General features: G+C 24.9%; 2 protein-coding genes across 2 annotated transcripts in view; one reads left to right on the top strand and one right to left on the bottom strand.

Annotated features, from left to right (window-relative positions):
* Window positions 1–22182: 22182 nt before the first annotated feature.
* On the bottom strand, window positions 22183–35642 carry LOC145838039 (tyrosine-protein phosphatase non-receptor type 5-like). The gene is made up of 11 exons (XM_082945564.1): window positions 35517–35642; window positions 34761–35107; window positions 28170–28290; window positions 27950–28024; window positions 26230–26414; window positions 25913–26085; window positions 24939–25037; window positions 24658–24765; window positions 24346–24512; window positions 24163–24276; window positions 22183–24081 (listed from the first exon to the last, which is right to left on the bottom strand). The coding sequence occupies exons 1-11, from the start codon at window positions 35537–35539 to the stop codon at window positions 23532–23534; spliced, it is 1962 nt and encodes a 653-aa protein (XP_082801690.1). The 5' UTR covers window positions 35540–35642; the 3' UTR covers window positions 22183–23531.
* A 31935-nt stretch (window positions 35643–67577) lies between these two features.
* LOC145838888 (threonine synthase-like 2) overlaps window positions 67578–72089 on the top strand; it is a 20635-nt gene continuing 16123 nt past the window's right edge. Inside the window, exons 1-2 of the mRNA XM_082946509.1 lie at window positions 67578–67689; window positions 69297–69407. Of these exons, the coding sequence (XP_082802635.1) occupies window positions 67578–67689; window positions 69297–69407 (223 nt within the window). The remainder of the gene's footprint in view (window positions 67690–69296; window positions 69408–72089) is intronic.

Below are 72089 nucleotides of genomic sequence, written 5' to 3' on the forward strand. Positions count from 1 at the left end.
TGTCTAATTAGTCTGTCCTGTGTAAGCAATGATATAGTCTTAAACAGTATTGTCCTTAGCTTTTCATTTTTTATTCAATGAATGAATAAAACAAACTTTCAAAATTAAAAAGCCGTAGAATTAGCTTTAAAAGTAGCGTCAAAATTTAAGATAAAACTAGACTAGGAGAATTATGATAGTGGTAATTATCCTATCAAAAGCAATTAATTGAAAATCGTGAGATTCGTTTTAATTAAGCATAGCAAACTGACTTTTGTTTTGTGTTATAAACCTAATCGGCTTATTTTCTGTTTCATAACTAACATCTAAGTCAAGATCAAACAAGTAGTTTAAACTAAAACATATAAAAGTTGTTTTATCATTTTAGGTATTAAAGCTAAACATGGCTAATACTTAATAATATAAAGTAAGCCTAAGTATTAGTTTTAATTATTTTCTATAGTAAAACTTTTCTGTAGTTATGATTTTATATTATAAAAAGAATCAATAAGTCAAGCACTAAACTTAAATACACGTATTGGTCTTGGTTTTGGAGAAATTAAGTATCATACAAAAACTTCAAAAAAAATTCCACGAAAGTTAGTAAATATTATATTTTTGAAAGTTATTTATTTTTAGTTGTAGAACAATAGCTAGGTTATTTTATGACATAAACTTTTTTTTTTTCAAACTTACTTTAAGGAATAATAAAGTAAAATTTTGATCAAAAGTTAACATAGTATTAAAAATGTTTGTATGTTTACAACGTTGCTAAACCATAAAATGTACCAAAAAAAAGTTTAGTTTTGCAAAAAATATATATAATTAAATAACACAACATATATAAAAAATATACATTTACACTAGGCTATAGATATTGATCAACTCGAAAATTTTTATTGCTGAACGTTTTAAAGAGTTTTTTTTTTACTTATTATTACAAACCAAGGATCGGCAAACTGCGGCTCATTGACCATTCGTAGCTCGTGCCGAAAAAATCAGTTGCCCAAAATGTACTTTCAAACTAATAAATACTTTTTCAAAACAATTATAAAAATTATGGTAAAAACTTTAAAAAAGCGTTTAATATAATAGTTATTTAAACTAATTCTTTATTTAAGTACGTTTTATTACATTTTTTGTTCAAAATATTTTTCCTGATTACTGCAGTCATTTCAAGTAATTTCTGCCTGCAGTCGACTACTTTTCTAAACAGTGCAGCCAGAATACCTTTTTTCAAACTGATCCTTTACTTATAAAAGGCTGCCGACCTCTGTTATAACAGGCCTATAATAAAATAAAACTAGTATTAATCATATTTTTTTATAATAACAAAAATTTTAGCACTCTTCACCAAGCAAAAAGTTACAGAATATTCAGAAAGTACTTCCGACATTATTAAAATCCCTATTTTCAATCAGACTATTTTTATTTAAAAACGAAAACGATATATATAAAGGTATATATCTTTTTTAGTATTATATAAACAGCTTGAACATCTTAAAATAGAAAAAATATTTTTTAGACTAGTTACTTGAACAAAATAGATAAAACTTTTTTTTATAGCTTAATACTGTCGTAATTAATACAAAAACTTGAACTAAAACCTAGCTAGTTTTTTTTTAAGTAAACTCTTAAATAGTTAATATAATTTTGTAAACTTTACTTAGATAACTTTTAGGTAAACATTTATATTTAAAATGTGCTGACTAAAAATATATAAAAGAAATTATAGTTTACATCTGTTTTTACAATTTCCTAACGAGGTGCTAAAAATTTCCGAAGACAAAAATGGCGTTTTATGACTTTTGCTTTGATCAACCCCTAGCTCGTAAAATAATTACATCCCACGATTTCAAGAGCTAAATATATTTCATGTGCAGTGAACAATAAAATTTATATTCTAATTTTTCTCCCACAATAAGCAATTCAAAAATAACAATTATATGGATCAATATTTATACTTACAACCTTATACTTATTTATAAATTAATTTATCTTAAAACCACTACTATCAGATATTTCTCGAAAATTAGAGGCCGTTATATGTTTTTCTTAATTACTTTTTTGGGACAGAATAAACTAAAATATAAAGAATTCTGTTTTGATTTAACAACAATCTTTTTCAAAAATAATTTAGAATATAACTATCAAACACATTAAAGATAGTTTGATTAAACTTAATAAATTTATCAATTATCTTGTTTTAGTATGGAGGAAATAAAAATTCTGGCCACAACTTACAATTAGTTTTACCATGAAAAATACGAGACGACTTCAAACAGAGTATAATACAAACTACTATTAAAAACGTAAATGAGTTCAAATAGAAGCTGAATGTTATCTATCAACAAGTAAATTTTAAAAGTTCAACCATTTGCTTAAAATCATCGTTAGTCATCAGTGTGTTGTTACGATATACTTTTTAATTTGTTTATAAAGCAATTAGATAGCAAAAATTGTCTAATTGGCGTTTCTTTGTTCTTTTTTTTACTGTTATTTCATACATCACCAAAATTAAGAGGCACTTATGTAAAATATAAAAATTAAATACTAGAGAACAAAATTAAAACCACGTGAAATGACTTACACAGATACTATTGCTAAAAAAATTAAAGCATCTATTTTATTCAGTTTTTTAGATTTTTGATTTAAATTCTAAGTTTAGTTTTATTAAAACATAAACTTCAAAATTTCGAAGATTAAACTCAGCGTGTTATCATAAAAAACAGTTTGTCAGAGTTTTTTTTTAACTAGTAGAAATTATAGTTTAAATTAAACTCTAAATAAACTATTACCGAAATGTAAGAAGCAATTATTAAAATACTTGTTTGTGGTTTATTAACTTATCTAGCATATGCTATATCCTACAGTCGATTAAGTTTTAGTAATAAAACGATGGATTTGACTTGATCAAAATGGTAAAATAAACGTTTTATATGAACTCTTATTGTAATTAAAGCACGCATATTCTTTAATATTTTTAATGTTTCCTTTAAAAAAATTTAACCAAAAATTTTTTTGATAAAAAAATTTCTGGTAAAATAAAAAACGATGTCGTAACACTAACTTTAGCAATTTTATTTGTATCATGTAAATGACAATTTTTCTTTATTACTTATGGTTGGTTTTTAATAGGTTGTAAAACTTCACCTTATATAAAAACGAACGTAAAACGTTATTAAAGTTTATATCGATTCTACATTAATTATATTCTACGATTATTATAAACATCTTGTTCAAGTTGCATAGATAGACATTAAAATTTAATCTGTTTGTTTAAAAAATGAAGAAAAAAAACTAGCATCAACAGCTTTAAAGTAACAAACATTGTTCTTTGCCTTTAAAAACTAAATGAGATAGTGTGCGTGCACACTGCAGATACTTAATGTTTGATATATATATTTTTCGAAATTCAATGTTCTAAAAAATTTAGAATTATTAATTTTACGGAACATACTAATTAATAAACATATACCTGCTAACTAAATTTTTAGCAGTCAAAACTTTGCTAATGATGATTAAATTTTAGAAAAGAACTCAACTAAGCATACATTTTTCAATAATAACGAAAATAATATTAATTAAAGCGTTACTATCTTAACTAAAGGCATTAAAAGCCCGTATCAGACATTTTAAATCAGATATCTTTGTTTAAGAATAAGTTTTCTGTTTACAGTAAAACAAAAACGCTTGTTTGTGGTTCTTCTTAGAATTTAATCACTGACAAATGGTATAATCATGGGTCTTACATTTTGTGATAAAACTCATTTAATAAGTGATCGAAAAGTTTCTTCGTTGTTTTTTTTTTTTGTTTTTTATTATTTCAAAATACTATATTGTTAAGTTTTTTATAGAGATATGCTTAAAATATAATTTTATTTAGCTAAAATATGGTTTAATTAAATGAAAAGTTAATATACTAGAAACATTAGTTTTTATCTAGAAACACTTGTTTTCATTTAAAACTATTTTTCCTTCTGATTAGTAAACTAAATTTTATTTTGTTTCTTTTTAATAATTTTAGAATTCAAAAATAAAAAATAACTTTATTATAGTTTAAAGGTATTTATGTTGTTATAAATAACAGCTGCATATAAGATATTCTTTAAAAACGTTTAAATTACAAAGTCTACTAAATTTTTGAATTACTTTTATTGTTTTACGACACAAAGCGGTTAAAGTAAAGTTACAATTATTCCAAATAAAAAACACAAAAGAAAATAATTTTGTAAGTAAGTTAATATGCTTTCAAAAAAAAAACTTAAACAAACTTTAAAAATTGGTACACCAAAAATTATGCTTTTATGTTCTAATTTTTTCAAGTTTAACAAGTTAGAAATACTTTATAGATAATTGACATTTTGAGAGGCATTTATTTTAACTTAAAGCAAGAATTTTTTAGATTATATTTGAAAAAAAAGTACTGTTTAAACATCATGTGAAGTTTATATATGATTAAATTTAAAAAAACCTTTAAGTTACCGTTTCTAGTATTAAATTTACTACGATCAAAAGTGTTAAACAGATATGTACATATATACACATATAAAATAAGATAGTTATTCAAACTTGAACACCTTCTACGGAGCCCACTTGAAGGAATTTTAAATAATTTATGAGAAAAATACAATTTAAAAAATATTAGTACATATGTTTCATAAAGCTAAATGCTTTAATCATCATCTAGTTTTAAATTGAACTTATTAAGTTAACAAACAATTAAGCCATCCTAAAAATATCATAAAACAAGTTCCAAACATAATTAATCAACGCTTATTTAAACAAACGATCTAGTACCGAAAAAAATATTTTAAAGATAAAAGATGAATATGAAACAATAATAAAAAATGCGGCTACGATAACAAACTTAAATTTTTAAAATAAAGCAATAACCTAAAACTAATCAAAAACGTAAAAGAAAAAGAAATGTAATCTGTTACAACCCTCCTTTTAGCAATTCAGTAAAAACTAATATTGGAAGAAAAACTTTAAATCTAGTCAAAAAACACTTCAATAAACAAAATCCACAAAAACAGATTTTCAACAAACATAATATGCAAATAAGTTATTCGTGTACGGAAAATTTAGAGAATATCATTAAGGCAAACAACCAAAAATATTTAAATAAAAACTCATGAATTCGGAGTTAATGCGGTTGCGCTGGTAGCTGTAAATATAATTTGAAAGGGGGCAGTTGCTGTTCGGAGAACATCGTTTACAGGGCCACAGTTAACTCTGGCGTTGAGGCGAGGTTCTACATCGGCTTGTGCTCAACTCAGCTCAGGTTTAGGTATGCAAATCATAAAAAATCTTTTATAGGCGGCAACTGATGATAGGGTAGCTGTCAAATTTGCACGAGGGGACAAAATTGCACGAGTACACAAAATTGCACGAAGATACATTTGCACAAAGACACTTTTTCACGAGCAGAAAATTTTACACGGAGATATTTTTGCACGGGTTGATTTTTTTAAAATTATTTAGTTTATGTTTTTATTAATCTTGATTCTTTTTTTTTTTAGATTTTTTTTACTATCACTGTTACCCCTAACCATTACCCTCGGTCGGTAACTTAATATTATTAATTTTTTTACTTATATGTTTTTTTATTGTTTAATTATTTTTTTTACTATCACTGTTACCCCTAACCCTTACCCTCGGTCGGTAGCTTTTTTTTTAATAATTTTTTTTTTTTTTTTTTAATAATTTTTAACAGTGTCTTTTTTATTTTACTATCACTGTTACCCCTAACCCTAACCCTCGATCTGTAACTTTTTTTTTCTTTTATTTTTTTTTTTAATTTATATTTTAGTTTTTTTTTCTGTTTTTTTTATTTGTTAATTTTTTTTTACTCTCGTGCAAAATTGACCCTTGGTGCAAAATTTTCTTCGTGAAATTTTGTGCCCTCGTGCAAAAGTATCTTCGTGCAATTTTGTGCACTCGTGCTATTTTGTTCTCGTGCAATTTAGTCACCTCGTGAAATTTTGACCCGTTCTTATTAAAATGATACTGAGCTTTTAAAATATGTCTGTGGCTTAAAGCGCAGCGGCTTTGACTTTGAAATATCCTGGGAAGTTATAAAAAGAGTACAGCCTATAGCTGACGGCAATATCCCGATATGTAGGCTGTGTCTCAAAGAAGCATCAGCCGTTGTATATGCACTGAAAGATAAGACTAGCCTAAACAAAAGAAGCGAGTTTGTATCGTCTTGTAGACATATAAAAAAATCGCTTTTGAAGTTTAATAAGTTTTAATTTAACCTTATATTAGTTTAACTTAAACTTAACTTTTACCTAACTTTTTATCTTATACAATTTTCTGTTCAAATTTGTAGTCACTCACTGAAGTTTTATGAACTTTTGCCAGTTTATTGTCGTTTTGGAAATAAATTTTTGCACAAGCCGTTTTGCATGATTTTTAACAGTTTTAAAATTACGTCATAATGTATTTATGCTTAAATTTTAATCTTTCATTTAAGTGTTTTGTCTTGAGCTTAATTTTGAACTTGTTTTGCAGTTGAGGAGTGCGTAGGCACGAAACCTAAGTTCTGCAAGTTTTTACATCTTGTATTAAACTTATATATATATATAATTTAGACTATAATCTAGCAATTGTTTATTTTTGCGTTATACCAGTGTATTACTGATATCAATGAGTATTGATAAACCCCTTTATCCTTTTGTATCATATACATATTAATAGTCTTTTTTAAAGTTTTGGTCGATAGCGCTTGACAAGTTAAATTGGATACTTAGGTTAAAAAAGTTAAATTGTATTATTAAAAATGAACTAAAAATTTTTAACAACTTCTGGTTTGTAACTATTTTTCTAACGAAGTTTTAACAACTTTAACTGAAAGTTTTTATTTATAAGTTGTTTTTTTTCTTATTGTTATATCTATTCTTTTTAAAATCTAGCTTTAGCTGTTCTTCCTTAAAACAACAAACCATATCAGAGGCGACGCGTGGGGAGAAATTTGGATCAGTTGTTTCACCTAATCAAAAATAAGAACAAGATAAAAGAAAATTTATGAACAATTTAATTTTTTGCTTTTTTCTTTGAATTTAATTGGTAAACTTGTTTATTTTTCAAACTATTGCATTCGAGCATTAAATATTCGATAAGTCGGAGCTGCAAGCTCAATCTGTGTCATCTGCTTTACACAAGTTTTCAGTACAATATTTTTTAAATTAGCTAAATGCTAGAGCTGCATGAACTTTAACACCATACGAATTAAATTTCATAATCTTGTGTTGTTGAAAATTCACTACAACACGACAACAATAAGACCGGTAGTGACAAAGTGAACTCGAGCAGGTACAACTCGAGCAGTAGCAACTCAAGCAGGACTAGGACAGTTTTTATTTGAAAAGGAAGTAGTTATGAATACTAAAAGTTGTAGTTTTATGCATTATATATGTTTTATAATTACTTTGTTTTTTTTTATTTGGCAAACAAATATATTGTTACACTAACGAACTGATGTAACTGTAATATAAAAAGGAATTGAACCCAATTCAGTAATTCAAAATAATAGTTTTAAGTTTGGCCCTTTTTTTAATTCTCCGTTCCCCTAAAAAAATACCACGTGACTCCACTGTCTGATATGACTATTAAAAACTGAATAAAGCGTTAAAAAATGCCCTGTTTATCATAAAATACCATTTGTAACTAATAACAGAGTTTTTACATTTCTCATGTTCTGTATAGTAAAATTACTATCTTTTACTACACGAACCCAAAATCTTATAAGTATTTACCATAACATTTAATTTATCTATCTTGATATCTAAATTTGCTTTTTTTTCAAAAGATTGATTTTACTGGATGAAAGAAAATGCATCTAGTTTTGTTGATATTTAGTTTTATTTTTAGTCTTACAAGCCAATCCAACACTTTTTTAGACTCTAAAATGAGGTTTACACTGTTTTGTAAAATATCTTTTTTGTTTAGTGTTGTGTTTTAAAATATTTTTTTGATAAATTATATAGGTCCTAAGTCTGAACTTCGTTGTACTCCAAAATTAATTTTTACACAGGTTAAGTTATATCCATAAAACTCAAAAACTGTTTTCTTTCAACAAAAAAGACGTTTTTTTTTATCTATATAAAAACTTAGCAGTGTTTTTAGGAACAGGCCATTTTTTCTTTGCTCGCGGGCCGCACTATATAGAAAAAAGTCTTAGGCGGGACACAAATATTCAAGAAAAAGCATTAGTAGTCAATACAAAAATATTATTTAAACCAAAATATTGATAAGATAAGCAATAAAAAGGACTAGAAAAAAGGTAACTATTTAGTTAAGAGCGTTAATATATCTTTAAGCCATATTGTTTTCTTATTGTAAAAAAGAATTTTTAGATCAATAGAACTCTCATAGAAGCATACACTATAAAAATTTTGAAAAAGAGATTTATTGGAGTACCGAAATGTAGTAGTATTGAAGTACGAAGTGATGTGGAATACTTAAAAGATTTATTAATTTTATTATTGATATCTGAAGTTTTATAAAATCTAAGTTTATGAAATAAATTTAATTTATTAAATTCTTTAAAGATATTTTAAAGCAGACTCAGTTTCGGTCAAAGACCTCTTCAGTGCTTATCTAAAAAATCTAGATAGTCATGACTATCATATATCTTTCTAGATTTTTTTAATTAGCACAGAAGAGGTAATTTTTAAAGAAATTAATAAATATAGTTTGTCCTTTTGAAGTTGAGATTTTTTTATTAGTTTTATAAAATCAAAACATATAATAACTTTAATTTGATTACTTTTTAACTAATTAATTAAAACCATTTTTTTTTATCAATATATCTAAAACTTTACATATCAAAATATTCAATCAGCAAAACCATATCAAAATCAAGTTAAAGACCTTGGTACCAAGAGATATTGTACAAGGATTAACAAAGGTAATAGTGTTACTAAGTGTTACGGGTTCGGTCACATGTAAGAGCTTTATAATCTTTGAATTTTTCTTTCCGCTCAATGAAACTTTACTAAAGCTTTTTTTTTGATAATTAAAAAAATAAAAGTAAACATTTAAAATACTACTGCAACAGTCTAATATCGGAACAATATCACAAAGACTATATCTTAAAAGATATTTACACAATTCCAAAGCATTAAGAAGTTAGATATCAAGCCCACTAGTTAGATATTTGCAATTGCCGAACATTTATCGAAGTCACGAACGTTGGAAACATTATAAGGACAGCTAATTTTCAATCCAGCCGAAAAAGCACGTAGTTTGTAGAATTTAAGATTTTTAAAAGCCGTATTTATTTAGAAACTATACCAAAGTTATATAAACAACAATTAGTTTATAAATATAATATCTATCTATAAACTACTTTTTTTTGTTTCTAATAGACGCCTTAAATAGATTTATGCAAATTGTATATTTTATTCGCGATCGGTTTCGGTGATTGCGACCTTTTCAAGCAAAAAATAAAATGTTTAACTGCATATAACAATGTTGATTATTTATATTGTTATTTAAAAACTTATTCATGCGTGAAGAATATAAACAAAAACAAAATCTAAAATGTTGCATATTCGAAAATTTAAGCATGTCAGAGTGTATCTAGGTAAAATTGGTACTAGTTTTTTTTAAAAACGAATTGAATAAAAATTAATATAATGAGTCAAAGAAAAAAACTGAATTCAGGGCTTTTTTTTAATATTTATACGTTGAAATTTATCTAAATGAAATTAAGAATTGTCTAAAACTGTGATTATAAGCCAAAAGTCAACAAAATATCAACAAAACTCAAAGTCGCTAAAGATTTCAAAATCTAATTTGTGTTAAGTTAACATAACAGTCAAAATTTAAACGGATTTAAGATCTATCTAAAAAAAATTCTAAAAATTTATCTAAGTTGAATTAAGAACTATCTAAAATTTTTTTTTTTAATTTAAGCCGAATGTCAACAACAAGTCAATGAAATTTTAATAACTATAATAATAAATTATATATATAATGAATAATAGACGCCTTAAAATTTTTTGTGTTTATTATTCTTTTTGTTACAAAATAGTAATTTTTTTGTTTTTAATTTTAAAATTTTTGTACTTAAATGGCCGGCATACTCCGGCCATCAAAAAAAAAAGGTCCTGTCATATACTTTTTAAGCACATAAACGTAGTTTGAAAAACTGTTATTGTAAAAACTTGCAATTAGGCTATTAATTTAATAAGTATTAACTTTTGGTCCCTTGTTAGCTTATTTTTTACGTTTTTGTCTCAAAAAATTTTTTTTATTGATTACTACAATTATTTTAAATAACTACGGCCCACGAAAGACTATTTTTTATACATTGCTGCCCTTAAGCAGTTTTACCGAAGAAATTTAACCCACTACTTATCAACGGCTGCAAATTCTTGTTGTACTTGGTCAGTAGCAACGCGTAGTACTTTTGTTAGGTTGTGTAGAAAATTTGGTATACTTACATTTCCGACCCGCAATCAATTTCCACCTAAATTAATATTTTTATTTTTTTATTTTGCTATATCTATTTTTTAAAATCTTTTACTATCACTGTTACCATTAACCCATACCCTTGGCCGGTAAATTGATCTTGGACTTGATCGAGAGGTAATTTTGCAAATGGGAATTATGCGCGGTGTGAATTGGTCGCAGGTTGGAACTGAGCGGTTCCCGGAAAATTTACAAGTATTTAACAAACTCTTTAATTTGACATTTATTTATTATTATTATTATTATTATTATTATTATTATTATTATTATTATTATTATTATTATTATTATTATTATTATTATTATTATTATTATTATTATTATTATTATTATTATTATTATTATTATTATTATTATTATTATTATTGTTATTGTTATTGTTATTATTATTATTATTATTATTATTATTATTATTATTATTATTATTATTATTATTATTATTATTATTATTATTATTATTATTATTATTATTATTATTATTATTATTATTGTTATTGTTATTGTTATTGTTATTGTTATTGTTATTATTATTATTATTATTATTATTATTATTATTATTATTATTATTATTATTATTATTATTATTATTATTATTACTATTACTATTACTATTATTATTATTATTATTATTATTATTATTATTATTATTATTATTATTATTATTATTATTATTATTATTATTATTTTTATTATTATTATTATTATTATTATTATTATTATTATTATTATTATTATTATTATTATTATTATTATTATTATTATTATTATTATTATTATTATTCTTACTATTACTATTACTATTACTATTACTATTATTATTGTTATTATTATTATTATTATTATTATTATTATTATTATTATTATTATTATTATTATTATTATTATTATTATTATTATTATTATTATTATTATTATTATTATTATTATTATTATTATTATTATTATTATTATTATTATTATTATTATTATTATTATTATTATTATTATTATTATTATTATTATTATTGTTATTATTACTAATATTATTAATATTCTTTATTGTGCAATGTTGGACTCAGGCATTTAAACCTGAGTCACTTAAAAAGGACACACAATAGAAAAATTTAAATAAGTTATCGCCTTTTATACCAATCAAATAAGTTTAAACTTAATAATGAGTTTTTATAATTTTAATTACGTTTGATGTTTTGTTGATGTTTATTTTTTGTTAAACATAAGTGTTTTTTTTTAAATTTTATTAATTTCGTACAAATGTCTTTGTAAGTCTTAAGTTATCGCCTTTTATACCAATCAAATAAGTTTAAACTTAATAATGAGTTTTTATAATTTTAATTACGTTTGATGTTTTGTTGATGTTTATTTTTTGTTAAACATAAGTGTTTTTAAGACTTACAAAGACATTTGTACGAAATTAATAAAATTAAATTAAGAGTCTTTTAGGGGGAGGCGTAGGGAAATAAACTGATTAATATTACAAATAGAAAAATGAAGAAATTGGTAGTTAATTTAGATGAAATAAATACTATAAAAATAAACTATTTATTTACAATTCTATAATACATCTGTATTGTTTTTGTGAAAAGTTACTGAATTTTACTGATATTTATACTATTTAAATTAAATCTTTTTATAAGTACTATTATAGGAATGTTTTTGAACGTATTTGTATACCATTTGCTACTTAATATCAATAGATTATTCAATCTCTAAATTTTGTATTTATATGAATTTATTTATACGTCATAATTTTAAGTTATTTTTCAAGCTGTTCACTTACCAAAAATTTTTTCAAATTTCGTTTAAAATTTATCACTTGAGAATGAAACTCGTATAGTTTTGAAAAGCTTTGTGTATTAGATAATAAAACAAAATGAATAATTTATTTATATTAAGTTGCAAATGGTATATAAATCTTTTTAGTTTCAAGCGAAAATGTTCCACCTTCTCACACGATACCACATTCTGTGGTAATTTGTTCCACATAGCATTTGCTCTTTGAAAAAATGAGCCTTGCCACTGACTGATCTTAAAATTATTTTTAGATTTTTTTTTATCATTTCCTCTTAATTGATATTAATATGGGAAAAACTAAAAAACTGACTGAAAAAAGCCTTTTATTTGCCACTAATAATTTCATAAAGCATAAACTTACCAAATTCCCATTTTCTATACTCTAGATTTTAGAGACTTCAATCCAAGTTTGACTAGTCTATCGTTATATGATAAATGGCTTATTATTAAAACTAATTTAGCAAGATAAAAGTAATACAACTACAACAAATCGTTTACAAAAAAAAAGTTTATTTGAAAAATAAGTTTTTAATACTTCTAAAACAAAATAATTTTTTTTAGGTGGAGCATCTGCTCCAATGCTCCAGCCTATGCGACGCCCCTGTACTTGATTATTAATTTTAATCAGTTACTTGTTCAATGATGACCTAATTAAATCTATATGCTTAATCACAATTTATTTACATTTAGTTGCTTACATATTTAATCTATAAGCGTCAGCCGAAATATGTCATTATCAAAATAAATTATATAGCATAAATTGTATAGAAAATATATCATCATTATAAAATGTACTTGATAAAACTTGTTTAAAATAATCTGAGCCTCAAATTTTTTTTCTGAAGTTACCAAGACAAATACATTTTTAAATTGAAAATAGTTCAAGGACTTATGGTTCACCTGTAAATTTTTGCTTAATTTTCACTAGCTTTAGATCAGGGTTTCCTAAAAGTTTCTTTATAAGGACCCATTAAAAAAAAAAAGCTATGACCCCCTACGACAAGATTTCTTAAAAAACTTCCCTTAAATACTACAACTAGGATTTTTTTTGATCTTTACCGTCAACTTCAGAATATCTAGTGTAAGTTTCAAACTTTGGCCTCATGCCCCCCCCAATCTTTGGCCTTTTGCTGCTGATTACTCCTTAACGCTATGTTATGGATCGCTGTGGGAAACCCTTCTTTTAATTCATAAACTTCTTTTTTTTTTCGTTGTACAAGTTCCTTAGCTTTATAGTCCTCGAATAAGAAAAAATTGAAGCTTAAATTTCTTAGTGCACAAAATACTTACTAATAAAACCACAGCTACACTGAGCAAATCATGTAAATGTAAAGGCTATTAGTTAATACAAATAGTGTTGCTTAAAAGATACCAAGCGAAGTATTTAAAACATGTACAAATTTATTTTAAACGATCGTCTAAGAACCTGCAACATCGACCACCTTAATTTGTAGAAAAAGCTTCAGTCAGGTAATCTTAAACTTAACAAGATACACTTTATTCGGTTTAACTTTTATCTGTGCCTTATAAGAGGAAGAAAAATCATGTTTCTAAAATCAATTGTAACACTTTCGTTGAACACTTTTACTATCATAACTTCATTGTTAGTGCCCTTAGTATGTATCGTCATTCTTACCCAAGACAAAAACTATAGACATTTTGTAAAATAAAAACGCTGTTAGACCAATTATATTATTGCTATCAAAGAGTTCTGAACAGGTTAATGGTTTAGTATGATTAATGGGTAAAGGATCTAACTTATTATAATGATATTCCTTAAACTTAAACTGATATTCTACTAGTATCCTGCTACTAGATCCTCTAAAGACTATGTCCTTATTTGATTCTAGTAGACTCGTGTTTGTTAAACTAACCTAATTTTGTAATACATAAACTAGTTTATAAACTAAATACAAGCAGTTCGTAAACAGGTTGTAATAACGATTTTATTACACCAAACATAAATGTATACTAACATTACAAAGCTACTAAACATAACTTCATAACTAAGTTCAAACCTACTATAAACTCATGAATCCCCGACCGAATCTGTTTCCTACCTTTCAATTTTAAACCGATTAATTTCTACCTGAGCTGATTCCCATCCGAGTAATTCCCATTAAACTAATTCCTACCCAAATTAATCATCTTTTTTGCACGGTTGAATTTTGCGAAACTAAAATAAAACTAAACTCAAAAATATATTAATTTAAGGTTAAATTCTAATTTTATCAATCTAAAAAAAAATTAAGTCAATTAAGAGTATACTTAAAGTTCTACTGTACAAACTTTTAAATATATTTAAAATCGATTTTAATCTAAATAAAACAAAGCTAATACTAAATTTTAGAACTTATTTCTATTTATTAAAATTTAAAATAAAAAAATTTGATTAAGATTTATTCAAATACAATAAAAATATTTCATTACCATTCGGATAAATAATTTTCAAAGTATAACTTTTTAAAATAATTACTTTGATGTTCCTTATTTGTCTACTACAGGGGTCGGCAGCCTTATGTAACTCGCGGGCCAATTTTCTCGCGAAAAATTGCTCGCGGGCCGCACTATTTAGAAAAACACCTTCGAGGGCCGCATTTATTTAAAAAGGGTTCTAGTAATTAGCATAAAAATATTATTTAAGATTAAAATTATGACAAAATAAGAAATATTAGAGCATAAAAAGGAGTATTTTATGAAGTAAGAGCCTAATTTTAACTTCTTATTACAAAATCTTTAATTTTTATTGTTTAAAAAATGTATACTCTAGGCTAAAAAGGAGCTCGCGGGCCGCAGATTTTGACTTTGAGGGCCGCATTTGGCCCGCGGGCCGCAGTTTGCCGAACCCTGGTCTACTACAAGGTCCGAATATCCACAATGTGCTTCGCAAAGCTTTGGAAAAACTTTAATGACTTTTCAAAAAAAAATGTTATTTTTTCAACTAGAACATAATTAAAAAGTCCTAATCATTGCTTCAAAGTTAGTATTAATTTAAAATTAAAACTTAATACTTCTTAAAACATTTATATAAAAAATAAAATACGCATATAAACTTTTTACAAAACCATTACGTACATGCTTGTTTTTTTTTTTAATTCTTTCAATATAAATCAATTTAAAAAAACTCTAGTATGCTTTTAAAACAAAAATACAAAATAATAAAGAAAAACCATAAAAATACTAGTTTTGGAAACAGAAGTTAATTTTTATTCTTTTAAGTTCAACCAGACAAATGTCAATAATTGCATTTTATATTTTTTAAAAACACAACTTTACAAAAAAAAAATGTAAAAATTACTATTGGCTAGAAGAAAGAAAACTAAACTTAAGTTATAGTATATTCTATGTTCTAAATAAACAACAAATACTTCTATAATTACTTTTGACTTAAAAAAAGTGGACATAATATTATATGCAAGTAAAGTGTTTGAAGATCTTGGAGATTTTATTGCTTAAAATTTAAATTGAAGTACCATATTATTTAATTTAACCAAATTGCATCAACTTTATCTTTTCAAGTTTTTTCAGAATTTTAATTTTACGGATATAAACATCCTTAAAAATACACTTTCGTCCTAAGTTGGAGTAAAACACATCAATATGGGCTCGATACTTAAAAAATTATATTAACCATATAGAATCTATTCAAAGAAAGTGTATCAGAATAGTCTTCAACCGCTGCAATAATTCTTAATATGTTGTACCTTGATTGACTAACAAAACTTAATATTGGATATTTAAAATACAAATGACTTGAGTTTGACCTAATTACTTTTTTAAACTAATCAACGGTAAAAATACAATTAATTTACAAACCATTTTTGAATATTGTAAAAGTAAATATTTGCTGAGAGGTAATAACAAAAAAATTACATGCATACATCATTTCAATAATGATGTTTGGCATGTTTTTTTTAATTCAGTTAAAATGTAAAACAAACTTAAAAACGAATTAGTTTCTTGCATAAAAGTTCAACAATTTCAATTAAAGTTTAAAACCTTTGATTTTATCAGAAAATTATCAGTAAAGCTTATAAGTAAACTGTTTTGTATACTTTTTATCAATTATTGGTTTAATTTATATAAATTAGTTTTTAATCTGGTTTGGTTTAATTAAATAGCATTAGATTAATTAGCATCTTTTTTAGTGTGTTCGATAAATATTTCTTGGCAAGCTTATTATTAATGCAGTTGGGGCTTTAGGTTTTGAATAATTTGGTTAATCAATGCATTTAAATTGCAAATTTTGATGTTTAGTAGAAAAAATTTTATTGAACGATGAAAAAAAGCGCTCAAAAAGTTCGGTCTAAGGACCTTCTGTACAAAGGAACCTTTCGGTTATCGAGTCTTACACCACATGCTTATAAAGTTTGTTACGAGCTATTACACATAGTTTTTTTTTTATCATTTAAAGATTTAAATCTTTAGTAATAAAACAATCAGTTAAAAAATAAGAAAAATGAAAGAAAATTAACTGAATTTTGTGTTTAATAATGAACTATGAATCTTGTTTAGTAACATAAGAACTAGAAAATATAAACAACTTTAAATTAATTTTTAAAAGAAGATAAACAATACTAATAACAAACGTGTGAATACTTGAATTATAGGTTACTATTCTTTAAAGAAAGTAAAATGTAACACGTTGAAATATTTTTACGAAAAAAATTCTATAACTATTTGTGCTAAAATGGTAGTTTTTACTTTATTTAATGGTTTAACTTGAGCAGTAAAAACAATTTCACATTTGAATAGCTAAATTATTTTTTTTTTAATGAATAATTTTTACAATAACTGAACTTTACTTTTATAAATGACAATATGAAGATAAGTACTGTAAAATTTATGCTTTTAATAAGAAAAAAACAATACTAATTTTAACAATAATGATATTAAAAACAACTAATTTCCTTCTATTTTAAAATATAAAGTTTTTTTTTGAATACTTGTCCAAGTCTAAAACTGTAATAATAGAAAGCAAGCAAAATTTGCAAACATAAAAAGAAATATTTTTTTCTTTGATTTCCTCAAAAAAATATGATTTTTCAACTTAACATTGCTTGAAACAGTTATCTTAGCTTACTATTTAGATACTTTATTTTCTGCTAAAGTAAATCTACAACTATTTTTTTTACATTTGCATGCTAAAAAAATTGTAAGCATTAGAAAAAAAAGTTTGTAAGTATTCTGAACTTTATTCAAAATAGTAATCTTAAAGAATAATCTTTAAAAATAACTAGATAGAAAATGCTAAAACCTAGACTAAACCAATGTTAATGTCACCAAGAAAATCAACTTTCGAACAAAAAATTCACAAAAATAGAACAAAATAAATAAAAACTTGGGTATTTAGTGAGAAATACTATTTACTCCTTAAACAAAAGTAAATAAACGAGTAGGTATGATCACTAATGACCTTGAGAATTACTATTTAAAAGATAACTTTTAAGTTCATCCTGGAACATTCCAAAATGACTTTTATTTTATAAACATAATGGTAGCTTAATTCATAACTTACTTTCTTGGTAGGATAGCGATTTATGACCTAAATTGCTGTTGAATCTACGTAGGAAAAAAATGTTTCTGAAGACTTCGTATGATAACTATGGACATTTTTTACACTTTTATAATAATTTTTAAAGTTATCTTGTAACAAGTTATTGTTAAACTAAACATAAACAGACGTATTTCATATAGATACAGACTTTTAACATCTAATTTTTTTGAGTTTTTAATTCTCTTACACTATAATCATATTTCTTAAAATGTTAGCATCTAAGTGCTCTGTTTATGAGAACATTGATACAATTTATACATTTTCTATTTGCTCTTCCCCAGCACAACAAGTCATATCTAACATTGCTCATAAACGAAGAAATAAAGATTAAATAAAACGCTTTTTCCTTTAAGAAGTGTCTTGTTTTATATAATACACTTAATGTTTTTTGTAGTTTTGTTTTTATAGCTTCTATGTTTTCTGTCTATTTTAAATTTTTTGCTAAAATTTTTCCCAAATATTTATAGCTTTCTGTGATTGTTATAACTGTTTTACTTATTCTAACATTAAGTTTTATATTTTTCCAAAGACTATTTTTTGATTGATGTAGAATCATGCTTCTGATTTTATTTAGGTTTGGTTCAAGTTTGTTTCCCATAAGACAATCTGATACCTTTTTTAGTTCTGTGTCAAAATTTTTACTGTCATTTGGGTATGTGTCTTTTGTGAATGTTTTGTATAACATTTTATTATCTGCAAAGTTGAGGACTTTAAGACTACTATTATTTTGTAAGTCATTTATGTGTATTAAGAATAACAACGGTCCTAATACTGAGCTTTGTGGTACCCCAACTTCATTTTTTTTTTTCACAGGTTGATTCATATCCTCCAAAGCTGACGAACTGTTTCCTTCCATCTAGATATGAACTGATTAGTAGATGCATATTTCCTCTCACACCATAACATTCTGATTTCCTTAATAAGATATTTCTATCTACACTATCAAATGCTTTACTTTAAACCAAAAAGACTGCACAAACTGCGTTTCATTTATTAAAATTGGACTGAGCACCTTCAACAAATTGAGACAAAGCTAAAGTGGTGGAATGATTCTGTCGGAAGCCAAACTGAAAACTAGAACTGAGAGTATGACTTTTATGTGTTTTTTTTTTAATGTTAATTTATAAATTTTAAGTTTATTAATTAATGTTTTCTGATTTTAAACAATATGAGTTTTATGCGTTATTTTATTTTTTTGTGAGTTTTTTAGTTTAAGTGACCAAGGATTTGATAACACTATATAAGTAAAAAAATAAAGAGAAATGAGTATCAATTAACAACGTAAAATTCAAATGAACTATTATATCGGATTTTTAGCGCTTCTATACAAATTAAAGTCAGGCTCAATAGCGGCATTCTAATAGCCTGTATTGCAAAAGTGTCTTAAATTTTTTCTGCCTATTTTTAAAGACTCTGATTTCTCTATTTTTCCTTTGTTTAAGGTTAATAATGCAAACTTAGATTATATTTAACTACTTAAAAAGAGATGTAAGACTTTCCTAGATGGTGTATCAGATCTACAAAAACCATTCTTTTGCGGTTCGGACTAATTAAAAATACCTCGCGGGCTGCATATTTTAAAAAAGTAATGATACAAAATAAAGTAAAAAAAATTATTTTAGAGCAACATTACCTTTTAATTATTAAGTATCATTAACTTTTTATAAACACTACTGTGTAGCAAAATTCAAGTTATTAACATGTTTTAATATAAGGTTTTATAATTGGATTACTTTTACTTGTTTTGCACAAACAGTTTTCAAGCTAAAAAACACATTGCGTGCAAAAATTTCTGACATAAAAAAATTATCTAAGATCCTTATTATTTTTACTGTAAGTGTATCTAAAACTGACTTTAAAAACAATAGAAATAATGAACAAATATTCTAACATTTAAATACTTAGCTATTAAACAAACTTATTTAAAATTTTAACAAAATTTTTTTTTTGAAGTACAAAACAGAACTATCGTAATATAAAAAAAGCCTTTGAAAGAGATTAATTATTTAGTTAGAACTAAAAAGTAAGTTATTTAAAAACAAGTACAAACAGAATGAACTTAGATTAATTTAAGTACTTTATCTAATCAACAATATAACAAAACAAGAGAAAACAGTCATTAAACTAGCCTGTGTTATTCAAAGAATATCAAAGAACCGACCTGATTAGCTATAGTAAATACAGGTTGGCCACTTGTTTTTGAGAAATTTGTTTCAGGTTTTTGAAGGTACACGTTTTTAGGTCTATTTTCAGTTTAAGGTAAAAAACTGTGTTAAATAGTATAACAACATTGAAAAGATACTGTAAAGCTATTTTAAATTTGTTTTTTAATAAAAAATTTTTTGATGATGACAAATTTTTTTTATCTACTTGGTAGATTTTTTGTTTTAAATCGAAATCTTACTACTTAACTTGTAAAAATTGTTTAAAATTACAGGTTTTTTAGTGATTTTTGTCAAATTCCAGTTTTTGTAACCACCCTGTGAATAGTTAACTATCTATAACTTATCTTAGAATTTTTTTAATAGTTTTCGAACAATTTGGTTTGTAAAAATTTCATACACTATGACTTATCTTCAATTAAGGAAATTTTTACAGCATATCTAAAAACATGGAAATATTTGATTTTGTAATGAAATGATAGCAAATTAGTTGACTAATATGCACTGGGTTATATCTTTAGTACAGCGTACATCCATAGAAAATTTAAATACAGTAACCTCTTGCATCTTTACGCACTCGTGACGTTACGCACTCTCGTTTAGTTACGCATTTTAGAATTCTAAAAAACTTAAAAAATAGAAACTTTAAATTTTTAAATATTGCACAAATTAGGTTTATTGTATATTTTTAATTTAAAATATGTTTTTGAATGCTAATTCACTTCTCTATATCTTTAGACTTTGTAAACTTATGTTCCTTGATTGATTGAAAAACATTTAGTTATACCTCAGTATATCAGAAATGTTTTTAACAATGAGAGATTAAATTAAAATTCTGAAAGAAATATGACTGTGTTAAATAATGAAATAATGAGAGTTTAAAACATAAATAAATAATTCAGCACTCTTGCCCTATATATGAATAAACATCTAAAAAAGAAATCTAATGAAACATAAACAATTTTTATTAAACATTTTTCCTATACTTTATATATTTTGTTCAAAAGTAGAAATCCATTACAGCACCAAATGCATATTTTTGTAAAAGGCTATAGAAACAAAGTTTAATATAGACATCGCACCATTTCTTAATTGTAAACAGATGCTTACTTATAAATTAAATTTGCTAAGTAGAATAGATTATAAATGTTAAGTATCAAATAAGTCATGTATAAATAAAGATAAAATCTTTTTATCATTGAAATTACTAAAATTTTTCTACAAGTATTATTATTTTATATAAATCTGTTTTTTAATATATGTATAGTTTTACCTTTTGTTTTCATATTTATAAATAAAGTAAACAACTTGTTAAAAGTAAGAAAGTCTCCAGTCTGCTTTTAACTAGAAGCAATATCAAAAAACAGCCATTAAAGTAAGTATATTTGATAGCTCTCGTATCTTTACGATCTCTTGTATCTTTACGCATTTTTTTTGTGGACACAATGTGCGTAAATAAGCGAGAGGTAACTGTACTAACTTTAGTGAAGGCAGTACATTTTTTAGAAGATGTTGAGTATTTAGAAGGTTGATGAGTATTCTTAAACTTAGTCATTAAATGTCAAATGCATAAAATGTACTTTAAATTTTAAAACTGTCTAATGTAAATAGTTTAATTTAAAAATATACTCCACAATAACCTTTACAGCATGTATTGTATGAATCGCAAAAAACATTTAAAATTCCATTCACTTGATTAACGTCTTAAAAATTATCAAAGGTGAAAAAATATAAAATATTTTAATGTATGCAAGTTTTTGTAATTCTCTGTATCAAAATAAAACTATATATAAATGACTAGATACAAAATTTTGCAAAATAAAACTATATATAAATGACTAGATACAAAATTTTGAAACATATGTTTAAGGTATTTATTAACTTTCTAACAAAAAAGTTCATTTAAAATTATCAAACTTAAGTTTTACTTAATATAAAATTTTACCCTTTGTTAATGTGTTAAAATTGAAGCTTAAAGCTTTATTTAAAACAAATCATATTTAAACTTTAATAATTAGATATTATTACTTACATAAAACCTAATCATTTATAGTTAATTTGTATTAAGTATTTCATTTATTTAAATAATCAAAATAAAAACAACTAAGAAGCAATTATTTATTGTTAATAAAAACGAAATATTCAAAATAAAAAGGTCAAGCAAAACAAAATGGATTTCGTTTGACATAAGTGAAATGTTATTACGATGAATTACAAAATTTTACTTAACTTCTTGCTAAGACAACTAAACTATTTCAAACTTTTAACTTGATTATGCATCGACAATAAACTTTTTTTTTTAAGTTTTTTCTACGACAATTTGATTAATTTTTAGATTAATGACTTTTACTTATTCCAAAACTGTAAAAATGTTCAAAAAACTACGGTTAAAAGCTGGTTTAGATGTTTAAGAAGTAAACTAGCTTTTTCACTTTAAAGCAATGATTGAATTAAAATTTATGAGATAGTTTTGTATCATTTAAGCTATACTTAAAGTAAAACGATGAAAAATATTTTACAGCTAACTCCTTATACTAAACCTAATATCATCTTTTTCATGGTTTCTAAAATGTGAATTGAACAAATTCAAGGCTTAAAAACTGAAAAAAAAACACAATTTTAAAGATTTACAATGATGAGATTATTCTATATTAAAAGTTAATTTAGATTTACACTAATTTTAACTTTACCGAAAGATACCTTTTAGTTATCAATAAGCATTAAAAAATCGTCAACAAATACTTTAAGTGCACTTGTGTAAAAAAACTTTTCTTATAGACTTATTAACAAAAAAAAATAGTAGGCTAGCTGTAAAATTAATAGCATCTTTGAATAGTGAAAGAAACTTAAAACAAGACAAATAAAACCTAAGGAGAAACACATAAGAAAAAAGCTAAGACAGCATGAAACGCCAAACAAGGTTACTTTCTTCCAAATAGAAAAGTGTTTGTCATATTGATTATGCTAAAAACAAAATATTTGGTCTGATAATTTCGTAAGTTACAACACAATTTCGTTGTTCTTTTGCAGTTTGCCAAATTTTTTAGTGCTAGTAACTAACTAAAAAATATAGTTATAAAACAAAAATTTTAATAACCTATAGTAGAATTCTTTGTTTAAATATTTTAGCAATCCTTTTCATAAATGTACCGTATACAATTTTGCAACCTCCGTAGAAATAATATCTTAATGATTTGCTAATAAAAATAAAAATTGAAGAAAACAAAACTGTTCTTAAGAGAAGCATGTATAATAAGTACTGTTTCCAAATAGAAACAATATATAGTATCTCAATGAACTTTATTAGTAAATGAATTAACTTAAACTTATCAAACAACTTTGAATAAAAAATGAATGCCCTAAAAAATAATAATAACTTCAAGTAACAAATGTCTAAAACAATGTCAACAAACTCCTAGTTTAGTGAAATTTGAAAAAACATTATTCAACTTATTTATGCTAACTTTCTCAAACCACACATTCCATGTTAGGCTAAATAATGTAATTAAATCAGATACATATATCTATATTTGCTTCAAACTGAAATAGCTCAGCTGTTATGACGGAAACTCAAACCGAGACCTATCCATGTTCGGAAGGCCTGCTGAAGGCGGCGGAACGTATCCGTGGTCGATAGGGGAGCTGTTGCTTGCCGAAAATACCAGCTGCCTCGGTGACAAGGGTACGAGAAACGGCGATGGAAGCGGTTCAGTGGAGTTTCTATCATTTGAATTGCGGCAGGTGTTCAGTTCATTTTTCAACTGAATGCGCGTTTTTTCGACGGTTGGGGACTCTGACTTTTCTTCCGACTTTTCCGCCTGCTGCTTTGCCAAATGCTCTGTGGTTGGCTGAGAATCGGAAAAGTCAATGAAGTTGGAGGACAGTGGAAGGTTGCTGGCGGAAAAGGATCGCTTCCACTTTCTCATGGGTGATGCTTTGAATGGAGCGGGGAAGTTTACAACACTCGGCTGGAAAGAGCGTTTGACTGGAGAAGCGTCGTGGTTAGATTCAGGTGTCAAAACGTTTTCACCGCTCAACTGTCTCATATACCTACTAAGCGCTTCATGGATGAAATGATATTGTTGGACAGTTTGAACCAACCCTCCTCTGTAAAGTGATTTAAAACGAGTTTTTTTTTTTGAAAAAACAAGTTCAAGCGATTTTACAAACAAAAAAATTAAATATTACCTGTCTAATCTCATTCTTGAAACAATTTTGAGAATATCAACAGATGAATTTTTCACTAATTGCTTGCAGCCGTAGGAAATAGCAATAAAGCAACCAGTACGCCCAATTCCCGCACTGTGGTTAGTTTAACAACATGATTTCAAGTTTGAACTTTCAATAATAAAGTTTAAAAAAAATAGTAACCTGCAATGAACAATAACTGGCCCGTTAATTTGAGGCTCGCTTTCAACAGAAACTTGTCTCACAAGCTCTAATATTCCGCGACTTTTTTCTGGAGTCTGGTGGTCCAACCAACCGGAATAAAAGTAGTGAATTACCTCATGCACTTCTTTTCCGTATTCTACTTTAAGCTAGAAAACATGTTTTGAATGAAATATTTTGATAGTAGGTTTGTTTTTCAATCAAATTAAATTTGAAAATTTAAAAATTACATATAACACTAAGAAACTAGAATCAAACAGAAGTAAATTTACTAAAAAACTAGCGCTTATCAACCTTTCTTGTTTCAAATGTTTCATTAGAAGATATGTCGACCAAAGAAACTGATATGTTTGAAAAAGTCTTTATATCACCAACATTCAAAGGAAAATACGGTGCACATTTCTGAAATAATGTTTTGTTATTTCAGGACTATCGGTTTATCCATCAAATGAACTGATAAGTAGTTTAATCAAAATGCTTTGATCAAGTTTCACATTGATAAACTAAAGATTGACATAAAAACTTTTGGCATATAGTTTTATCTACTAATAAAATAATAAAAAACAAAATCAAACTTCTCTTTCTTCCTGTAGTTTTGTAATCATAACAATCACCTTGGAATTGTTTTCGAGAACCATGTTCCAAAAATCTTCTTGAGTATTACACAGCGGACCCTTTAATTAAGGCATTTATGAGAAATTTTCAATAGATTGATGTAGATATAGTCACATACATTTACGTAAATAGTTTTAATTTAGTTTTTCTATGCAGTGCACTATTTCTAAACAATTTTTTGATTTCTATTTTACAAAACAACTAGATGAGTCAAAATCATAAAGTAACAGGGTTGTCTTGATTCTGAACTAGTGCAATTAAAACTAGTTTTAGTTATCAAAAACTAGTTGTAGGGTTTACAAGCTAGCCTGTGTCAACCTAAGTTTAGGGATTGAGCTTACAAAATTTTAAAAAATATATATCACTGTTAGCAAACACAAAAGGAATGTATTATTTATTTTATTTTAAGTTAAATTAAAACTAAGTAAAGTAATTAAAAGTATTAATCCTACATATCGCAGTTTGTTTCATGGTTTCATAAAGGTTGAAACAAAGCTTAGCTTATATTTTTTAGCCTGAGATTTGCAAAAAAAAACTTGCTTGAGTTTTTCTGAAATATAATTTAACTAAACGAGTTTTCTAAAAATTCAAAAGCCTAAGTAAGTTACAACCTTGAAAACTTATTATATACAGTATGTACAGTAAATTATGAACAAACTTATTTTTAGTACAAACTAATTTTAAAAACAACTGTTATTACGACAATTCAATAAACTTCGTAGGTATAAACAGTTTTGACTTTTTATCAGTGCTAAAAAGTAACTATCGTGTTTTTTTATTTCTTATAAAGCTTAGCAAACTTTGTACTAAGGTAAAAACTCTTATACTACTGTGCACGGGTTCTCTTTAAATAACATTGTTTGAAAAATAAAAAAAAATAAGCTCATAGAAGAAAAAAACGACAAAAACTTTCTATATAATAAAAATAGCCGACCTGGGTAGCAATAAAGTCAGCGTCTTCTACATTTATAACTTCAGTCATATCTTGTTTTTCATCGTTTTCAATAATATCGCACTTTCGAATGTAGTTAGCATTTATAAATGATTCAAGTGCATCTTTTATTTCTTTACTTTCTTTAGATTTCAAAAGAACACGACTGTTCTCATCTAAGAAAAATAATTTTGTTAAAAACTAAATCATACCTAATCTAAATAATTTTAATTTTATATCGAAAAATAGAAGTAAGACTAATATTAATAAATACAATAAAAATGTTAGCATACTTTTGGTATAAAACATACACTACTTACTAGGAATCATATTTTTGTATCTATTCTTGATCCCGAAACCCCCAAACTTAATATCTTCTCTACTTGCATGATTTTCAGGTATTTCATCATATTCTTCAGAAATTGCTTGTCTATCTAGAGCCTTTTTATGCAGCTCGGCTGCTCTCAGCAAACACGATGATGTAGTCAGTTTACTCCAAGTCATACTGTATATTAATTTGTTTTAGTTTTAAAACCTTGTTTTTCAATTAAATAAAATTAACTATTATGAGAAAAACTTTTGAAACACGTTAAAAATATTATGTAGTAAACACACAATTAAAATTGATTGCATAAGGAGTCCAGCACTTTTAAACTACATTTGGCGCTTAAATGAAAACTTAAACTCTAGGTAAATGTTAGTTTATTATAATATAAAAACTTAAATAATGAGTGTTAGCAATTTTTTCTTTCTGAAATTTCTTAAAATCAAAGACTTCTTTTTTTTTTGAGCTATCAAATTTAAATTTTTAGGAAATGTTCATTTAAGCAATTAAACAGTTTGTAATAATAGTTTTAATAATAATAATTAAAAAATTGGCTAAAACGTTAAAACGTTTAATTATTTATATATTAAAAAATTAATTATACTTTATCCTTCTTTTATTACGCTGACATATGTTTCTGTGTGACGAGTCAACACACTTTAACTGAGCTCTGTAAAAAAATAAATACTGTAAGGAAAGAATAGAACCTAATTTAGGTATATAAATGTGTCCATTAAATATAAAAATAGTTACTATAGAATTTTAAAGGTTAATAATACATAAAATATTTAATGTTAAAACCGACTGTTATAAAACTATGTAACATTTGTAATTATTAAGTCTAAATTAAATAAATTAAAGTAAAAATAAAAAATAAGATACCAAATCATAGTACAAACTACTTACAGGAAAATGAAGAAAGAACTAATTCTAAATACTTACTGGTTACAAATCATTGAAAAAAATGTAAGTAATTTTTATTATGATTTGTTATCTTATTTTGTATTTTTACTTTAATTTAATTAATTTAGACTGTTACAAATGTTACATAGTTTTATAACATGCGGTTTTAACATTAAGTATTTTATCTATTATTAACCTATAAAAATCTATATTAACTATTTTTAATTTTAATGGCCACATGTATATACCTAAATTAGATCTATTCTTTCCTTACAGTATTTATTTTTTTACAGAGCTCAGTTGAAGTGTGTTGACTCGTAATACACAGAAACATATGTCAGCGTAACAAAAGAAGGAAATGTATAATTTGTTACTATTATACATTCCAGTGAACTTGTTTCGCTACTATCTTTTGTTAACAAACGCTTAAGTTTATATTTTTGAATAGATACATTAAAAACCTAGTTTTTCCAAACAGTGATATTTAACTTTTTTAATATTAGACTGAGAATGTTTGCAAACTATGGCTAAAAAACTGCAGTAAGAAATAAACATTTATAAAAATTTCTTTTTTTACCATTTTAGTTTGCACCTTTTACAAAAAGTGCTTGAAACTCTTAAACTTTGATCACTAATTTTTCAAAAATCAATTTAATTTCAAAAATAACAAAACAGACACGGTAGCTTAGTTATTGTGATAAAAAATAAGAAGAAATTAAAACAAAAAAAGTATTTTACTTCATCCTCTATGCTCTTAATTGCTTGATTATATTATAAATTCTTAATATCTAATTATAAAAGAGATAACTAACGCAGGAGTAGGCTGACCATCCAATGAAGAACCTTGCTCTTTAAATGATAGAGTGAGCTGCACACTGCTTCCCCTTCTATAAAACAAAATTTTAGATTTAATAACCCAAGCTTTCAAAAAACTGTTTAAACAGAAAAATTTATATCAAAAGTTAGAACATATGTATCTATTAAATAATAAAGTTTAAACTAATCAAAAACAAACTTATAAACATTATCAACCTTTGAAGAAGCCCAGCTTTTTGCATACTTGGTGTGACACCTCTTAAGGGATCAAAAGACAAAGGAGGTATTTTGTTTCTTCGATTTTGATGTTTGTCATCAGCGAAAGTCCTATTTATACCTGAAGTATGTTACAAGTATTAGCTTTATACTTCTTAACAGGAAAATAACTGTAATTAAACTTTATTTTTATTTAACATTTATTTACTACAAAGTCTTCTTTTATTTTATCACGTTATCAATATAATCTCTTTGATTTTTTCATTACTATAAAAAACAAGTTAAACATTATGTTTTAAAAATAAAATTTATTTATACTTGTTCAATGTTGTCTCATTTTAAAAGTTTTTATTTATACCTTTGAAACCAAACACATAGAACTTAAGTTATAAGAATAAACTTAATTGTTTAGATTAGAGGGATCAATAAAAGTCGTTCTAAGAAAATGTTTCAAAAAAAAAATTTCTCTTTCTTTTTTAATTTAATAATGTTTTGTGAATTTTTATCTTAAATAACGAATTTTTTAGCTGTATAACAAATTTCGAATTTTTTTCTGAAAAAATTAAATAAAAGTTGAAGTTTAAGTAGGTTACTTTTGAAAAGTACAAACTGAAAAGAATAAAAAGCTAACTGATAATAACCTATATTCATTAATTTTAAACAATATTCTTCAAGTTAACTAACTTTAAAAATAGAAGCAATTTGATAATAGAAATAACATTAATTACCTAGCATGATGTCGCACCTATATTAACTAAATTTTATTTTATTCAAGGTCTATTTTAACAATAATATTAGGCTAAAAATGATATTTTGTAAATACATAAATAATAAAATAAAACTTTTTAACCATAAAAAAATAAAACTAAATATTTAATTGCTTTCATTTCACAATATAAAGCGATAATATTATACAATATCTTATATCGACTACAGTACTGTAAAATTAAAGCAATTAAATGTTGAGTTTTATTAATTTATAATAAGCAAATTTAATTCTATTTATGTGTTTATATAGCTTGTTTAAAACAAAACCTCGTTTTAGACTAAACATATAATTTTAGCCTAAAATTATGGTTAAAATTGACATCGAATATAATGTAATTTCAGTTTGATATTGGTGCAACATCATGCTAGGTAATTACCCGAAATAACTTAATAATAAAATGTCAATTTTTAAATAGATCGCTATATTGGTCAAATAATTGTTTTTTTTTTTTTTCAAAGATATTTATTGCACAATTGCATACTCTAGAAATTACTGTTTTAGTTACAAATCATAACTGTTTATAATATACAATGGTAGATTCCAAAAGAATATAAACTTTTCTCTAAGGAATCTTTTTAAAACCTTCTTTTATAAAAACAACATATTTTTAGCTCGAAAATAAATAATGCAAAACAAACAAACTTGATCTTTTTTATAACAACATGTTTTAAAAAAAAAAAATTAGGGTTGTTTAGTCTTTGAAGCAAAAAAAAATCATCCCGAGTGACCAAAAACTAATCTGAGTAGTCAGCCTGAGTTTATTTAAATTTTTAAACAGTAGTAAAAGCAAAAAACTAATTGAAATAATGTTACTAAATTTGTAAAACCTAAAGATATCAAGTTAAAAAAAAGAAGTTAATATCTAGGACAAAAAACACAAGTTTTAAATAGAATAATATTTCAAAGTCATAAAGCCTGACTTAGTCTTAGCGTATATCAAACCAGTTTTAATTTGATTTTTAGTGTACATTGTTGCATACTAAATAACTTTTTATAATAACTTTTTCTTTGAAGGATGTTTTAATTTTAATTGCATAATTTTTCAAAACTACAGAGCCAACAAAAATATTTTTCAACAAGTCAGGTCTGCTTAATACTTTTGTCATAAATCTAGAACTAAGAAAAGTTTTAAATCCCTGTTAAATGGCTTACCTTTTGTAAAGTTTATCTTTTGTATGAACCATAAAATGTTTTAAAGTTATGCTAACTATTAAACTTAGTGTTTATAAATTAGTTTAATAAAAGTGTAAAATTAAAACACATGTTTAGACTTGCGATAAACAAAGTATAACTGCCTTTTACTAAACACATAAAATATCAAAACATTGACATTGAATTTTTTGAAAAAATAATTTAGAATAGCTCGTATTTCAGTGAAAGTAAATCATATGAATAAAACATAATGAATGTTTACAATTTTTTTTACAGAAACAATAAAACCTAGTTAGCTGCGAATAAAAGTTAAACATATTACTCTGAAATACATTGTTTTATTCTATTTTCGCCACTTACACAGTTATAAATTTTGTTAAACTTTATAATTTTCTATCTAATCAGCTTTTTTTTTATTAAAAGTTCAAAAACAAGTACTCTTAGTATGTACCTTCGACATCAATTTATAACTACAATCAAAAATTTGAATATAAAAGGAAAAAAAAAACATACAAACTATTAAATATACATATTTTCTAAGTTTTGTTAGTTGTGTTCAAAAAGTATTTATCGTTAGAAATAGACTTTTTTTAAAACGTATTTGATAAATTTGTACTTAAAAAATTAATTAAAGACTTCTGTTTACACCTTTTTAATTTACAAAAGCTAATATCTAAATCACTGTATAATTAAATAGCTGTTATCATATTTCCTCCAAAAATCCGAGCTTAATTACAAAATATGAACTTATTAATAACTCTATTTTGAACAAATAATTTTGGACAAATACTTATCATATATTTTGTTTTAAATAAACGGCAAAACGTAAGCAACAACATAGCCTCTGCTATTAAATAATATGAAAGTAAGCTCTAATAATCCTTTAACATACTCTTTATTATTACTTCAAAAAGTTTACAACTTTATGGTGATATCAATTTTAATGCTTTTCTCAATTTAAATACAAATTTTATCACCATTTCAAAATTGTAACCAAAAAAAAAGAGTCACTATGAAACACAATGACCACTATAAACAATAGTTTTATAAACGGTAAAAAATGAATATTTTTTGACTCAAATAAATATTTTGAAGTTAAATAATCATTTACAAACAAAATCAAATTTAAACACTTACTGTTATTTAAAAAAAAGACTAACTCTTTTATAAAACAGTTTTGAAACTTATACTCTACTACACTCCCACGCTTAAAAGCTGTTTACTTATTTTAACATTAAGCTTAGAAGAATTATACTAGAAAGTAACATTCTCTTTCAAAAAAAAACAAACGTAAGTTTACCTTTTATTTTTGTTACCTAGCAAAAAATAATTTGGGAACAGATTTACTAAACTAACTTACAATTTATAAAATTTATAAATTTCAATTTTTTTCTAAAGCTTTTTAAAGACCTGGTAGCAAGATGGTCGATTTAAACTAACACTTTATGACGAAAAAAGCTAGGAAGTGACATCATGGCATTGGCAGAAAACACAAAGATAAAAAAGAGCAAAATATTGGCAAGAAAGTAAGAAGGAGCAAAGTGTGAGTAGCGCTAGTTGGAATTTGTGAATGAGCTGCAGATTGGAAAACTAAATGAATGAGCAAATTGGCTGTTGAGTAGACTGCGTGTTTTGTTTGCTCTTGTACAATTATTTCCTCTATAAATTTTAATCTTTTTCCTAATGAATAAATCATGAGCTTGCGCTGCCTATTTTAACATTTGTTCACATATCAAAAAAAAATACTGCCGATAAGTTAATTTTTAAATTAAATTTTGTTTACTATTTCTTTCATTTTATAAAAAGACAAACACTTTTTTAAATTATAACAAATCAATATACATCGATAATATACTTACAAAGAAAAATTTGTCTTTTATGACATAAAATTTAAATAACAGATCTTAACTTGCAATGTTTTATAATATGTATATAAAAATAATTTTCTATTTACATATTAATAAATAGTATGTATTGTACTTTTTTTTATAATTTACTTTTTTAAGTTATGTTTAAACTTAAATCTTCTATATAAACTAGTTTTTTTTTCAAAATAAAACAGCAAAGAATACTGATAAAGCGTTTTTATTATACGAAAAAAATAAATGAAATATTGTATACTTATATTTATGTTAACACGTGAAATAAATTAGTTAAAAGTTTTCAGTGAGTACATGCATAAGTAGATAGATAACATAAAAAAGTAAAGGTCATTGGGGTCAACTCAATAAATGTTTAAATTGGTCTTGTTTTTGACTTTAATAATTAAGTTAACAATTGCTTTTTGCAACTTTTTAAAATTCACGGCGGCTTTTTAAGATAAGAGCAAATAAAGTCGGCAGGATAAAAATGTATCTTATGGAAGGCCCAACTAAAATAGAAAAACAAAAGACTGTTCTAGTTTAAATATATCTTCTATTACAGTTTTTGACTAAGTAAATTAAACTAAAATAAACCTAGCGATGTATACAGTAAAACAAGCAACACTACTTTTAAGGTCTAAGAAAACATAAGTCCTTAAGACTATGTAAAGAATTTTTACAAATCTTGCATTAAGTATTTTAAGCTTAGACCTCTAATCTTATTTACTAAAAAATTAAATTGCTCTTGCTAAAATTGTAGTACTACAGTTGAAGTTTGAGTTATCTTTAAAGGTTTAATCTTTATAAAAACAAACAGTTCAAAAAAAAAATTCAAACTTCTTCATAACAATTTTATATTTTTAGTCAATAATTTTTATGTATTTTAGTTTGAATATAAAAAAAAATTAAAGAAATAGTTTTACATACTGCAAGTAACATTTCCTGAAAATTTTAAGTAAATCATTCTAAAAACAAATAAATAATTTTTAATAATTTTTAAAAATTTTCAAAAAATCAACCATAAAAAATCTTAATGTACAGTAACCTCTCGCTTATTTACGCACATTGTGTCCACAGAAAAATGCGTAAAGATACGAGAGATCGTAAAGATACGAGATGTACCAAATAAACTTACTATAATGGCTGTTTTTTGCTATTGCTTCTAGTTAAAAGCAAACTGGGGACTTTTCTTGTTTTAAAAATTTGTTTACTTTATTTATATATATGAAAACAAAAGATAAAACTATACATACATTAAAAAAATATTTAAATTTATATAATATAATAAAACTTGTAAAATTTTTTTACTAATTTAAATAATAAGTAGATTTTATCTTTATTTATATGCGACTTATTTGATACTTAACGTATATATTCTATTCTACTTAGCAAATTTAATTTATAACTAAGCATTTGTTTACAATTAAGAAATGGTGTGGTGTCTATATTAAAATTTGTTTCTAAAGCCTTTTACAAAAATATGCATTTGGTGCTGTAGTGGATTTCTTCTTTTGAACAAAAATATATAAAATATAATAAAATGTTTAATAATAAATTAAAGTTATTTATGTTACTACGCTTGCTGTGCAAAGCAATTGTTACAGAAGAAGAACTTAAACTAAAAAAAAAACGTCAAATGAAAATTAGTGATATGTTTACTAAAAAAAACAATTGAGATTTGTGTTAATTGTAAGCTCTATATTTATTAAGTATCACTGCTACTTTTTGCTAGGAAGTTTCATTAGGTTTATTTTTAGATGTTTATTCATATATAGTGCAAGCGTACTGTAAAATTTATTTGTGTTTTAAACTCTCATTATTTCATTATACTTTATTATTTAACACAGTCATATTTCTTTCAAAATTTTAACTATATCTCTTATTGTTAACAAAATTTCTGACATAATGAGGTATAACTAAATGTTTATCAAATAGTCAAGGAACATAAGTTTACAAAGTCTAAAGATATATAGAGGTGAGTTAGCATTTAAAACATATTTTAAATTAAAAATATACAGCAAACCTAATTTGTGATATATTGAAAAAAATTAAAATTTGATTTTTTGAAATTTTTAGAATTGTAAAATGCGTAACTAAACGAGATTGCGTAACGTCACAAGTGCGTAAAGATACGAGAGGTTACTGTACATACATTTTTATTCGAATTTTTATTCTAAACTGACTAAACCTAAAAAGTTAATCAAATTTTTTATAATTTGTAAACTGTATCATATAGCATCATATATTTACAATGAAGCTTAAATCAAGCAATTTACTTAAAATCCAACAGCAAAAAACTAAAATACTACCAGAGTACATCAATAAAATTAGGAGATTTATAAATTTGCTTTAGATTTAGGGAAATATCCAAAAAGCTTAAGTTTCGTAAAAACTTTAATCAAGCCTAAGTCTGTCTGAGTTTTAAAAAGTTTTAAATTTAGCCTAAGTGACCTGAGTAGCATGAGAGTGTAGCAATTGTGTTGTATACACTTAAAGCTTTTAAATAAGGTCTAATGTTAGTATTAGTAAATTTTGGACTGCCCCCTACAACCTTAACTGTTTATAATTCATTCTAAATAAAAAAATACTTTTCTAGTTTTAAATTTTGTAACAAATTTGTTATTAACTTTACACCTTAATTCACATAAAGTATTATATTTCAAATAAAACAAGTATTCATTAAATAATAAACATAAAAATATTTGTATTCAAAAAAAAAACACAAAATTGTTTGTTATAATTTTAAAAACTCTTAAACTTAATAAAAAAAATGATAATACACAAAGCATTGATTTTAAATCAACTTACTGCTAGAGTTTGGGCCAAAAGTAAGTAGTTTAGGTAAAGTCGTACGAACACGTCTAGAAATTAATCCTAAGTTTAAGTTGCAAGGTCTTGTTGGGCGTTCAACAAGAGACTCTTCAGCAAATGGATTGCTGTAATTGTGCTCCCCTTTACGTTTCTTAATTTTTCTCTCTTCACTTTCATCTGAATCGTCTGGCACATGCTGATCAGATTTTGTTGAACTGTGATCATCAGATGCTGATTCGTTAGAGCTTACTGATGACTGTCTCTTACTTGCATCAGACTGAGTTGACAGTTGAGTGGTAAGTTGCGGTGGCCTTAGCTCATCAATGAGTAAATCTTTTTTGTTGCTAGAAAGAATATTTTTTTTGATTTGAAATTGAATTTTTTAATATATCAAATGGATTAATTAAAAGTAAAGTTTGAATAAAAACAAGATAAACTTGAAAAAAAAATATTTTTAACTTTTTTACGTCATCAAACAGAATTATAGATAAAAATAATTTAGTCTTTTTCAATACTTTATTCAAATTAAAGTACAATAAATATCTTTTTATTGCCATATTTTCTCAGTTAAACTTAAAAGCAACTGTTTTCATTTCAAGTAGACATGCCATTAAAAATAAACCACTTGGTAGTTTTACTTATTAAACATTTTATTTTACATACTACAAAACAAAGTACTATTTTTAACTACCCAATTAAAAAGGTGAATAAAGTTAAAATAACAAATAATATTTTTTAAGTAAAAATACTTACGAGTCTTCTTTTGTTTCTATCATAATTATAGCAAACTTTGCTTATATGAACTTCTGTATTATTAGTGTATTTATAAAGTAGTAACGTTTTAAGCAGCTTATTGTTCTTATCTGTAATTCTCTATCTGTTAGAAAAGCTTAATTTAATTTTCAATAAATGCACTTGTTAAATTATCTATATTATCTTTTTTTTAGGTTACAAAACTTATATTATTACACAAGTTTGATATCAATATTTTTAGTTTAAAATAAAAAAATATTGTTAACTAAATCTATAGTAAATAATGAGTAAGTGTATTAATATGTTTGAACTATTGATCAGGGTTGGCACTTGTTTTTAAAAAAAATTTTCCAGGTTTTTAAAAGTACACATTTTTTGATCTAATTATAGTTTAGAGTTAAGTTAAAGGATATAAACTGTGTTAAATAGTATAAAAACATTGAAAAGATACTGTAAAGCTACTTTAAATATGTTTTTAATAAAAAAAAATTGTGATGATGACAAAATTTTTTGATTTATATGATAGATTTTTTAAGTCAAATCAAAATTTTTCTACTAAACATGTGAAAATTGTTAAAATTCCAGGTTTTTCTAGTGATTTTTGTTCTAAATTCCAGGTTTTTCCAGGTTTTTCCAGGTTATTTTAAAAATTTCTCGAATTCCAGTTTTTGTCCAGGTTTTTTTGCCTAAATTGTCAAATTCCTGGTTTTTCAAGGTTTCCAGGTAAAGTGGCAACCCTGTATTGATACAAGGATTTTTTTCTGAACCCTGCTAAAAATTATGTTGACAGTAGAACAGTATTCTAAGGTAAAAAAGATACATATATTATGACCAAACCAAAATGTTATTTCAAACATGACCAAGTCAAATAAGAAAAAAAAGGAATAATTTTACAAAATTCTAAAAATATTATTACTTTCAAATTAATAATGAACTTTATTTATATATTTTCATTCAGCAAAAATTATTACAAGCTGTTTTTGTAATAATTGCTAGAGAAAATAAAAATTTTGCTGAAAATTTCCAGATAACATTTGTTATAAGCACCCTAATGTGAATGGATTAGGATCATATGTGGTTTCATTTTAATTTTTAGAAACTTATGTTTTTCATAGACTTTTTATAGTTTTTAGCTATCAAAAATATCACTTTTAACAAACTAACAAAATTTAAGGAAACTTTTGAGATATAACAGCAAAAGTGAGGGAGTTCAGTTGGTTTCTATGGAAGAAGTATAACTATTTCATTAAAAAACATATGTTCTCCTTAATTTTGAAAATATCATTCTTCCAATTTAGTTGTTAGTCTTTACTAATAGTAAATAGTTTAACCAATTTTTTTTTTTTTTAGAAAAAATGCATTTACATTATTTTGGGAGAAGAACTAGCATGATTTAACACAAAAAGTGCTAAGTTGAAACATGAAAACAGTATTATCTTATATTTGTCTAAATCAGTGCTTCCCAAATTGGGTAATATTGCTTCCTTGAAAGCTATTCTGGCTATCAAAGTGCAATAATAAATAAATAAATAATTTAGTGGGTGATTTATAAGTAAGTGGCATTAATTTTAAATGACTAACTATTATGAGTTTGGCAAACCCTGGTCTATACTTCTTAACAAATGTGTTAAGTGTGGCCTGTTTCCCATGTCACTTAGGTATTTTAAGGTAATTCCAATTTTAAAATCTTGTGAAATTATGAAAATGATTTTGGGAAACCTTGCTATAGACAAATTTCTCTTTTTTTTTCCCTTTCTTACAAAAGTGTTTGCGCCTTTAGTTTGTGAGAGGTTAAATTATTTTTATTTGCTGAATGATGTACTACTGCCTAAGAATCAGTATCTTTTTAGGAAAAAATAATTAACTGTTATCAAATTGTTTGTGTGTAAGTAGACACTGATGAGAAAAATTTGATAGATTTTTCTGTATTTTTGGACTTAGCTAAAAAATATAATACTGTAAATCAAATATACTTTTATTTAAACTTAAATGATAATATAAAAGGTTCAATGATGAAATTTCTAAAAAAATATTTAAATATTATTTTTAAAATAAAGCCAATCAATTGTAATAAACAGTCTTGTTTTTGAGCGTAAAATTGTGAATGTTAGTAAACTGCAGAATTCTATTTTAGGTTCATTATTGTTATCTTGTATATATCAACAACAGTTCTTTTTCAACGGAATTAATATGAGATTGTTTGCTGATTATACCTGCATGAATTACTAACATAGTGATCATGATTATAATTATTTCAAAAAAAACTGAGTGAAGTGGATAAATAGTTGAGCACATATAATTTTCTATAAACCATTCCTAAAAAAAATCAGTTTAACTTCAAAAAAAAATAAGCAGTTTAAACAGTTTTTTGTAAATGAGTAAAGTTTTAGTAGAAAATACTTAAGTATAGTTTCAAATGATAAACTAAGTTAGAGGACTCATTTCGATACCTCAAATTAAACCAGTCTGGGAGTTTTGTTATTATAAAACTGTATTAACTTCAGATAGTCAGAGTTTTTTTTATAAAAAAGACATAATAACTAACTACTAAAAACAGTATACTAAACACTTGTCAGCTAAGTTTAGCGCAAAAGCTTTTAAAAAAATTAAACTCCCTTCTATTTCAAAAAAACTTACTACATGAAAAAATTAAAGTTTCATAAATAATAAGTATTGTTATAGTTATTAATAATAGTATTTGATATTTGTTTACTTAAATTGACAACATCTTATTATGGCTTCACTTTTGTGATAATGATCAAGTATCAAAATTGTTAATGATTTTTTTTATCACTTAGCAGATAACTGTTTGGGGATAGCTTTATGATTTTACATTAGTTTGTAGTTTTTAATTTGAAAATTATAACTTGTTATTATTTGCTAAACAAGTGTCACAAACAGTTTTTTAGTACTTTTTTATAGAAATTGAATGTAAACTGTTACATAGGCAGGTACAATCACACATGGAATATACAAATACTAGCTTGACCTTTAAAAAATGTTTATCAATGTAGAGAATGATCTTATTCTACTTTTGAAATCTCGAAATATGTACAGTGCTTCTTTGCTAATCCAGCCATGTTAGGCAAGCTTTTTTTGTAATTATGAATGCATTAGTCTTTGGCTGGATAAAAATAAAACATCATTTTTCTTTAAAAAATATACCTCTTTTATATTATGAAATGCAAATAAAATAAAAACTTTAAATTTTCTGCTAATTTTATTTATTCACATTTAATTCAGCAAACTCTACAACTAAAGCAGACAAAAAATAAATAAAACTTTTAAAATGTTTAAAATCAATTTATCAAAAACAAATCACACTTTAAACAAAAGTTTATATGTATTTAAAATTTTAAAGTGAAAACATTGATTTTTGATGAAATAATTAAATTTACTTCACCACTAAAACTGGCAGTACTAGCAAGGTACCAGATAAGAAAGAATGCAGTGTACTATAAAATACATCTTGTAATACAAAAAGTGTTTAATCATTTTTGAGATATAGTCAGCTTGGTAAAATATTTCCTATACAAACTATGGAAAATAAATTGCCAGTTTTCTTGAATTACAAAATTGTTCTAAAGCAGGGTTTCCCAAATTGTATTTTAAAATGCCCCTTTAAAAAAAATAAAAAAGCTATGGCCCTCTCCAATAAGGTTTGTCAAAAAGCTACCATTAAAAACGCCTAAGACCTTTTTTTTTTCTTTTGCTCTTCATCATCAACTTCAGAATATCTAGTGTAAGTAACAAATTATGGCCTTGTGACACCCCTTTTAAAGCTTATGGCTCCCTAAATTTCCTAATATTTTTTCATATTATCTTGTAAAAGTTTCAAAACTATTAACAAAAACGCCTACAACCCTTATTTTTGCTCTTTCTTATCAACTCTAATATGTCTACACTTGTCTACCACTTGGCCCACTTTGGGAAATCCTGTTCTGAGGAAATTAAGGGCATAGGGGGGGTAAACACCCTTTTTTGGTTTTTGATCTTATTTTATATAGTTTTTACTAAGCTACAAGATGCTTTTTACAGATTTTAAAAATTCAAAATAAATTTTTAGATATAGCCGGTCAAAGTCGGAGGCTACAATAGGATCCTTATGGGAGGCGCAAACTAAAACGGCAAATAACTAGAAATCACTAAAAATCTATCTCCTCCTACATTTTTTGAGCTAACTACCTCAAATTTTCAGGAAATGTTCCTTGCAATATTTAGAAAATTCTGTCGGAACAGAATTTAAAAAATTAAAAAATAAAAATTTTATAATAAAAAACCTAAAAAAAAACTGTTTTTTTTGTTTATTTTTTTTATAAAATTTTTATTTTTCAATTTTTTAAAAATTCCTTCCGACAGAATTTTCTAAATATATCAAGGAACGTTTCCTGAAAGTTTGAGGTAGTTATCTCAAAAAACGTAGGAGAAGATAGATTTTTAGTGAAATAGTCTATTTTTGCTGTTTTAGTTTGCGCCTCCCATAAGAAACCTGTTGTTGCCTCCGACTTTGACCGGCTATATCTCAAAAATTATTTTGAATTTTTAAAATCTGTAAAAAGCATCTTGTAACTTAGTAAAAACTATATAAAATAAGATCAAAAACCAAAAAAGGGTGTTTACCCCCCCTATGCCCTTAACTTTAAATTTTAATGATATATGCTTGTGCTAAAAAAAAGTAGAATCATATTCATAAAAATTCAAAAAATATATAAAAAATAAGGAATTTATGGCTAAAAGTATTAGTCAGATTTTTTCTTTTAAAAAACTTAAATGTGTTTAATTTAAATCAAAAATTTTCATATGGTACTAATGTTTATTATTAATCATTTTTGCAAAAGTCAAAAAAATGCTTTAAAACAGTAGGAGCAGATATATTTTAAATAGAGTTGTAGTTGTTTGCTGTTTGATTTGGTCCTTCCATTAGCGACCAACTTATTAACTCTCCAAATTTTGTACTCTTACATGCATGGTTGCCACTCATCAAGCTGAGAAAAATTTCCTGACTTTTCCTGACTTTTTCCTGACTTTTTACCAAAATTTTCCTGACTTTTCTAAATCAAACTCTTAAATTAAACTTATTCTAAAATACATAATCTAACACTTTAAACTATATAAAGCTTCCAATCTAATTTTAATAAAGGTTAAAAACAATAGTTTTTTGCTGAATTCTATCATCAAACTTCCAGTACATCACTTAAACCATCTGTATGATTGATGTTTGTAATAAACAGCTCTATCAGCAAAATACTTGTATTATTACCTTATAAACACAGCTTGTCTTAAAAAAGAAACAATTTTTTAGCAAATCCTAGCATAAATGTATCTAGATAAACAAACGACATATAAGGAACTTTTACAATTAAAACCTTGAATTAATAACAAACTTTCACAACTCAAACCTTTAAACAATAACGAAATTTTACAGTTAAATCATTAAAACAATAAAGAACTTAATCAAATACTGTTTTTTTAAATGTATGTACTAAAATTTATTTTCTCCGTTTTTTTATTAGCACTGCAACCTCTTCATCTAATACTAAATTAGTATAAAATTTGTAACAAATAAATATACTCTTATTTACTTTAAAAACTTGAATTACTTTACAAAAAATACAAATAATAAGTAAACTTAATCTTGGCATATACCTCTCTAATAACTTATTTTATAAATTTAAACAAACTTGAAAAAATTATAAAGAGGTAAAGTATACACATTAACTTGTTACATAAAATACTAAACTAACTGCTTAGTTATAAAGAACTCAATTGTTTACTTAAACAAAAACTCTTTGATTCTAAAATTATGCTAGATAAACTTATGTGTATACATCACAGTTTCACTATGAAAGTGTCCTTGCTACAGATCATCAATACTAAAAAGCTTACAAAATCTGCTTGCTCAAGTAGGGTACTTGTTCAATATGTTAATAGAAAATTTTTGCAGTTTAATAAAGGATATTTTACTAATTTATACCAGCTGAAGGCATTGGAAATAAAATTAAATGTTTTTGTAAATTTCTAGGAAAATTTTGGAATTTTTTTCTGACTTTAAAGGACTTTTAACTAATTTTTACCAATTAAAGGCTTTGGAAAACAAGAAATTTTGTAAATTTAAACTGACAAAATCTGACTTTTTTTTTTATCAAATTTCCTGACTTTTCCTGACTTTTGTAATTTTTTCAAATTTTTCCTGACTTTTCCTGATTTCCTGACTTTTTCTGACCAAGTGGCAACCCTGTACATGACAAAAACTTTCAAGAAGTGATAGAATGTAAATGCTAGGGTTAAAAAATATCGTTATTTAATTAAACTCGTTAAAAAAAAAGTGCTATACTTTCCTCTATAGTCATAACTATGGTTGAAGCTTAGAGGGGAATAATGAAGTAATAATATCAGAAGCTTTTTGTACATGTGTAACAAATAAGTTTGATTTAATTTTTTTATATTTGAACTTATGAAATTTGATATTGGAAACCTAAATAATAAAAACGATTTAGTACCAAGTTTATTGAACTCAAAATAACAATCTATCTTGATAAGTGTAACAAAGAAAAACAAGCTCATTATAAATATGGTCATAGACCCAATAAGATTAAAAACCTTTTGGTCAAAAAGTTATACACCAAATTAATATTACAAAAAAAATTATGAAATAATCCTTAACTTACTAATCTAAAACTATATTTTAGTTAATATAATCTTATCATAAAATTTCTAAAGTAATAGTTAAGAATATATATACTTTTTTTTTTATAGTAAAAAAACATCAGTCTCAAACTCTACCCCTTGCAACAATAAACGTTTTCTGGGGAAAAGTGAGTGTGTTACATCATATGTAATTTTACCTGCCCCATTAATATTTAACTTTAACTATCCATAAATAAAATAAACAAAAAACTATCTTTTAAACAAATAAAAAAAAACCTTGGTGACACGCCATTTGGAGAACACTCACAAGGCTAAAATCTCAACACTAAAAACCACAAAGTGTGGGAAAATCATGAAGCTCAAATCCCCAAGTAAGTGTTCACCGGCGCTACAACAAAAAAATCACACCAACAATCCAATCATGAAATCTAGAAATTCAATTTATACAAAGACTAAAATTAAAATATCTTTCTTATTATTAAGATTCATAATGAATGCATAAAGATCATTCATAGTACATGAGATTAAAAAAAGGTATATTTAAACAGTAAAATTCTTGATTGTAAAATTGTAACAAACAATTGTAACATTTTTATTTAGTCTATTTTGTTAGCTAGATTAAAAGCATTTAATATTTTAAACTAGCAAAAATAGATTGTTACAATATCACTGAAGTGTTTTACTACAGCTTATAATAACACTTTTTAGCTTGTTTACATTTTCTACAAAAGTACCAAAACTAAAATTCTAAAAATTCTTTTGTTAAACCTTTTTATGGTTTTACATAACCGGAATAAAGTAAACGTAGTTAACACTTTCGCACAATATATACACTTTTTAATAAAAAGTTAAAAATAATTATTGTATACCTTAATTTAATCTAGAAAAAATTTCTTAGTTTCAATTATGTATACACTTAAAAAAAAAGATTTGAGATAGTTTTTGGAACTAAAGCTAAGAGGTAGGTGTCAAAAATGTACGTAGTCATTCTTTTGCACGAAGACCTTTTTGCATCAGTTGAAACTATTTTTATTGTATTTTATTTCTTTTTATTATCAACGCTACCCTTGGTCAGTAACTTTTTTTTTTTAATGTTTTCCTTAACCTTTACTCTTGGTGGGTACTTTTTTTCTTATTTTGTTTATTTATTTGTTTTTTCCTCCATTTCTGTTGCCCTTAATTCTTGGTCGGTATTTTTTTAATCTCATGCAAAAATTACCCTTAATGCAAAAGTGACCCTTCGTGCAAAACTAACCAGTCCCTAAAATAAAGACATTAGTCTAGCTTTGGTAAAATTAAAATAAGTGTATGAAAAAAATATAACCTAACCACATTAAGCACAATTGTCTGACCAAAAGCTCCTAATAGACTGAAACCCATGGTATTTTAACTTAGCATTAAAAATCATACTAGATATGTCAAAATGAGTTCTATTTATTTTCTCCAGCAATTTTTCGATTTAAATTTATCTGGCAACTTCTTTAAATAGATGTCATAAGAAATTGGTTAAAAAACCTTTAACAATTTTTTTCAAATTGTAACACTTTTGAATATTTTTCTTAATTTTATAAAATCCTGGTAAAAAATGCTATCAACAAGTGAAAAAAGTGTAAAGAAAGTTTTTTTTAAAGGCTAGGTTAAAGAAAAAAACCAAACAAGTGAAGAAATAAGCAAATAAAATTTGGCTGCTTATCGTTTTTAGGAAAAAGCTTATTTTAGCCAGTTGTGGTTATTAAATACTAATAAATTTCAAAGTTTGCTAATTATCATTTATTTCTTAATGATTAACGAGAAATGAAATTTAAATTTGAGAAGTATTTTAGTATTTTTAGTTTTACTTACATTTAAATCATAATTTTATTGTTTTTATAAACTTATTAAATACTAAAAATTAACATAACACTTTTACTAGTTTTTCTATGACTAATAGTTTATAACAAATATGTTTCTGTTTTTAATGATTAACGGACATAACTTAACTTTGAGTAGTTCTATAGTTAATCTTAGAACAATTTGGTCAAAAAAATTATTAAAAAATATCTTTATTTCTATGATTTATATATTTTTATTACTTTACTGTTATATTATCAGCTTACATTCTATTTAATCTAAACATTTTTTTCTAAGTTTTTTTTTTAAACAGACTTAAAAGGAATCCCTTTGTATTATAAATTTTGTTAATTTTATTATAATAGTTTCACATTATAAAGTCAGAATTATTAAACAAGTTAATGTATCTAATTAAAATTTAATCACTTGGAAGTTTAAAATATTTAATAAAAAAAAAACTATAAATAGTATATTAAAACCGTATTTTTTATAAAGTCATCTACAACAAGTTTAGTTATACCTAAATAGCATTTTTAAAACAAAACAAATACAATTTAATTTAAAGATGATAATAGTATTTGTTAATTTAAAAAATCATTTATTCAAAATAAACTATTGTGATAATAACATTTTTTTATTTAGATGTTGGTTTTTTAGATGAAAGACTTCTAAAAAATATTCGACCATTTATTAATACTTGTTTATTTACATAGTTTAACTTCCACTTGTAAGATACGGTTTTTATAACAATCTACATCTAATTAAAAAACATTACAAATAGCTAATTTAAATCTACTTAGAAAAAAAAATTATATACTTTAAAATTTACTGTTTTAAGAATTCTCACAAAGCAAAACGTATCTAAGCGCTTTGAGCTAATAGGTAAGCTATGGTACAAAGTAAAGTCCTATAATCTACAGAGATTAAATTTAAAAGTATGTGTCAGTTAATAATATACTCATATGCAGGGTATCCAGAATTATAAGGAGTTGCTATGCCAACTGAGAATAAATACTCAATATGAGTTAGTTTTTATTTTAGCATAAACGTCATGTTAAAGTATTTTTTGTAATTTCGTTGGATTGACAAACGGCATGGTCATAACTCATAAGTATAGAAATATTAAAAAAGAATAAAATTGATTTTTCTTTTTTCTCACCTAGAAACGAGGGAATGTAAACAAATCAATAGTTTATGATACAAACTAGCATTAGCAAAATAACAAACGTTACACACCGTGAGCGAACCTAAATAGCAAAAGTTGAATTCAAAAAACATTACAAAGTAAAATAACATTGTGAAATTCAACCTTGACATATATAGAGTAAATTTTATAAATTTTTGTCCTTAACATATTATCCATACTTATCGTTGTTCTTTTCTTGCATTTTTATCTCAATTACTTTTAACAATTGTGATTTACTATATAACAAAACTTCTTTAAAACTTTCTAAAAAAAATTGTTAACCAATAAGGTTTAATTTAGTTTCGTTTTTTAAACATTTAACTAAATATATTTATATTATGTAGAGTTGCCAAGGTTTCTTAAAAGTTTTTTATCCAGGTTTATTAAGGTACAAGTTTTTCTTTCAATTTTAGTATTAAATAAAAAGGTTAAAAATATTTTAGATAGTATAAAATTAAAGAATAGATTTTGTGATACTACTTAAAACGTGTTTTATAAGACACTAAGTTTTAAATATTACAAAAAAATTACTTTCTGTAAAAAAATCTTTGGATAATTTCATTTAGGCATGCAATATCATCAACATTAAATATCATCAGACATCACGGACTTTTATTTATACTTCTAATAATTATAAATCGTAATTTGTTAACATTTTTGTAGTGTTACTGGTGCCTTGTTAAGAAAGTTTGGTATTTTTGATTTCATATGTTTAGAAACAAAGCCAAGAAATAAACTCAATGTCTAAAATACAGGTCATATAAATTGCAATCCTTTCACTATTTGTGCTTGGTTTAAAAAGTTCTCGTTGTTTTCTATAAACAGTATAGAATTTTTAATAGTGTTAGTGTCATTAAGACTATTTATTTAGTGATGATATTTCTCAAAACTTACAAAAGCAAAACTTTTGTGTTCTATTGTTAGTACTATAATTAAAATTAAAGATATAGTATACTGTTAACGAAAACATATTAACAACAGTAAACTATGAAAAAAAAAATTAAATGTAGACTTAGAAATAGAAATCATAGAATCAGTAATACAAAGACAAAGTAGACTTATTTTATTGGTCACAGCTACTGAAATATGACTAAAAACAGTCATTAATTGTTTGTTTGAATAAGAAAGTCTTGATCTACAAAAACTACCAATAATATTTATGATACATTCAATAACAAAAAAATATTTTAAGTATAAATTAAATTTATCACTCAAGTTCTAGATTATTGTTACTTCATCTTCCTAATTTAATATTCCCATGCGTTTTGTTTAGCTATCTTTTCAATATACTTATACATATTTGACACCACAAGAAACCTTAGAACTAAATAAAATGAATTGGGTTTGTTTTCATTCTACTGCATGTATATTACTATTTTTATTTTAATAATATTGAAAAAAAAATTAGTTACTCATCGTTTATACCACTTAAAGACCTTTATTTTTATGAAAACAAACCAGGAGTTATTATTAAATTAAGTAAAGCTAAAAAAAATAATTTTAAACAAAAATTTCAATCTTAATACAAATAACACCAATTATTTTTAAGTTTCTTTTGATAATTCTTTTTAAGTCTAAATATTGTAAAAGTAGTCTTCACTTTCTTTTGTTTTTATATACAACTGGTGTATTTTTTTGATAATATAAACAACATAGTTTAGTAAACAAAACATTAAGATAACTATTTCAGGTATAAAATTTAAATAAAAAATATCGACAAATACATTGCATTTTTATTTACAGCGTTGCCAAATGTTTTGGGAAAATTTTCTTTAGGTTTTCAAAATTTCTTCCAGGTTTTTAAAAGTACACATTTTTGGGTCTATTTTTAGTTTAAATTTAAGGTATGAAACTGTTTTATATAATATAAAAACATCGAAAAGATACTGTAAAAGCTACTTTAAATGTGTTAAAAAATAAATTGATGATGAAAATTTTTTTTTATTTATATGATAGATTTTTTGTGTCAAATCGAAATTTTACTACTGAAAATGTTAAAATTGTTAAAAAATTCCTGTTTTTTTGCAATTTTCTTCAAAATTCCAGGTTTTATTTCGAAATTTGTCAAATTTCAGGTTTCCGGGTTTTTTGGCAACCCTGTTTTTAGTAGAAAATTTTACAAAATTCACTTATAAATTACTGTTGTGTTTAAGTAAGCTTTAAAATATGTTATTAACATATTTTAAAGCTAGATAATGGATACTCCATAATGGATTTAAAAAAAAGTATGAAATAAATACTATTTAGATAAGAGTTTGGTAAAAATTATAAATACAAGACTAGTTAGCAATAAGTAAGTAAATAGGCAACTTAAGATGGTAAATAGATATAAAATAAAGTATATAGATATAAATTTTAAAACTATATAAACGTAAATAATAATGATAAAAGGCTATGAAAACGTTTGAAACAAAATATAACTTCAAGAATTTAGTTAATGTACTTATTTAAAAGGAATAAAGCTATAGTATTAAGAAATTAAAGTTTCAGAACAGTTACACTAAAAAATACTTACGCAATTAAAAAAATATATTATTTAAATTAAACTAAATTAAAATATTAAAACAAAAAAAAAATCCTTTCGAGGTAATGAAGCTAAGTTCCTGGAAAATAAATCAAAATACACAATCAATAGTACATTTGGAGCAGTTAATCTTCAAATTAGTCACTTAACTAGAAAACCTCTAAATGATATATTTAAATACTTTTCTCCCGATCATAAAAAGAATAATGCTATATATCAATATAAGTGACACTATAACAGTGTATATATTGGTAGAACTTCTCAGAGATTAAATCTGAGAAGGGATCAACATGTATCAAAATCCCTCAGAAACTGGATGGCTAATAGAGGTAATAAACCGACCAAAAGTCCTTCGGCAATTGGAGATCACTTACTTAACTACCCGGAATGCTCCAAACATTATAATGGCAACAAATTTACAATTTTAACTATAGGACGTAACATATATCATTTAAGTGTTTTAGAATCTCTTTTTATAAAAAGCTAGAAGCCTAAGCTTTGTAAACAAAAGTTAGTTTACAATACTAACTTGTATAAACTGTTATAGTTTTTTAATTAATTTATTTTTTAATACTTTTATTTTGTTTACTTTAAATACTGTTTTTTCCTTTTTTAATTGCGTAAGTATATTTTAGTGTAATTGTTCTGAAACTTTAATTGTTTAATTTTATAGCTTTATTCTTTTTAAATAAGTACATTAAGTAAATTTTGATAACTATATTTTACTTAAAACGTTTTCATTGCCTTTTATTATTATTATTTACGTTTATATAGTTTTGAAACTTGTATCTATATACTTTATTGTAATATCCTTTTACCATCTTAAGTTTTTTATTTACTTACTTATGCTTGAAAAGTCTTGTGTATTTAATTTTTACCAAACTCTTATCTAAACAGTACTTGGTTCAAATTTTTATTTAAACTCATAATGACGTATCCATTATCTAGCTTTGTTTTGAAAAATTCTCTACTAAATAATTATGCAATGTATTTGTTGTTATTTTTTATTTAAAATAGTAAGAAAAAAAAAAAACAACTAAAACTTAAACATTTTAATTGAAAAAGATAGTTTTAAACTTCCCTCAAGCTACAATGTCCTGGATAAGACGTTAAAAGGTATCCGTGATGTGCGACTCGATAACCAAAAGGTTTTTTCGTGCACTAGGTCCTAAGACCAAATATTTTGAGCGTAGTTTTTGTTGTTCAATAAACTATATATGATTATGTTTTACATAAATATGGTTTTGTTTTAGAGAATTGTTTGTGGAAATAGTGTGTAAAAAGTAGGAAACCATCCAACAAACAGCACAAGTTAAGAAGTCTGATTAAATATAACGATTAAATAATTTTTTTTTAAACTTTATATGTACTTTTTGTTTCTTTTAATTACAAGTAAAGAATTACTATTGTTATTGTTTCAATTGTTATTCAATTCAAAAGCAAACAAAAATTATAACTTATTTAAAACAAATAGGTCAAAATTTAGCATACTAATTTGTGGTCCATCGGATAAACCATCAACCAATTAAGATCAATTTTTAAGTTAAAGTCAAGCTAGATATGGAAATCAAAGTTTTGCTCGATCAAAAAACTGTACAGCTTTTAAATAATATTTGTACTAAATTAAACTCGAAAAAGTTTTTTGTTATTTGTTTTTTACCGATTGAAATGTTTTAGCTAAAAAAATATGACCAATTGACCTTGTAATGCTTCAAAATGGCTTTTTTGAACAAGGTTTTTAATCTTTTATACTACTAGTTTGCATTAATTTTGATTTGTTTTAAATGGGCTAGCTTTGAGAATGTTGTAACAAAACCAAAAATTGATATTAGTGTTTTTTCTTAACTACATATAATTTTAATTTATTACAATTATATTTAATTGCAAATTTATCTAAAGGAGGTTTAGGGAGCTAGCAAAAAATAAATATGTTCAAACTTTTTTCCCGGCAGATAAATGTTAGATATAACTATTCTAATTAACAACTAAATATAGTTAGATAAAAAAATTGGCTTATTTTTTTCAGTTCAACCACCTTCTTTAATACAGAATACTGGTGAAGTACAGAGTGACACTTAAAAAACGTTCATTATCTACAATTGAATAAATGTTGTAATAAATAACAATTTATTTATATTTTCAGTTTTTTAGTTAAATGTTATTTTTTAAAACTACTACAAAATTTTATCTTGGAAATGCCATTGACTATTAAAAAATTATTTTTATAGTTAAAGCTTTTTTTCGGCAGAAATGTATCTGCAAAACTAAGTTACTTTTCAAAAACAGTTTTGGTGTCATAAACTTTGTAGAAATACAATTATCTAGAGATATATCAACAAGTTTAGAACCACTCGACATTTCACAACTTTAATCATAAACTTGTTAACCGAAAACTACACTCTAGACAACCTAAATCATCAAAGACACCCTACAGTGTTACTGCAGTCAGAAATTATTTTTACCCGCAGCCAAAGCAAATCAGTGCATTGGAAAAGTCGTTTGCTTGGAGTCAACCTTGAAAATAATTTTGGTCACTGATCTCTGTCTGCATCCTCACAGGATACAGACTAAACCAAAACTTAAATTTGAGGTTACAAGATCATTTGCCACTAGTTTTGCAATAAAATTTTATCAAAAATTACTGGTTTACATATGAAACACATTTTCTGTTGTCACATTAAAACTAAAATAAATTCTTTTGGACAAGCAAATATTTTGCTGTCTGCAAAGGTCATTACAATCTCGAAAAAGCACAGCTTTGGTTGACATTTAAAAACATGGCACCATTGGACCTGTCCTGGACAAGTGTTTAAAACGTATCAGTGGTGTACGACTCGGTAACCGAAAGGTTCTTTGTGCACCAGGTTCTAGGACCAAATATTTTAAGCGTTTTTTGTCGTTCAATAAACTATTTAACTGGACTAGTTTGAACCGGGGGTACTAATGAGCAGTGTTAACAATCGACACTTGTCGATGTGTCTAGATACTTAATAGGTTCTGGACAACACTTTATCAATTGAATAAGTTCTTCATAGCCCACTAGTGTTTACAGCAGGACTATGCTGTTTTGCACGCCTCAAAATAATAATTTCTGTGTATAAAGTAACATTTTCTTACTGAATAAAGCTGAAAAAAAGCTTAAATCATGACTCGCGGTGGTCTCGTGTTCACAAGACTTAACTTTTTATCATTTGGGATTTTTAAACAGGGTCTGTGCTCACAACGCCCAATGTATTACTGACTTTAAAACAGGAACCATATCAACAACAAAACTGACTATAAGGGAGGAGAGCCAAATGGTCATCATGAATGATAGCTGCAGGATTTAAGTGGGCTTGTAACGCCAAAGGAGCTCAATTTAAGCCCATTTATGAGCTCCAATAAATCATAAATTGTTTAAATTATAGACTTATATTTTTTCAGTTCTTTCATAATTAGAGTGTTCTACATGTTGTTTAAATCTGTATGAGTATAAATACAACTTCGGAAGATGTCTAAACTTTAGTGATGATTTTTTTGTGCCATCCTTATGTAAAGATTAATTGATTTAAGAATAAAAAGTATGAATTTAAATTAAAAAAAAGTACAAAATTAAGTTATTGGCATGTCAAGAAAAGAAGGGAGCATAATGTCCTTGAGCTAACTATTAACTTTATTAATGAACATATTTATTAGTAAAGTGAGAATTGAAAATTTACTTATATATTTTCATTAAATTTTTGATCTATAGACACGATAAAAAACTTGTGATGTCAGTAATCCTTTACATTAAGATTCTTTTCAATCTTAAGCACTATTTATTATAATGATTTGTAAGTACTTCATTGTTAGACTACAGCATGTAGCTTATTAAATGAATTGAGGTTATTTAAATAACAATTTGTCTCATGCTCTTTTAAATTTATTGAAACTAGATCAGTTAGACAAGTAATAATTACATAAAGTGGTTTGAACACTAAATAAATAATAATGCTCTCTTTTTATTAAGACCCATTAAATTTTCTACAAAATTACACATAAAGTTTCAAACAAACTTAGTATTTATTGTCTATTTACTACAAGTTTTCAATAAACTTTGAGTATAAAATCTTTTGGTAAAAGAAGTATAACAAATTTAAATAAAAAGAATAATCAAGCTTTGATGTGTGCTAGTTTTCTATCCGGTGAAAGTAAGTATTACAAATTTATTTCAAATCAAATATTCATTCAACAAAGTATAACTTGTATAGATTTAGTGTACTTTTAATCATCTTACTTATTAATAGTTAGTTTAGCTTTATTAGTTTAGATCTAAATAAAGTAGTATACAAAAACAAACCTAAAAAAATTCAAACTATATTATAAGTTCATTACACTTTGCAGAAAGGAAAGTTCTATAGTTACTGACATCAATGGTTTTTTTATTCATTTTCGCCCAAATATCTTGATCATAAATAAGACATTTTAGCTATGAAATTTATAACACCGTGTAAATTTTCTTGTCACTAGAGTGAAGGGGGAAGGGCTACGCGTGAAATAAAAAACTGAACAACAGTAAATATTTCAAGTTTTGGTGTTTTTTATAACTAAATACGCAATTAAAGTAACTCAATGTAAGAGTTCAAAAATATTAAAACAGAATATTTAAGTCTAAGACTAAACTAATTTTAAGGTATTTTATGTTGGTGTGTCCCGCTATTTTAGCCATCAAATCGCCATTGATATGTACTTACTAAATAAGTTTTTATTTCGATTTAAGCAAAAGTATTTTAACAATCACACAAATCATCGAATAAAGATTTTATAAGAATCGGTGTTTTATGACGTTAAGAACTCAAGATTTTCTTGAACAACACCCTAGTTTTTAGTTTTATATGTTAGTTGTACTAGAGAAAGAGAAAAACTTTATTTTTATAACTAAGAAAGTAGTTCTCTATTATTTTCGTTCTTCAGAATTAAAAATTAGCAAATGGCCATTATTATATTGAATTTATGTATTAAATAGATCCCAGCATATTATAGTGAAACTTCTTTAAGTAAATATGTTTTGTTTCTTAAGTTTTTCGAAAACGTCTATTAATTGTTCTATAATAACTATACTACAGTATGTCGTGATTTAAAAAAATTACATATTGATTACTGTATTTCTACAAGAACTTTTGAATCAATAAAGTTATCGTTTTATTAACTCTAAAAATGAAGTATTTTATAATTAATTGATAATAAAAAACCTCATATAACTTAAAACTTTTTTAGTTTAAGTAATCTTAATACTCAATTTTATATTTCGCTTAATTAAAAAAACCTTCATTTATTTTTATTATGAGTTTAAACTACTACAGCTATTTTGAGAACAACTATTTTTCAGTTTATAGTATGTTTGAAACTATTTGAGCTTCACATGTTTTGTGTTTCATTGAAATATGCTAATTCTTTTTAACGACTAAATGGTTGACAGTCTATGATGTTGTACAATTTTTTTAGTTTTAATTTAATTCTTATAAAAGAAGTAGGAGTATATTATTAAATTACAATTACTATAAAAGATTTAAGCCAACTTAAACTAAACGAAGGCAGAGTTGCAAGAGTTCGAGATATAGAAAGTTGTTTATATACCTTAAGTGTTGATACTATAGTAATTGTGTGGCTATTTTCTCATATAAATCTAGCAGGTAAACAAAAAAAAATTACAACTGCATTAATGTTAAATAAGTTTAGTATTTTAAAACTTATAGTTAATATTTTAAGCAAACTTTAACTTTTTTATAAAGTATATGATAAATTGATTATAGAAATTAAACATATATATTTTGTTTCTTTTTTTTTATTGTACTTAAGATACATAAAATACCTACGCTCTATTTCCTAATATATTACAAATTTTATACTCTACTCATTTTGAAGGTTAAAAAAAGTATCTAATATTTTCGGTTAGCTCTCCTCAGAATAAAATTTCTAAAAACTATTAATAAAATAATAAAAGTTTTAGTATAATAATCTTTCGCTTGAGTTTGCTCTTTGAACACAGCACAAAAGAAACTGTGGTCATTATTTACCTACATTAAACTAAAATCAAAAATATTAAAAGCAACTAAATTTTACATATAATTGATACACAAAAATCCCCAGATCTAAACAAAAAAATCAACGTAAAAACAAAACATATTTTTTTAAGTTATTTGAAGTCTTGACTCTTGGGTGATTGTATTATCTATTTACTTGAAGGAAAGCAGTAAATAAAGGAAATAAAAATACACCAGATGAAGATGAGTCAATGGATGTTAGTTGCAATAGTCAAAGTTTACAAGCTGACAATTTTCTTGATAATGTTTACACTAAGTCTTTCAGTTTAGAAGTAGAGATGTCTTCAGTAGAAATGCAAGTAACTGCTACTAAAACCATTTGTAAAGTCAAAATCATCTATCAAAAACTTTAACTTAATTAAAAAACAACTTATATACACCAAAAAGACATGTTTCGAAGTGCATCTAGTTATAAATAAGTTTTAATTGCATTATTCATTGTATTCATTAAATGTATAAATTTTAATACAGCTTTCTTATACGTTTTTTATATTTGTATTTTAATTATGATGCAGGTAAATGTCAATTCTAGTGTTTATTATTTTCGTTTACTTGAATTTTAATAGGAATTTTTAAAGTTGTTTAAGTTCGGTCCCATGACAATTCAAATTCCGACATTTCAAATAAAAAAAGTTTCTCGCGCCATATCTCAAAAATTAGTTTATATATTTGAAAAAAGTATAAAAAGCGTTATTGTGTAGCTTTTAATAAGTTAGTGAAAGTAATAAAGATTAAAAACTAAATAATTAAAAAAAGCTTTAAAAACAACTAGAGTTCACTATACTTTTGAATTTATTTTAGCAATATCTCAAAAGATATTTAAAATTCTGCTATTAAAAGTGTTTGTAGGCAACTATCAAAATTAAAACTGTTTTATTTTTTCAAATGTTTATCACTTTTTGAGGTATATCCTTATAAACAGGTTTTAAAAAGTATAAAAGATAGGAATATTAATCATCCGAGCTTAAATAGTCGTGAATCCTTTTAATTCCTATATCTAATAATAGGGTGTGAAAATGTCAATTGTACTGTTTGTTATTGCCTGAATTAAACTGTAATATGTTTGTTTTAAATAATACATTATGTATAAGTTTTGTGAGGTCATAGTTTTTTTATCTGATTCGTTTAGTTTTTGTTTTGATTATAATTGAATAAAAAATATAATACTTATTATCACAACTTTCAGGTAACTATTTTTTAATTTCAACGTAAAAATAAGCATTTTAACACAGCGTTTTTTAGCAAAAAATGCGTAATTCAACCGGCAGTGCGTACTCAAGAAGTAAGTACTTAAGCGGAGGTTACTGTATAGTGTAAAAGTTTTGTTATGTTTAAAAAATACTTACGTTAAAAACTTTAAATACAAAACAAGTTTGTTCAAAGGTTTTAATTTTGAACTAAGTAATTATTTATCGACTTAAAGTTTAGTTTAAGATTAAATTAATAGAGTAGAAGCATTTAAGATTTTAGAATAGTAGAAAATATAACATAATTTTTTATTAAATTCTATTAATACTACTAGTAGTTTACTAAAATTGAAAAAAAGAACGTACTGCAACGAAGCATGATCATAATGAAAACATTTCAAAGCCTATCAATTTTTTAAGTTGTTGTAAATTATTGATTGATAAATATTTTAGTTTTTTAAAAGAATTTATAATTCGATTAATTGGTATTTGATGTTGTATAGTATTTTATCATCTTTTCGTTTCGCAATTTATTGTAAATACATTTAATCACCACAGACTCAAATTATGTTTAATAGTACTATAAGTAATTTATGTATGTATTAAACCTTTAGTAAAAAGTAAGTAAGTCATATTAGGTTAGTATTCAAATATAGTTTAAGCGTTAGCTTGGGGATATATCTTATATAAGTTAAAGCGCACATTGAGTTACAAACCAAGCTTTTAACATTTTAAAAGTAGCATATATCCTCGTTAGCAACAATGTTAACAAATAAAAAAGTAAACTTGTCACTAAATACAACTATAAGGACTGTAGATAACTATTCATAATCAAAACTAAATAAAATATTGGATTAAAAAGTTTATATGTCAGAAACTTGAATTGTCGTCATAGATTCAGTTGTCGGAATTTGAACTTTTGTTAATTAAGTTGTCGAAATTTCAGTTGTTATACCTTATAATAACGTGCATAACATTTTAAAATAGAACTTGAACTGTTGAAATTTCAGTTATTGAGATTAAAATTGTCGTAATCTGAGATAAAGAAATCTAAATTTTTGGAGCTTGAATTGTCGCAGTTTAAAATAATGTTTATGATAAAAAATGTCAGATTTTGAATTGCTGAAATTTAAGTTGTTTGAATCGTCGTTGTTCCAAATTTTGTTAACTCTATTAGAATCTTTGTTTTTTATCTTAAGTAACTTAATGAAATATATTTAATTTAATTTAGTCAATACTTGGTTAATATATCTATTTCTAAAGCTTATATAAAAATCAAAACGTAAAAAAGCTTAAAAAAATAATTAAATTGTTCATTACTTTGTTTTTAAAATTATAGTACAATTGTTATTCCTCTGTTTTATTTAAGGATCACAGTTTAAAAATGTTCCATTTTAAGTAAAAAAAAACTATAGTTGTTATTTATAACCTTTTTCGCCTTGTTATAAGAAAAATTTATAAACTTTACGTGCTTTCCAACTTAAACTAACGTTTAATTTTAACAACTAATATGAAGTCTGTAAAAACCTAAATTACAATAAATTGTGTATGTTTCTTATGAGATCCTAACTTTTACATAAGCATACTAAAATTTTCCCTAATATATAGTTTATAAATTACAACTACAGTAAGTATATTATAGTTTTAAGTATCTCAAATCTACCCTTGGTTGTGAATTGTTCTTCGTGATTTTTTTGTCTTTATCAAAATCGTTTTAAATAAAATAACCCTTGTGGTAAATGTTTGTTTTGCAAAGATACAATGGTAAAGGAACAAGCTTAGTAAAGTTAAAAAACAAAAAAACGATAAAGTTGAAAAAAAAACTTAAATTGCAAAAATTTTGGGATATATGTGGCGAAATATAGTGAATGCGAAGAGTTCTATGTCGGCCAGAGAATCACATCGTTTTCGCAAAGATGGTGCTCTCACAGACATATCTGGAAGAGTACAATCACAGATAATCTTAGTGATAAAACAGCACTTAAACTACATTACGCCAAAAAACACAAAACATCAAAAAAAGATTTAAAAGAAGCTTTTTCAATTATCTTTGTATACATCACTAATAATTATTCAGACTTAGATTTTTTGGAAAATAAATGGATCAATAAACTCAAAGCAACAATAAATATAAACAAAACTATATTACCACTTTACAGATAATTGACTAAAATACTATTATTTAACATCTTTTAATGTTTATAAAGTTTTTGATTATACATTTCTAAATATCTTAACAAGTTAAGGTAATACGCACTACTACTTTTATCGACTTATTTATTATGATTATTTACTCTATTTATTTTTGATTTTTTAACTTTAACCAACAATAAACTCGATTACTATTTTTATTAGTACTTTTATTTTCTTATTACATTTTAAAGTATTATAACACATTGAATCAAACGCATCAAAGTTTAAAAATTTAATTTCATTTAGTCCTTTGTCTTTGATTTGATTTTATTTGATTTTTTTTTCATTTAGTTTTTGCGAGTTTAAACTAGAGATACTAATAAGATTTACTATTTGAAAAAATTTTCAAATTTTCAAAGCCAGGCATTTTAAAACAAAGTTTACTTGAAAACTTTAAAACTTGATTTATAGTTACGTCATAGTATTCTTTTTCAAAACTTTTTATATGCAAGAAAATTTTGTATTAATTCAGTTATAATATAATTGCCTACTGAAGACGAATTTTTTTTAAGTACTTAATGCAATGTAACGAGTACTTATAACTTTGTAGATTTTTTTTTTAATAAAAAAGACTTTTAATAAATTACAACTATAAATATTTATCTGTAATTTTTTTTTTATTTCTTATGGATGTTAGGAAAATAATGTTGCACCTTGTACACAAAGTTTATAAACAAAACTATTCAGATACTTGCGAAACTCTTAGTAGATAGAAAATACCTAGAAAATAAATTTGAGATTTTTTTTTATTTATTTTTAGTTTCAGTTTATATGTTCAATAGCTTAAACTTAACAATTTTCATGAAATACTCTAAAGTTAAATATAAATTGTGCATTTAGAAAAATATAACTTAAGATATCTTCAACGTTATAAAAATGTTTGTAGTCTTTAATATGAAGTAAGGTTTGTTACATGGTTCTTGCACTCAATATTTTGTATAAATATTTAAAATAAAAAATATTAACTTACACTATTTACAGTTTCAAAAAATAAACTCATTTTTAAATACCAGGATTATAATAGTAATTTTTTTATTTCTGCAAGCTATGAATTTTATGTTATAAGTAAATAAAAAAAAAACAACTTTATAAAATTGATGATTATAAATTTCTTAAATAAAATATTGCATCATATTGCTTGTAAAAAGGTCTAAAAAAGTTTTTTTTTATTACATAAAACTTTATTAATATGTTTTTCAAAGAAATCTATATTATACAATTTTAACTACATTGATGTTTTATTTTATAGCACACAACTTTTAAAGTAAGTAAGTAGTGTGTTACTAAATGACCGATATATAAATTTTTTTCTATAATTTTTTTATATAAATCAGGAGCTTTGACCATACTTTTCAGCATCGATCTCTTTATGTTTTTCAAAGTATACATTATTGTTCAATGTATAATATTATAATATTTTTTCAAATTGAAGGTTGTAGTTGAAAATATCATTTGTTTAGTTGAAATTTTGTTGAAATTGTCAATGAGTTTATTGCCATATTTTAAATTCTATGTTGTTTTGTTAACTAAATTTTAAACTTTGTTTACAACAAGAAAAAGACTTTTAACTCTTAAAAGTAGTGATCTGTCGAGTCCAGATTCGGACTCGGATTCGGCCAAATACTATTTTTAAAATGAGATTCGGATACGGCTGAATCCTAAATTTCAAAATAAGACTCGGACACGGAACCGGCCGAATTCCAACTAAAAATAACCACTTTAAACTTTTTGAATTTTACTCAAATGTTTTTCAAAAGTTAAATAAAATGTTAAACTAATTAATGGTTTCACGCTGGAGTTGATAAATCATTGATTTTTCATACTTATAAAGGCCTTCTTAATTTTGATTTATAGTTTTGCACACAGTATAAAAACTATGATAAATTATTTTTGTTAGACTCTTAAATAAAATTAAGTACATAGTTAAGGCGTTTAATCTCAGCTTTTTGGATAACCGCTCTTACTTATTCATCATATTTTTATTTTTTTATGTTTGCTCGAGAATATAAAAAATAAATATACTTGCTGGTAATTTAATGTATTTTATTTTAGTAAGGTTTTACTAAGGTCACTTCAGTTCAGTGAAGTCTTATCTGCATAGCTCAGGCCTTACCAGGATTTTTTTTCTAATCATCTCTATTAAGGTTATCTTGAAAACTTATGACATATATTTTATAGATAAATTTATACAGTTTTTAGTAGAGAGGTCTAGTTCACAAAGACCATGTAGTTATATAAAGTATCTTTTGTTTGTTTAATATGGTTTTCAGTCTCCATTAATATGTTATTAATTCTTTATTTAATTGTGTCATAAATGACTTGTTACAAAGATTGTTAAACTTATATTTTATATTTTAATTTTATTCTAATATCTAAAAAAATTATCATGTTATTGTGTCTGTTTTGGAGAACCTGTTACTAAAATTAAAATATCTCATTTATAATAAGGTTGTGTTTTTTTAGAGATTTTTTCCTATAAAAGTCAATTAATTATACAACAAAAATCTAACTTAAATATGTAAAATTAAAGCAGATTCTTGCATATTTTTAGCTATACACTTTTATGTGAATATTTTTTATATATTTGATTGATAATTTTTATTTTGACATATATGTTATAACTTCAAACATTTTGATGATTTATTTTCAAAACAATGTTGTATAGAAAATAAATATGTTAATATTAAAATCTTAATTAATTTTTATTAACTTTTTATTTTATTTGATAATATATTTTTTGGAGTGAAAGGTTGTTATAAAAACAAAATCTTAAAATAATTGAAGTTATATCATTCTCTTTAGCAATAACTGGAGGCCTTTTATTGTTTTTTATCTTTAAATTTCTTAAGCATACATTGGTTGAATGAAAATTTTGAGTGCTAACATCGTGTTTGGCATTGCCGGGAAATGGAGAGTGAGCACACTGGCCAGAAAACTTGTAATTACATTCAGGATATGCTTAGTAATTGGAGTATTACCTTGGATCATGTTCACGTTTTTTTTTTGCGAAACAATGCAAGAAACTTTAAAAAGCACATACAAAACAAAAAGCCTTGCTTCTTGTTCAAGATGTGGATACAAGGTGGAACTCAACATATGTTATGCTAGAGAGACTGAAAAACTAAAATCAGGTGTCCGGTATTATGTGGCTATTTATAAAAACGATCAAGATTTGATTATTACAGCTAAAGAATAGCAAATGGTAAATCACATTATTTTACTGCTCAAACCTTTTTTGTAACCAAGGAGTAGTAGTAAAAACAATAAATTGCTCTTAAGCATGATGCCGCATGTAAGATCACTGACCAAGTTTGTTAACACTAAAGAAAATTCAGAAGAACTATCAAATGTTTGTAAAGCTTTAGCCAAAAATATAGGAGAGGCTTGCGAAATAAGGTTCTTTACTAGGGTGGGCAAGTTTTTGGTCGGGCAGGATCTGGAAACTTTTTGTCATTGGCAGGCCGGAGTATTTCAAATTAGTGATTTACCAGATCCAGTATCCAGATGATGCCTTTTAAAATCCGGATACGGCCGGATTCTAGTTTGAAAACATTATCCGGATCTGATTGGATACTAATTTTAAATCGAGATCCGGATCCGGTCGAATTCTAATTTAATTAAAAGTTTCGGATTTGGCCGGAATCTAATTTTATAGATACAGCTGATCAGTTTTCTGAATCCTTGTAATTCACAAAAATTTATGGTATAGATTGAGACACGTCAGATGTTTATGTAATGTCTAAAAAAAGAATTGACATGGTAATTGACAAAGGTTGGTATGTAAAATATCAGATTAAAACAAACAATATGCATTGGGTAATTTGACAAAAATATGTTTCAACTAAGTTAGAACAACACAAAATATTAGGACAAAATGTTTTTTTTATGAGTAGCCATTAATTTGAAAAGCTATTTTTAAACATTTTTTTATGTCAAAATCTTACATTTCTGTTTTGTAAAAATATGGTTCAAACTTTTATAAACTTTTTGTAATATTGACCTTGCGGGCCGAACACTTCTATCGCGAGCCGGTCATTTTCATCTGCGGGCCGTACATTGTTCACTCCTATTCTATACCAATAACAACAACTTAAACATGAAAGACAACAAATTACTACTAGCCACAACAGCTGTTGATCCACGATATCAACTTTCCGCTTTCATTTCATACCTCAAAAAAAATATTAAAAAGCAGATCTCTTCCGAGGCTGATAAAAAAGGTTATTCTCCTATATTGCCACCAGAGAAACCAAAACCACAACACTTTGTAAATTTTTATCCGAAGAACATTTTAAATTACTATTCTTTGTTTAGAATAGAATCAAACACAGCTACACAGGAGGACGAGCAGCAGAATTCTATTGATGAAGATATTGAAGCAAAAATAAAGTTTTTTTTTGCTACAGAAAATTTTAATGCAGAAACTGAAGAGGATAAAGTCTTAAACTGATGGAAACTGAACTAGACAAAATACCCACACCTTGCCTGCTTTGCAAGAAAATATAACTTAAATAAAAAATTTAAGATGGTAATTTGTACGAGGGAAAGCGTAATTGATTGCTTTCAAATACCGGGGAAAAACTTTATTTCTTTATCACAACTTGAAAAAACAAGAATAGTCTTTTGTAGTATAAAAAAGATATATTTTGCAATTGTAGTTCGTTGTATATTTATAAACAGTTGCTAAGGTTTTTTTTTCTTTTTTGTAATGGTAAAATTGTAATCCTAAGTGAAATTTAATTTTTTTAATACAATTCCTTAACTTTCTTAGGCCTTTACTATAGTTGGCAATATATTTCAATATATTACGGCTCTATGTTATTTTCAATTGCACTTTGTTTTATAAATATTTACACTTGCAAAAGTTTATGTTCTAGTTCGTTTATGGTCACAATAATAACTAACTTTTCAGTTAAACGTAAATGTTTTAGTTTTGTTTGTGATTTGTTTTCTGTTATAAGTGTTTAATAAAGTCGATGATTTATTTATTTTGCATAACAAAAATACAAGTTAATTGTCAATCTTGCTAGCATGGATATCAAAATATTGAAACTAAGTTCGTGGGCATCTAGCTTGATTTTTTTATCAGCAAGACATTTGCTTTTTTTTTTTTTTTTTTTTAGAATAAATTATTCTTAAATAAAAATGTATTTATCTGTTAACACGTTAAAAATATTGTTCAAACTTAATTTACTAAATAATTAGTAACATAAAAAGTAATTAATATTTATAAATTTGTATTGTATTAACATTACAAGCAGGTTAAATCTTTAGGACTTCAATTACTAAAGTATTCGGACTCAAATTCGGCCGGATCCCAGTTTGAAAATAAAACTCGGATTCGGATTCGGCTAAATCCAAAATTTTTGGTTTCGGTAGATCACTAATTTAAAAGTAAATCTGTGTTCTGTCTTTTAATATAAATTTTTTTCAGATTTAGTTATTTATAACTTACACTGCCAAAAATTGTTTTCGGCCTCCGTTGTATTAAAAACCTTAGTAAAACGTTTTCTAATTTTCTTAAATTTAAAAAACAAATAGTTCAAATATCATTTTGGAAAATATTCTGTAACAGTTATGTTTTAAAGTCTTTATATTTCCAATTTTAACTATACACATTAAACATTTTTTTATAAGAATAAAATAGTTTATAAGTATTTAACTTTTTTAATACTTACTTTAACAATCAATAGTAAAATATACTTTCTATGTATTTAAATTAAAAAAGTAAAACAAAAAAAAAGCAAAACGATTATCTTTAATTTATTCAGAACTTATTTATTATCATAAAAAAAAATTAACTTTTTAAAGAATATAGACAGAATAAAATTGTTTAAAGTTTAGTAAAAACATTTAACAAACCTTCTTATACGAAATAATTACAATACTAGCTGAAACCTAAGTAAAATATTAATTTCGATATATCAAACAGTTTTGTAAATTTTTTCAATTAAATATTAAACCTTTTATTAAGTCTAAAAAAGGTGGTTATCGGTTTTCGTTGTTATAGACTTTTTTTTTTAAATTACAGATAAAATTTAGAATAAAATTACTACAAAAATAACTTGAAACTTAAAACTATCTAAATAAAAATGTACCTGTTTAATTGTTATCTTGGCAAATAAAAATAAAAAAGTTTTGTTTGTTTTGTATTTACTGCAGTGGCAATGCAGTATTGCAAATAAAAAGGAAAACAGTAGTGCAAAACAGTATTTACTGCAGTGGAATAATGTTTACTATGGAATTAACTGATACATTAGAATATGCTTTTTTTTGTATGTTTTAGATATATATGTAGTTAATACTAGGTATTTTAATTATAAAACAAATTAAGAACGACTAAACTTTTAACATTTTAAATCATTAATTCATGTTCTATAAAACGTTTAGAACAGCTATTATATTTTCTGCAAAGAATAAGACAGATTAGTTTGTTTTAGTTTTATAAGTATAAACGATGTAATATAATTTTTAGTTAAGTCTTTTTAGCGAGTTCAAGTACAGTTTGTTTAAAGTAAAATAGATTCAAAATTCAAAAAAAATGTCCACAAAAGTGTATAATAATTTATTTAAACCAATAAAGTGAATAACATGTCTTTCTTTGAAAAAATGGAAGTTTTAGATGAATTATTTTACAAAATGTACAGATGTAAAGATTATAATAAAGTAAATACTTTTTTTTTAATAATATTTTTTTCTTTCATCTGAAAAATAGTAGTAATTTGATTATTAATAAACGGTAAAACCAATTATACTTGATTCATTTTGAAAATATTGTTAATACATTGAAAAAAATATTCTACAAATTAACGTTTACAAGTTTAATAATATTAAAATAGATTCTAGTAAAGAACTAGTTGTAAGTGATTTTTATAGTGTATACTTTCGATCAGCAGTATATGTTTTAATTGTAAATAATAAATAAAAAATAATCCCTTATAAATATCAAACAAAAAGGATTTTAATAAACTCAACTAAACTTACCTTTAAATAACTAAATAGACTTTTCAATCAAATTTTATTAAAGTATTTAAAAGAAACAGAAAGTTTTAAAATGCATAAGATACACATAGAAATTAAAACAAATTAACGTGTAAACAAATATTTTTGAGCAAAAAAATTTGTGTTCAAAATGCGATTTCCATATAAACTTGTAGATCTTAGGTCTCTTTGTTGAGTAAATACTTATGGCTGTGTTCAAAGTGCGTATTCATGAGGAAGCTTACTGTATTTAATGATATTTTTTTAGAATTTGTAAAGCGTTCTATGCACAATGTGTAAATTTTAAAATCACTAACCTGGGTGACTAGTTAAAAAGAAGTACAATCATTTACTAAGTTTAAGTCTGTAACAGTTATTTTCGAGATATATTAACATATTTTTGTGAATAAGTATCACGTAGTAAATTATACTTATCCCTTTAAAACTAACTAATTCTTTAGTTAATAATTTCTCCTCATACAATAAATTACACAAGATACAAAATTTCAAAAACACTAAATATATTTCGAGCAATTCTCTTCAGTAGAGTACAAAGCTAACAAGTAGTAAGATTTTACAAATTTATATAGTAACCAAGTGATCAAGTAATCAAGAGATTAATAAAAGAAAAAAGCAATTAGTAACAGTTAAAATCAAATAAGTCCATTTACGTTATAGTTGGTCTACAGTAAAACTAAACTTAAATAAAATAAAAACAATTCTTTTAAAATATTATTAAAATAAAGAAACAGTATAGTCAAAATATTTTTGCTTACATAAAACAGGTTTCCTTAACAAAATACAAATGGGTTCTAATTTAATCAAATCTAAAACATTACTACAAGTTTTATTAATTATAAATCTTTTTATATTATAACTGTTTGCACAAGTTGGATTATTAACTAAATGTTTTGCTGTAAATGAACGTTTAGATGCGTTTAAAACCTTGACTGGTATATCATCTTTTTTGTGTGAAAAGCAAAAATTCTCTACACTTTTTGGTACATGCTGTTTAATTCTTTTCCTCAGATGTCCTGTCGTTAATCCAACTTGCTGATATAACTTGCTGATATAATTTCTGATCAGTCTAAATAAAATTTCAAAACATGTTAAGGTAAGTTTAATGCATACATTTATGTATAATTGTTATATCAAAAATGTATGTATAATTAATAGTTTAGCAATTTAATGATCGATAATTATTATTTAATAAAATTGATTTTTTACAAATTACTTCTTAAAAAGATAAAATACATGATTAGTTTTTTTCTATACTAAACTTTTTACTAAAAGACAATTACTTCGATAAATTTAAAAGTATAAAGCCGTAACACTTAATTTAATGATCTACTGAATAGTCAGAAACTTAAGCTAACCGAAATTTAGAATTATAAAGCAATAGGAGCAATAATTGTGATCTACTGCATCATTTTTTTTCTTTAAATTCAAAACCTCGTAGGTGCTTGATGCAAATGTTTTAATCATTTCAAAATAATGAAAACTACACTAATGATTTTAATTTTGTTATTGTTTATTACTTTTATTATTTTCTAGCTAACAATTTTTGGCATTTTGTTTTTCAATTCAATAAATTTTGTTAAAGAACATTAAATAAAGAATGACTATGAATCAAACAATAAACATCTTTTTATCGATTTAATTAAGAAGTATCTATGCCTATAAGGTGCAAGCTAAAAGAATAAATTTGAATTTATCCTTTAACATTGTTGTAGTTTTAGTAACAATAAAAAAAAAGAGTGGCTATAGGCTATATTTTGTAGAAAAAGCTTCACTTATTTGTTAAAAAGTATACAGTAATTTTTATAAAACACTTTATAAAATAAAATAAGTGTTTAATATTTTTAAACAACATTTGTTTATTATAATATTAACATATTTAAGTATTGACAAAATTATTAATCATACTTATTCCAGTTAAAATATTCATTGTATAAATGAAAATGAAAATATATCAGTGAAAGTTTAATTTTTTTTTCTAATTTTAAGCTCTTATTCTTATAGTTTTAACTAAAAACTTGTAATGTCATTTTACCTATAAACTATTTTTAATGTCTATTATGATGATTCACGTTTTTTTTTAATTAAAAACTTTATTTTTTCTTACAATAAGGTATCTTTAGTAAATTATTTAATTGAATTTTAAGTTTAAGTGTCAAATTATTCGATAAACTTTGAAATTATACTATGACTAAAGTTAATGAGATTAACATTGGTAGTATTAAAATATCTTTACAAGGTAAAGTAACATTTTTTATTCATTTGCCAACTTTAAATAAATTCTTAAAATATAACTTTGTTTATTCAATTATCAAATACTTGAAGTAGTATAATCAGTTTATTATGAATTATAAGATCTAAAAACTAGAAAATATTGTGCTCGAAAGCGTGTGGAAATTCTTAAGTAAATCTTAAATTTCAAAAGCATTAATTTAAAATAAGAAAACATTGTTCGAAGTAGATTTATTTTCTTCATTTAGATTACTGTAATTTAACATTATTTGAATTCTAAAGTAAACTTGAAGTCATTAAAAACAAGTAAACTAGCATTTTATATGTAAAATCTTATGCAAATTAGTGCAGGGTTTCATTATTTAAGTAGGTTCTCTTTAGTTATAAATTTTTATTGATCATAGTTACTTTAGAATTCAGAAAAACTGACTGTTGTTTTCAAGGTGTTCCAAATATGCTTGTGCTCTTTTTTTATCTTATGTTTACATTTGTTAGTTCAATATCTACATTTATAAAATCAATAAGAAAAATATATACTATCATGTGTAACGTTTCTGAATCAAATACATTTTTAATAATTTATTTTTATATTCATTTATTCCTGGACATTTGTCTTAGAAAACTGTCTTCGACAAGACATTAAACTGTATCCTTGGTGTATGACTTGATAACCGGAAGGTTTTTACGTACACTAAGTCCTTGGGCAAAATTTTTTGAGCGCTTTTTGTCGTTCAATCAACAATATTCAGGTGTAGCACAATTTTTAGGATGCTGCGTTAGGAGAAAAAATTTTAAATTGTTAAAGCTTTAACAACATGGGTCAATTAATTTTTGTAAAAGTATACAATTTTGTTGACTTGTTTATGTTTGATGATTTACTTAAAGCTGCACAAAACAAGATTTTTTTTGTTTACTTAGTTTTTTTCATTACAGAAACTTTTTTTATTAGTTTATTTATTTCATAAGAAAAGCTTGAATCATACTATTGTTAATTGTTTGATTTCAGATCTTGATCTAAGCAAAAAAGCCGGATCTAGTACATCAACGGTTGTAGTATATATTGATGTTTTTTTAAATTAAACAGTTTTTACGGGCAAACTCATTCGCAATGCTTTTTTCGTTTTTATTTAATTTAGTTTGGCCTCTAGTATATATATATTTTTTTAATAATTAGAAAATATTATTCCCAGCATAGTAAATATGAAAGTAGTGAGCACGCGGGGAAAGTCTCAACCAATCAGCTTTGAAAAATCTCTTTTCACATCATACTGTGATGACGGTGGAATGACCATGCCTGAAACTATTCCAAAAAGTTTTAACAGTTTTTATTTACATAAATGTATCTCTATAATAGATACTTAAAAATATAAAATATAAACTTGTTAGAATTTTTTTAACTACTTTTATGTTTAACATCCTACCTAAATTTGTATAATATTATAAAACGTATTTTCTGTAAGTCGAACGAAGTAAATTTATCAAATACCTAAATACAATACTCTAATTTTGAGTATTTATCAAATTATAAAAACAAACATCTTAATTAGTACTCTATAGTAGATGTTTTCACGGTTTGCATCTAGGCACATTAGTGTGCACAGAAATTATTTTACTCTACAGAAAGTTTATTTTGTAAATACATGTATATTTAATGACGTTTGTTTTGTCATTTTATGTTATAAAGAGGTAAATACAACAAAAAGTAACGGTTTTTTTATTGTCTTATCGATATATTAAGATAGTAGAAACATAAAAGCTAGTTTTTAATGAAAAAAGAACACTCAATTTTTTTCCTTCCAATATATTTCGTCAAATTCTCTTCAGGGAAACTATTGAAACAATACAATAAAACACAACAAGTATATATACAAAAATTTTACAAATTAATTAACTGATCAGTTAAGTAAACGTAAAAGTAATCAATAAAAATGTAATCAAACAAAACTTTAAAAATCAACACAAAATGGTCTTAACTAAATAAGGCTAAGGTGTAGTCAAATTCTTTCTTTTTACATAAATTTGGTTTGTTTAAATGTATTAAAGTGGCTTCAAGTCTAATTAATTCCAATGTATTTGAACATTGTCGCATTACACTGAAATTAGATAATGCAAACTTTTTTTCACAACTTGGATTATTCACAAGGTGTTCTGCTATCGCAGATTTTTTTATTGCATTTTTGACTGCAACACTCTTTTCGTCTTTTTTGTCTTTAATTATGCGGTGAATTCTAGGGTTCTATTCATGTCAAAACCAATACTTCAACGTTCGGGAAAAGACCTAATGACACCTCAAGAAAAAAGTCTTGTAGTTTACAAGTTTAAATGCTGCTGTGACAGCAGCTACATTGGTCAAACTTCTCGACACGTCACAACTAGAATAAAGAAACATGTTCCCAAGTGTATCAATTCGTATATTTCATTGTAATGCGACAATGTTCAAATACATTGGAAATAATTAGACTTAAAGCCACTTTAACACATTTAAACAAACCAAATTTATGTAAAAAGAAAGAATTTGACTACACCTTTGCCTTATCTAGTTAAGACCATTTTGTGTTGATTTTTAAAGTTTTTGTTGATTACATTTTTGTTGATTACATTTACGTTTACTTAACTGATCAGTTAATTAATTTGTAAAATTTTTGTATATATACTTGTTGTGTTTTATTGTATTGTTTCAATAGTTTCCCTGAAGAGAACTTGACGAAATATATTGGAAAGAAAAAATTTGAGTGTTCTTTTATTCATTAAAAATTATAAAATAAAGTCTGATATTTAAGTTACTAAAAACTAGTTGTTTTATTTATTTTTATTTTTCATAGTCAACTGTGAATATAGTTTTTTTTTTCCTGTTTTGTTTAAATATTATCATGATAGTATTAGCATTTTAAGTTGATGATAAACTTTTATTATAAATAGTTTCTTCTGAAGACCTTTTACTGTGGAAAGGTTTATCTTATACTGAAGTAGTCAAAAAGGTACTCAACTTGTTCATAGATGAAACTGAAATAGACCTAGAAAAGCAAAACGGTAGTTTTAATTAAAAGATACAGTAGACTACCGCTTAAGTACGCACTTTTTTTGGTACGCACCCCGCCTTAAGTACGCACTTATTCAGAAAGACAAAAACAATCATAAATTTTTTACATATTTTATATAAATTTTTTATATATTTATACCAAATTTAAATAAACAAATAACCTGAATAATGAATAATAACCTGAATAGTAGTGAAAGTCCTGTTATTAAATGTTAATAAACTAAATACTTATGTTGTGGTTGCAGAAAAGTGAAAAGAATAATGATATTTGAGCTGTAATGCTATAAAATAAATAAATCAAGATGACAAAGTTAAAAAAACCTACAAATACAACATAGTTAAGTCGTAATTTAATTTAAATGTACACACATTGATGTTTAGAAAATGTTTGGTAAACACAATGTAGTTTGGTACTTTGCCTCTAACAAAACAAAATATGGAAAATATGGCTTAATATTTTTTTTATATCATTGATTGACAATGACTTTCTATATTAAATGTATGTATTATGTAACTATGTAGAAACTTTTTTTAGAAAAAACAAATTATTTTAAAATCTATTAAAAAATTTTGCAGATTAGAATTATGTATTAAATTTTATTTAAAATAAAAAGACTTGTTTATTTGGCTTAATTATTTGGTAGCTAGTTGTAAGAAAGAAAACAAACAACTAAATTTCATATTATACTATGTTGCAAAAAGTACGCACTACCCGTGCTAAGTACGCACTTCTTGGTCGGGTTCAATTTGCGTACTTAAGCGGTAGTCTACTGTAATTACAATTTTACAATGTTAAAATTAAACATGTAAAAGTTAAAAAAAAAAATTTGAAAATTCAAAATCTAAAACTAGGCTTATTTAAAACTATTCAGAGTAGTGTAGCTTAAAGTTCATTATAGTCCTATAAAATAATTAAAAGCTTTAAATCTGGCTAATTATAAAATAAGTTACCAAAATATTATTTTTTACAAGTCTGTTTTTTAATACACCACCATCCAAAATTTGAGATTTAGTTTTGGAAAAAAAAAGAACGCCAATAAGTTAAACTTAAAAGTTAATTAAAATAATGTTCTGATAATAATAAAACTATACAAACAATATAGAATATTTTTAGCTGAGAAGTAGTAGAAGTTGTTTTTAAAGTTTAAGCGTGAAACTTTGTAAAAGAAGTTGAAGAGCTTAAGTTTCTTCACTCAAAAAATTAAGGATTAAACTTTGAAGAAAAACTGAGCGATATTTTCCTACTTTACATCAGAGTTTTCAAAACTCATTATCATAATCGCCCAATTGGCAGAAAATTAAAACAACAATTGTTCTTTTTGTTAGATATCAATCCTTTATTCTGTCATTTAGTTTCGATATCGCCAACATGGGAAGCGCTCAGTTCCAACCCGTAATCAATTCCCACCCGCACAACTTTCACCCGATCAAATCGGAGAACCGCTTTTCGACCAATGGTAAGGGTTAGGGGTAACAGTGATAGTAAAAGTTTAGAAAAATAGTAAAAAAAAGCATAAAAAGTTAAAAATTGATTTTTAAAAAAATGAGTTGGTATTGTGCGGGTGGGAACTGTAAGTATACCCGCCAACATATATTATCACAAATCTTAGTTTAGATAAATGAACTAAATTTACATATATACTCAATCGATATGTAGGGTGTTAAATGAATAAAACTTTTAATTTAAAATGTTGCAAAATAAAAATTTTATGTTTTTAGGATATACCTTTAATTTATTTTTAAGAATTTTTGGCACATGCTGATCAATCCTTAAATGAAGCCCTTTAGACAACTTTCCAAAGTCATTCTCACCACAGTGGCAATTAAACTTATGTTTGAATGTTAATTAAAATTATAAGTTATACTTTATAATAAGGGTTTATTAGTGTACTGACTCGTTAATAATAGTTACAGGGCGAAAAATCTGGCTTACTTTATCATATATTTTTTCAGTGAACCTCTCAGAAACATTACCAATTCTTCTTTTTGTTAAATTTTTATATCTAATTGCGTTTTATAGTAATATTTTTATACATATTACGAGGTGTGTTTGGTCTTATTGTAATTTTCTTATAGTACCGATAGTTCTTTTTAAGGTCATTTAATTTTTGAAAAGTTCAGTATCTACAAATAGATACATAATAGTACTGTTTTTTAAACTTTTAGGTAATTTGAAAATTAAAGCATCGAGTTATTCAAACAAACTTCTACAATTATATTATTTTCTAAACTTAAGTTCTGTTACAACATTTTCTAAGAGGTCAGCCGGCAGCCTTCAAAAAGTAGCGGGTGTAACAACTAGCGCTGTTCTTTTCTTCCTTTTTTCTCAAAGTTAAAAATGCTTTAGTTTAGTAAAGCGCGAGTAGTTTATGGCCAGTCTAGATTTAGCTTTGTAATAATATCATATCGTGAAAAAAAGGTTGTGCTCGCCTCGTACTTTTCGTACGAAGGCGACTGTTTGTTTTATGAACTTGTGAATTGAAGTAGTTATTTTTATAGTTTGCTATGTTTTGTTAATGTGTTATCGCAGTTTATATTCATTATAATATAGCTTATTTCTAGACTCGATTTCTTTATATATAATCAGTTAAGCATTCTAACAATCTAACTATTTAATTAGGCTAAGCATTAAATTATAGTCTAAGTTTAAGTTCGCAATTCATTAAGTCGAC

Source organism: Thalia democratica, chromosome 6 (assembly GCF_965202585.1).
Source record: "Thalia democratica chromosome 6, ktThaDemo2.hap1.1, whole genome shotgun sequence".
Classification (NCBI taxonomy): Eukaryota; Metazoa; Chordata; class Thaliacea; order Salpida; family Salpidae; genus Thalia; species Thalia democratica.

Bases quoted from the DNA above. Each gene is read 5' to 3' on its own strand.
- LOC145838039 (XM_082945564.1), bottom strand. From the start codon at position 35,539: ATGATAGAAACAAAAGAAGACTC. The intron at 28,025-28,169 runs GTTGATAATGTT...TTTGTTTTATAG, and splicing joins AAAGCTGGGCTTCTTCAAAG to AAGGGGAAGCAGTGTGCAGC. The intron at 24,082-24,162 runs GTAATATTTAAT...ATCACTTTACAG, and splicing joins TCAAGAATGAGATTAGACAG to AGGAGGGTTGGTTCAAACTG.